This window comes from Lactuca serriola, chromosome 5 (assembly GCF_051521515.1).
Source record: "Lactuca serriola cultivar US96UC23 chromosome 5, Lser_US96UC23_V15, whole genome shotgun sequence".
In the NCBI taxonomy this organism is placed as follows: domain Eukaryota; kingdom Viridiplantae; phylum Streptophyta; class Magnoliopsida; order Asterales; family Asteraceae; genus Lactuca; species Lactuca serriola.
In genome coordinates, this window is record NC_136412.1 from 169765878 (window position 1) to 169837966 (window position 72089).

The window sequence follows — 72089 nt, forward strand, 5'->3', positions numbered from 1 at the left end:
ACTTGATTCTTTTAAGCTAAGAGTCTTCAATTGGGCCCTAATTGGACCCATATTCATTAAATAATAGCATTTTTGGGCCATATGACTTCTCATGGGACTTATTGGGCCTAAAATGTCTCACTTTGTCATCAGGGGCCTTAATGGGCCGTAAATGGTTTCATAAGCCCTATTGAGCCATAAACTATCTTCTTGGGTTTCATTGGGCCGTAAACCCTTTTTCCTTATCATTTTGGGCCGTAAACCCTTATATGGGCCCAATGGGCCGAAAACTCCTTTAATGAACCTTATAATTTCGAAAATACTCAATAATGGCCCAAATTTTTCCTTTCTCTCCTTTCATTCTTGAATTTGAGTGTATATATATATATATATATATATATATATATATATATATGTATAAAAACAATAATATGGGAAAATTGTGAGGAACACACCTCACCATTGCATGGTGAGTATCCATGCTTAATATCCATAAAATATCCATGTTAAACTCATTTATCCATGCATGTCTCATCTCACTTCTCTCTTCTCTCCCTCTTCTTCTTATTCATAGCCAAATCCCCCTTCACTCACCACTCTCCATTCCAAACTTCCAACACTACAATCCTCCTCTCAAAGCCATCTAAGGTTCTCTCATTTTCATCCCTCAAAAAAAAATTCATGAACTAGGGTATGTTTACCAAGTTTTTCTTCAAAGATCATCACTCATTTGGTAAGCTACTCTTTAAGCTTGATGATTAACTTCATTTTATGATAATATTCACTCCTTAACATATCATTTCGTGATCCATTCCCTTAGATCCATCTTAAGTTCAAAAAAAATCCACTCAAGAAGCTTATAAGGCCGAGATCTCATCCATCCTTCATCAAAAACCGAAATCTCCAAAGCAAAAAAGAGTTCATACCCCACCTATTTTCGGTTTTTACTATGTTTTGGGGGAGAATACAAGTTGTTTTGTGTAGATCTATGTGTGTATGCATGATTTTGTGTGTTTTTCATGATATATGTGTGATTATGTGTTATAAACTCCATGCACTTGAAAGTATGTTAAAATATGATGATATTTGTAGAACATAACATTTATAGAAAACTTATTATGTAAAGAAAGGTTTTAAAATAATTCAAAGTTGCTTAAAACTAAGAAAATTACATAAAAGGGCCAAAAATGGCAAAATAATAAAAAATGAGGTTATTATATGTAACTCACGGTTTTAAGGTGTCACAACTAGCAAATTTCGATTAAATTTTAATCCTTGTGCAAGAAAATTTCCTTTATGTAACCTTACAACATTTCCTTTAGTGAAATTCAGACCTCAATACTATTAAGTTCCTACGTTCATACATTGTGATTCGAGCCGAAACAACCTCATGCAAGTCCAAAACTCGACCAAAAAGCCAAATCCAATCATCTTGGGCCTTAGCCCAAGAATTCTCAACCCAAAACCCTTATTTGGACCAATACTCTCTTATTGGGCCTAAAATGTCTCACTGTGTCATCATGGGCCTTAATGGGCCGTGAATGGTTCCTTGAACCTTAATGGGCCGTAAACTCCCTTTCCTTATCATTATTGGGTCATAAACTCTCATAAGGGCCCAATGGGCAGAGAATTTCCACATTTGGGCCTTGTAATTTCAAGATTACTCAAATTCTAGCCCAACACGCGTCTTATTTCCTCTTCTCACCCTAATTCTTAGTTTTTGTAAATAAAATAAAAAAAAAAAGATAATAAAGGATTAGTGTGTGTGTGACACCTCATAATTACATGGAAGACATCCATGCATTGTCTTCCATGAATCTAGGCTAAGTGTGTATTACCTCCCATATAACCAAGCAAGTTTTCTTCCCTCTTCCTTCTTCAATAATCGGCCAAGAACTCACCACCACTCCCCTCATTCTCATTTCAGGCATCAAACACATATTCTTTCCTCTCTAACTCAAGGAGAGAATCCCCCTGCTTCCCTTGAAATTTTCGTGATCTTGGGGTGTGTTTTCAAGAGCTTCACATCAAATTTCATCCTCTAGGTAACTTTTCATCATACACAAGTTATTACCTTCCATTTTTGGCTAATATTATTCCTCATAAACACTTCATTTCGTGTTCAAGCTCTCTAGGACTTCCTAAGTTCAAAACTCTTCCCAAAGGAGCATTCAAGGCCAAAAATCCTCTTCTCTTTCACTTTAAACCGATCCAACACCAAGGTGAGTTCATACCCCCTATTTTTGGTTTTTACTAAGTTTTGGGGGAGGATACAAGTTGTTTTGTGTAGATCTATGTGTATATGCATGGCTATGTGTGTTTTTTATGATTTATTTGGTGACTATGTGTTGTTTATTTCATAAATCTAAAACAATATGTTAAAAATATGAAGTTTATCACTTATACCTTCATAAAAACTATAATAAAAGTATATTTTGTCACATAAACTTGCAGATCTGAGATTTATACACTCAAAATAGCAAAAACAAGTGTTGTGTTCAAAAATCTATAAACTAAACTCAAAAATCAGCTTTTAATATAAAAGTTTTGGTCTAGTTATGGACTGTTTTGACCAACTTGATGGTAATATTTTTCAAAACTGTTTTACATGCAAAAATTTCAAGCTTATACCTTTAAAATGACTACTCTCACACGTTCATTCAATTTTTCTACAATTTTTGCGATTTTTACAAAACTGCCTATCATTTCAGGAAGGATTTCGGACCTGAAGATGAACACTTTCACACTAGTTTGATATCACTAAAAATTATGAAGAAAGTAGACTCATTTTATAAACTCTCAAAGTTTACGGATCCAAATTTCGACTTACAGTGATTTTTCTATAATTTTTCTAAAAATAGAGACATAAATGCCAAAAATCAGAAAATTGTTTTAACTTACTAAAAGTGTTTATACGTTTGTTAGATGCAAGTTTATATGACTTATACATATTTTTAAATCATCTAGACATGTTAACTTATGTGCATTTAATATATATATATATATATATATATATATATATATATATATATACAATTACAAAAGTGGTATTTTTAAGTCAATTTGACAAATAATTGAACTAATCCTAGCAATAAAATAACAAATGGACTAATTTTGACATTCGTATAATATTGGGCATTAGTGACCCATTAATGCGGTTGATAGGCCCTGAATACTATTTATATGTTTATTGGGCCTCATTGACCCATTAACATGCGTGACGGACCTTGGATACTAATTTCGTACTATTTGGGCCTGTAAATACCTTACATGTGAAATGGGCCTTAGTTGTCCTTTTACATATATTGTGGGCCCATGTTATATAACATCATTCCTTTCGGGCCTGAAAATGACTTACGTGTTTAGTGAGCCTCGGTGGTTCGCTTACATGGCTCATTGGGCCCATAGTGAGTTTTATATGTTTCTCTTCACATAAAATTCGATTAAGGATCTAGTGAGATGTGCCGGTTGACACCTAATGAGTGTACGATCGTAGCATGTAGTTATAACCAGAGTCCCTTGGAGGGAGAGCGAGGTTTTGTGTATAGATCTAAATGGGGATGACACCCCACACCGGAGTTGTTCGATACAGTTAGACTACATCAGTCTAGGGTGACGATAACCTTAATCTATTTTTCCTACAGCGTCTACCAATGCCAAGACAGGCGAAATTGTCATTAAGTAGTATGGTTATGACAGCTCACTTAGAGGAATTAACATTATGAAATTTACAGGAGACTATTCTTTCTTCTTTTACAGGTAACATAGGTTTGTCTGGGGGCATTCTAATTACATTCTCTTCAATCACTTTTGGCATTCTATTAAACAATAACACACATGCATTAATACAAGATCGAACACAAACATATCAAACTATTTTAAGATAATACAGGATTTTCTTGTGATTACAAAGTTATACAAATCATTTTCTTAAATATACTTATGAACTCACCAACATTTTTATGTTGACCTTTTTAAATTAACTTGTATTCTCCAGGATCCAGTAGTAGGTAATAAGCTCGAATAGGAGATCCGGTGGTGCAACTTCAAGAAATTTTACTTTTATTACTTTTGTGTAACTGATGAACAAGTTTAATATGTAAACTATGTAAGTGTGTATTTCTAATGTATGATGTTTGGTTGCTATGTTTCATTCATATTCAATTGTTATGATATTGTACGTGAAGTCATCCGCCCCCGGACGTTTCCGTCGTCCCGGTTCGAGGGTGTAACATAAGGGACCAAAAAGGATTATTTTTGATAAATATGAATCCTTATGGAATTTGTGATTTTAAAAAGGGTTAAAAGTGTAAATTTTCACAAATGGGCCCCATTTTTGGGCTTTCACGGTTTTTGGCACAAAATTGTAAATTTTTGGACTTTTATGGGCTTAAGGGTCATTTTCAACAAAGTTGTGCCAAAAATATAAATTTTTAATACGAAGAACTGAAAATGTAAATTTATTAAAACTTACACCAAAAAGATAAATTTATTTAGACAAAACTTCAAAAATGGTCCCTATGGATTTCAAAAATATCAAGTTTGGTCCCTAATTTACAAAAACCTCATGGATCGTCCCTGTGGTTTCAAAACTTTTAACATTTGGTCCTTTCGACTAACTCCGTTACCATTTAGCTGTTAAGTAAGTGGCATTTTGTCATTTCACTACACAGGGACCATTTATGAGGTATTCAATTTCTTTTTTAAAAAAAAATAAATAAATAATATTTAATATGCAAGGGGTCCCACCATCTCTCTCTCTCCACCAAAATAATAAAGGACCATATTAACCCACCTCCACTGCCATCAACATTGCAGCCTTCCCCTTCCTTCTCGTCGTGAATCGCCGGATGCCAAAATAACCGGGCAGCAGAGCTGCCACCCATCATTGGCAAAATTCACTTCACCACCACCACTACAGTGACTGTTGGAACACCCCTACTCTGACCATCTACCATCTGACATCGTCCATCGCTCTTCCCTCTCGTCATCCCCGCTGATCAGAAGCAAGAAGGAAGCAAGAAAGGCAACCGGAGCAACCTATGGCCACCACTACAGCCGCCATCTGCTTCTGCCACCATGATTCTAGCCGCCACCACCACCTTCTACTACTTTAATCAATTTACAATGCAAAATTACCTTTTCTGGAAGGATCTTGGGGGGATTGGTAGAGGACTAAGAAGTACAAGAATGTGAGGAGTGGGATCAGGTGAAGGGAATGATAATGGGTAAGCAGAGCACCTACAATTCATCATGCCTGTATCCAAGTCTCTTACAAATTTCCCTTATTTTAATTCCAACTCCTTAATTTCTTATTCCCATCTCTATACATGTTCATCTATTTGCTGAATTGGATGTCTCTGGACAGAAAATTGAAATTGTATGCTTCCAATGGTGATAACTCTTACTAAATAAATCAGAAAATGATGGAGGAGAACAATGCACTCCAGGTGCTCGATGAAACACCTGAAAGAAATGTTCCTTCACAAAACTGAAAGTGTATAATTTCACACCTGGAGAAGAAGATTGGCTCTCAATTCGAACAGGCCACACTCAATGAGGTGTTTGGGTTACAACAACAGCAACACCACCCTTAGGGGTGGTGGTGTTTCTCGGTAGTGAAGGAAAAGGGGAAGGGCAGTAGAAAAACGTGAATGGAAGGCAGTAAGTGGTGGTATTTGAGGGTGGGTTTGAGTGATCAAACGGGATTGAAGATGGGTGGCTGGGTTGTGGTTTCCGGTGGGGAAGGAGGTGAGGGCAGTGATGGTTTTATGGCGGAAGGTGGTGCTATCGTGTGGAATCGTAAGTGAGAGAGAGAGGACCAAATGTTAAAAGTTTTGAAACTACAAGGACCAAATGTTAAAAGTTTTGAAACTACAAGGACGATCCGTGAGGTTTTTGTAAATTAGGGACCAAACTTGATATTTTCGAAAACCACAGGGACCATTTTTGAAGTTTTTTCATTTATTTATAAATGGGCCGAGAATGCAGATTTTCATAAAAATTAAGCCAAAAATGATATTTTTGACAAAAATGAGTTAAAATGTTATTTTTACTTAAAACTAGCCTTAAATCCAAACATTGGCCCTAAAGGACCTAAAATGTCATTTTTACCAAAATGTGCTATAATTGTAAATTTTCGGTTTTTAGGACCAAAAATGACCTTTTACAAAAAGATGGGGTTTTTTTATGTCATTTTGGTAAACAACAAACATAACAAACCACGGATCAATTACATCATTTATACTTTTATTGGGCCTGGAATATAATTTACATGCTTAGTGGGCCTTAGTTGTCCATTTACATGTTTATTGGGCCTGGAATATACCTTATATGCTCATTGGGCCTGGAATATAATTTACAGCCTTAGTTGTCCACTTACATGTTCGTTGGGCCTGGAATATACCTTATATTCTCATTGGGTCTATAATATAATTTACATGCTTAGTGGGCCTTAGTTGTCCACTTACATGTTTATTGGGCCTGGAATATACCTTATATGCTCATTAGGCCTGGAATATAATTTACATGCTTAGTGGGCCTTAGTTGTCCACTTACATGTTTATTGGGCCTGGAATATACCTTTCATGTTTATTCGCGTAAATTCGATTAAGGATCTAGTGAGACATTTCGTTTGGCACCAAATGAGTGTACAAACGTAGTCTGTAGTTATAACCAGAGTCTCTCGGAGAGAGAGCGAGAGTTTGTGTATAGATCTATATGGGGGTGACACCCCACACCTGAGTTGTTCGCTACAGTTAGACTAGGCCAGACTATGGTGACATTCTTTTGTGAAAACACTGTAACCTACACACACTGGTACTCAACCTCGGGTGTTGAGATTCCAACCTTTTCATAAATGAACAACATCGGGTTGTCTGGGGTCATTCTCTTTATATTCTCATAAACATTAACACACATGCATTAATACAAGATCGAACACAAACATTTCAAAATATTTTTTAGAAAATATCGGATTTTCTGGTGTTTACAAAGTAATACAAAACTTTTTTTTCTAAACATGCTTATGAACTCACCAACATTATATATGTTGACCTTTTAAATTAACTTGTATTCTCATGAAATCATTGAGTGGGTTGGTCAGCAGGAATACCTGGATGTATTGTTATGTTTTGTTTTCATCATACTTTGGATATTTTGGCATGTAATATTGAAATACAATCTTTGATGTAAACCAATGACAGTTGTAATATTACATGTGTGATGATGATGATGTTATGTTTCAATTATATACACTGTGATGATACTACAAGATTGAAGTCACTCAAGCCCCGAACATTTCTATCGTCTGGTTCGGGGTGTGACATTATTATTGACGAAACCACCAATCTGACCTCTCACTTGATATTTCGCAAACAAAATGAAGTAGAAGAGCTATCGCAAGAAAGGAGCGGGGTCATCGGGAGGCGGCCAAAGAATTCCATTGCTATGTTGTGTGTGGCGGACAGGAAGTACTGGTGTATCCAATTATAGAGGCGATGGACGTTCAAAGACAGTCCGAGCACCAATTTAGGGTTCGAAGGGTTGGATGAAGGAGTAGTGGTGGTACTGTGGTCACCTTCTCAAGCAGGTGGACACATAACACTGATCATAATGGACGGGGAAGAAACACACAGCATAAATATGAGGCGTCAACAATCTATTGGAAGGGCCGGTCAACAATTTGATGGTGGTAGAATATCCACTTGCTACTGATTTGCTCGACAATGACGTCCACCAAGCACAAAGAAGTCAAAACAAGCCTCTCTACCAAAGGTCCATAGGGTTGTGTGTGTCTAATCTTATCATCGGGGTGGGGAAAAAGCCTAAGTCTCTGGTAGTGGGTCAGAATAGCAAACAAAGGATGCAAGCGAATTCGATGGTGGTCGGCGGACTATGAGGTGGAGATTGTGACGATGCAGAAGTACCAGTGGGTGATTTGTAGGATTTTAAACTAAATTTCTTAATTTAAAGGAGATATTAAATATTTTCAATATTTACTAAAATTAAAAAGAGAAAAGATTACTATTATAACCTTTAAATAATTTATTAATTATTTAATATATTTTAAATTTTGATTGGTCCACAATCAATCCTACATCCATATAATAGATAGTTAGAATATTTGAACCTCTCTCTCTCTCTCTCTCTCTCTATATATATATATATATATATATATATATATATATATATATATATATATATATATATATATATATATATATATATATAGGTTCAATAGAAAATACATAATTACGGCAACATATGTTGGAATAAATAATCAAGTGACACATGTCAATTTCTTTATTCATAAGTAATGTATTATATAAGTTATTTATTAAGTTTACTCTAAAGTTATGTGTTGTTATGTTTGCATTGGTTCAGCATATGTTGCCTTAATAATGTATTTTCTGTAGAACTCTCTCTCTCTCTCTCTCTCTCTCTCTCTCATATATATATATATATATATATATATATATATATATATATATATATATATATATAAACACACACTTAGTTTCAAATGAGAACAATTATGTAATTAAGAACGCAAGAACAAATCTGGGCTATATATTTCTCTTTTTGCGGCAAAACTCTCTCTCTTATCGGGCGAATGAGGAATGTAATATTCATATGTGAATATAAAAATAAGTATATTCTCGCGTTTACCACTCCTCCACTGCAACCACAACTACCACAAGCACAACTGCCACAACCACCGTTACCTTGTCACTGTCACCACCTTTATCATCAACTGCCATATTCATATATGAATGATCATTTGAGAATATATATATATATATATATATATATATATATATATATATATATATATATATATATATATATATATACACTTATTCATAGACGAATATACTTATATATTCATATATGAATATCCGTCATCGTGACCAACACATCTGCCACCCACCGAAACCAGCACCACCTTCACCACCAACCATCGTATTCATATACAAATAACCATGCGTGAATAGACACAGACTTATTCATATATGAATATATTTATATATTCATATATGATAACTTGTTCATATATGAATATTATTTGTTCCATCGGCCCGATACGCTAGAGCGCTTAAGCGGCAAATTTGAAATATATGGCCCATATTTATTCTCGCATTCTCGATTTCACAATTATTCTCATTTGAGAGGTATGAGGAGCGCTTTAAATAGTTAGACTCCTAGCACGGTCAACATATTATTTATATTATTATCTTAATTATTACATGCCTCCCTCGTTATAATATGACATCTAGTAGATTGTTGAAAAAAAATCAGTGGGCCCATCTCTGGGGTATATTCCAACCCAACATATAATCACGGGCCCATTCCTGGGGTGTATTTGAACCCAACACACAATCATAGGCCCAGCCGTGGGGTGTATTTCAACCCAATACATATTAATGGGCCTAACCTTGGCGTATCTTTCAACTTAATCTATATCAATGGGTGGAGCCATGGGGTATATTTCAACCCAATCAATCATGCAAGAGTCATAAAGACAGCTAGCATTCTACATAACATAATCCAGTGGGCCGACATTAATGCCTTCGACCCACAAGTACTGTGAGAAGATTCACCTAAACTACTCAACAGAAGCCCAACAGCTACCTCAACATCAGAATAGTCAACCCAAACTTTTTAACACCAAACCGAGACCAATCCTTAGTCAAATACTCGACTTTATCCAAGTTTGACCAAAAGTCAAACCGGTCAAAAAATCAATGGTAAGCTTAGTCAAAGTCAGTGTCACATCGTGACCATTCTTCGGTCACATCATGAGAATGCAACAAAAACACAATCACGATTCTAGACACTGTCACGTCGTGACACATCCTATTTCACATCGTGACTTCTGGTCAGAAGGCCAAAATCCTCATTAAGTGTTTAATCTCTTCAGAACAAGGCCCATAACCTCATATCTAGATCCTAAATAGCTTCAAAATGGATAAAGTTTCCAACTTTATCCATTAGGATGGTCCAAATAACCAAGATCTAATCTTTAAGTCTCAAAGGGACCAAGAATGCATCTTTCTCAGCTAAATCCGTTAAGTCCAAGACTCCGACCTTCCTATCTGAATCAACATGATGTTTAGGTGGATAAAGTTTCCAACTTTATCTATAATAATGTCTCAAGCTGTCAAGATCTAAACTTTAATACACCAAATTGTCCTAAATGACCAAAATAACTTGCATGGCTAAAAGGGAAGGCAAATGATCAAAACTTTCCTAGTCCATGAGGTCCAAGAAAACATTCTAAATTGATAAAAAGGTGTTGGAGTCCAGATCTGAAACATACAATGTTCTTGGGACCTTGGAGATTAATAAAGTTGCAAACTTTATTCCAACCTCTAACTCAAAACTCATTAAAATGGACCAAAACACAAAATATACTTAGACCCAAATGTGAAATACAATAAAGCTTTCAACTTTATAACTTACAAAGGTCTAAAAGATAGATGAAAGTTGAGATCTTCAATTGCCAAGCTTCAAGGATCAATCTTGTGTGAAAAAAATTGCTCCAAAACCACCAAAAACTCCAAAAATGGATAAGAGGGGAGAGGGGAGGCTCAAATCTTGAAAATATAGGTTAGGGTTTCTCCCAAGAGGTTCTAGATATGATGGAGGCTAAGAAAATACCCTAAAAATGAATCCTTACCTTTAAATACCTTGAAAACCCTAAAATTTTCGTGGGTTTGGGCTGCACAGTTCTCATGTCGTACGAATATATTCTCACCTCGTGAGGACTCTTACGTCGTGAGAATTACTTCTCATCTCGTGAGAATGGGTTTTCACCCAATTTCACTCCAACTTCAAATAGTCATTACTTCTCACAGAAAGGTATTGATGAGCCCTACAACCCTATCTAATTACTTTTTACTTAAAACACACTGATCTAAAATCCTTAATTTATGAAAAAAGTTTGAAACATCACTTTTTCCATTTTACCTTTTGACTCCAAGATACAAACCAAGGCTTTAATCATTTATCCAACATTGTGATCATCCAATAAGGTCTAAACCTCATTCCCTTGAATCCCAATGTCTTTACTTGATCCATTTGTTGTGAAGTTAACCCCTCCAAACATAACCTAGTAAAATGACTAAATCGATTCCAGATGCCCTCAACCAATGTTTTAAAAACCGGTTTTTTAGTTGAACCGGTATGGTGACCGGTTCCCGGTTTAACCGGTTCGACCGCCGGGTGAACCGATTTCTATATTTTTCATGTTTTTTTCTATTTTCCTACACATACATAGAAATTAGGAATTTGATGTTTACAAGTTCAAACATTAAAAATACACATAAAAATAAATTGTAGATGAATCAAAATATATTAAAATAACACATAACCATAAGTTTTAGTATTTTACATCAATTCATATACGTCAAAAAGAAAATAAAGTATAATACCGAAACGAAATATAGTTTTTGATGAATACAAAAACATCAAAAGAATTTATAACATTTACCATATGTTTTTATTTAGAGAAAACTAAATAGATTTGAAAAAAATTACCAAAGTTTATTATGTAATTGATTCTTTTTCATGTGTTTTTATTCGGTTTAACCGGTTTTTTTGACCGGTTCAACCGTTTTTTCTAAAAACCGGCCGGTTCAATCTGGTTCAGAAATCAATATAAAACCGGTAATAGTTGAACCGCTCACTCTCCCGGTTCCCGGTCCAACCGGTTCGACCGGCCGGTTCAAACCGGTTTTTAAAACATTGCCCTCAACTTTCTGGTTTGCATTCTCCATTTCCACTTTGGAGTTTCCATACTTTCGCTCCATTCTCATATTCACATAGGATTAGGTAGGGAAGCACCCAAGAGACAACACAAACACGCTAAAGTTGTTCCTTCAAATATTAATCGCTTAGTAGCAAATTGGCAGTTTTTTTTTCAAAATTAATCTTAATAGGCTCGACTCAAATGAGTCTAAAAAACCCAAACTGAAGTCAAACCGTTAGTAACGGTTCGATTTGGTTCGGTTTTAATTTTCAATATGGTTCGGCGTTGGCTTTGATTGAAAAAAACCATTACTAACGGTTTGGCTTCGGTTTGATCTTAAAAACGGAAAACCGTAAACACCCGAAAACCAAATCGCATCGAAACCAAGTTCAAGACTAAATCCCGCTTCCACTTTTTATGTAGGACAATTACATATTTTTTCTATTGATGCAGTTAGAGGTGAGAATTATTTGGTTTGGAACCAAAAAAACCCGAAAACCAAATCACATCGAAACCAATTTTAGATCAAACCGTATTCAAACTCGCCTTTTTGCTTTGGTTAGAGACTAAACATAATTTTGAATTTGGTACTTTGTTTGAGTTTCGGTCGGACTAAATCGAACCAAAAACCCAAATTGCATTAATTAATTAAAAATATGTTTTATATGTTATATAATAAATAAAAATATTAAATAATCAACTATAAAATAACAGACATTGTAGCCCTTTTAGCAACTTTCCAAATCGAATTGGAATTCGGTTTTTGGTTTGATTTAAAAGGATTTGAATTTGGTTTAGTTTAACTTTCGATTTAAACAGAAACAGAAAAGCCGAAGAAACCAATGAACCCATAAACCACATTTAACAAAAGCAACCAAAAGGAACCACAGAAGACCATTAAACCTTTTTTAAGCTATTACAAGATCCTCAATTTTAACAATCCTCATGTTCAATCAGTAAATGAGCCATTTCTCAGTCACTACAAATTTCAAGGCGGCAATGGGTGTTTTCCGGCGACTCCTCTACCACTACATTCCTCTAGAAACCCACCCACCCACCCACAAATATTTCCTCAAAACCTACAAAAGTTGTATACTCCAATCCTCCGAAACTTTCACATTAGGTTTACGGATGGTCAGAACCGATGGTCGAACCCCGACCCGAGTCTGAATCGGACCGAGTTCAACTTCAGTCACACGGTTAGCCGGCTCAATACGCGCACTTTTCGGTTTGGATGTCTGCCCAAGCAAAATGATCCTTTCAATGGTGCAATCAGACAAGAACATGGGCCCCACTGATGCTGACGTGGCTAAGTTTACAGATGTAAGTTTCCCATTGGAGAATAGAAAACGGCGATGAATGTATGCACCGTTTTTGAAGTCGTAGCTCTTTCCATCATCTATGTAAAGCTCGCCTTCAGCCTCTCCTGAACTATCAAGAGCAATCACCTAAAATAGCAACCTTCTTGTATCAATTTCTTTATTATAACATATGGGCATCATATACAATTATACATATATAATATACATACCAGAGTGTAAGGATCATTCTCCATTTGCACTGTGCTTCTACGGAATCGGTCTTTCCTTGGAATTATGGTTCCGGACCTTTGAAACACCGGAATCGCACCCGATGCTTCCACCTTTTGAGTCTTTCCTCCTTTATATGCAGTTCCACTTCTAAGATCATACCAAGTTTCATCCCCTGGTAGATAAACACTTGCATCTTTTGCATTCTGCAACAACACACAAAGTATGATGCAATTGTAAACAATGTTAATTTATTGGATTTAGAAATGAAAGAGAAGTACCTCGGTGTAAATTCCTTGAACTAGAAGGGCGTTTCCGACCATGAACGCCTCATCGTTATTGAAAGTGGCTTCATCATTGGGAAATTCCATCCAAAGAGGACGAACAACAGGGACCCCACTCACGTTTGCTTCTCTAAAAAGAGTGTAGAAATACGGGAGCAATGTGTATCTTACGCGTATAGCCTCCCTCATCAATTCGGTATTCCGATCCCTATTATCAGCAAAATATTTGTAATATAAGTTAAAAAAACTTAATAATAAAAACAAGAAACCATAACGTATTACAATGTTAACAATAGGGTTTAGAAATGTTGTTTTCAATCATTTATAGAAATTAGAGCGGATTTGATTATTTGAATCAAATAAAACGGAATGGAATTGAATTCCAGTTTCAGCAAATTCCTAAGGAATCTGGCAAATCAAACACCAAGCACCCCCTAGGTTTGCTTTTTTCCATTCTTAATACTGGTTCAAATGACGAAAATACCCTCTTTCATACATAACATTCTTACCCGAATAACCAAGGTTCTCTTCTTTTTGTATCATGATGTGCATGTCCTCTAAAAAAGGGCAAATAAGCTGCCACTTGATACCAACGAACAAGTAACTCGGTGTCAGGATTACCAAAAAACCCTCCAACATCAGCACCTATAAATACAAGAAAACACCAACCATGAAAAAATCAGAAAATAAAAAAAGTCTAAATGAAAGAAACAGCAGCCTACTTTCACTTATTTGTATATTATATAATATCCTACTTACAATTTAGTAATAAGAAAACAAATCAATGAAAGTAAAAGTAAAAGAATGTGAATGACAAAAAATGTGGAAACCTGAGAATGTTATCCCTGTAATGCCAAGTGTCAAAATCATTGGAACAGAAACACGAAGCTGTTCCCATTCTGCAGTGTTATCCCCTGTCCAAACAGTCCCATATCTCTGGGTCCCAGGAAAAAATGCTCTTGATAAAACAAAAGGTCTATCTTTTCCTCCTTCACGTTTCAAAAGTCCATCAGATGTAGCCATATGGAAATAGTAACCATATGCATTATGCAACTCTCTGTGCTCAATATTCCCATAATGTAAAGCATCTCGAGGCATTGTCACCTGGTCAAAATCAAAAGTCAATGTTACAACAAAAAAGGATTATCCAAATTCCAAACACAAACACCCCTTTGACCCCTAAATCAATCTTGTGTATAACTATTGAAATCGATAAACAAAATGTATCATTTAAAGGGTACTAAAGTGACATACCTCGGGTCCATTAAACACAGAAGGCTCATTCATATCATTCCAAATATACAATGAAGGAGTTGAACCACTATACTCTGTATATGCAAACTTATCAGCCCACCATGATCTTATCTCTGGATTCACCATATCTATATAAGAAGAGGACCCTGGCCAACACCACCCATCATAATCTTTACCCGTTGCATCCTTCACATAATATCCATTCTTAGAAGCCTCTTTATGTATATGATACCCTTCATCTCTCTTTATATGTGGGTCCACAATAGTCACCATTTTCCTACCTCTTGAAGCCAAATCTTTTTGCATTTCTTCAGGGTTTGGAAAAAGGACTTTGTCCCATGTGAAGTATCGTTTTCCATTTGTATGCTCAATGTCAAGCCATAATACATCATATGGGATATCATGTTCATCGAATTTTGAATCCACATTCTTGACATCTTCTTCATCTCTATAATTCCATCTGCATTGATGATATCCTGTTGCAAATAATTGAGGCATTGCTGATGTTCCTGTTACACTTGCGTATTGTTTGGCTACATCTTTCGGTTTTGGTCCAATGAAAAAGAAGGAATCGATGATTCCGGCTTCGGACATCCATAATGTGTCAATTCTTTTTTGGTCGGAGGGTAAGGAAATGGAGGATTCTGCATCCCAACCAGGGGCAAGAACGTCAATTTGCATTTCAGCTGCGTTTAACCAGAAGAACCCTGAAGTCCCGTGTGATTTCCCGTGTGAAAGCATAAAGGGTATTGAACCGTAGAGACCGAATGGTGAATCGGTTATATACTCGAAAACATCTAGATTGAATAATCTGTAAGGTTCAGATTGTTCAACACCAGGTCCATTTGTGGGTTTTAGAGAAAGGGTAGTGGCGTGTTCAGGGATACCATAAACGAAATCAGCACCATAGAATGACATATCGAAGCTGATGGATTGTGGACCATATGGGCGAGAATCGGTGTGACTTCTGAACCTTTCTTCCCAATTGTCCCCTTCTTTTTTAACCCTTAATTGCTCAAAATCAAACAATCCATGAGAGTTGAACGACAATACACGGTTACCACTACCTTGTTCCCTAACAAAAACCTCAAATGGATCGCTTCTAAGAACAGCTTCATATCCATCAAACAAATAAACAACAAACGAATCAGCAGAATCCCCATTAATTACCTCTTTAGTATGCCGCTGTAACCAAAGTTTTTTGCTTTCGAACTCAGGGAGAACAACATCAGGCACTTCAAAACGTTTTTTTGGTGGATTTTGAGATGGGTCTTCGTCAATCTTCAACCGCAAAATTCCATTCTGATAAACAGATAAAGAAAGGATTAGGGGTTTTGATGCGATTTCTGATGAATTTTCATCTAGGTTTTGTTGAAAGTTGTTCGGGGTTATGAGTTTTGCAGTTAGATCTCCGTTATCTACTACTACATCGGTGGCAATGAGTTTACAGTGTTGGGGTTTTCGTGATCTAGCTCTTTTGCAGAAAGGGGTTTGATCACAGTTCCTGAATTCTTCTTTTTTCCACGAAGAAACGGATTTTAGATGTGAAAATAGGAGAAAGAGACAGAGGAGATGATGGAGAACAACAATGGATTTCATGGTGCTTCGATCGATGGTGTGATCATACTAGGGAGTATTGAAGATCGAAATGAAATAGGTCTTGGGGAGCAAGCAGTCAGTCGGAAGACTAGACTAGTAGGAATGGAGCTTAGGGATTATATATTTACAATTAGGCCTCCCAAGTTTCATAACAGTGTCGAAGAGATATAATTTCAAACCCAGAAATCCAGAATCACAATATCTTATGGTCAAGAAATGAAGATAGGCAAAGGGCAAACTAAAAATGTTTTTTTTAATAAAACAAAATCTCTAAAGAATTCTAATATTTTGAAAAAAAAAAATTAATAGAGTCTTGGATTTTATCTTTTGAACAGAAAAATCTCAATTTTTTAATTTTTAATATGGAAAAGCCCAAGAAACCGATTAATTTTTCCATTTTAGCCATTTTTTACATGTTCAGTAGTTATGGGACCAAATTGTTAATTTTTTTAAAATAATATAATTTTTCTACAAATTTCGACAAAACTTGTATATAATATATAAACGTATTTTTTACGTATTTATATCTATTTTTACGGAGTATTTATGTACTAGTGGTGAAACTTATGTATTACACGGGTTTATTTAAAAAAATATAAATATGAAAATCTAAAAATTTAGGAAATTTGAATTTATAAGGAAAAAATATTGAATTTTTGAAATGTAATATTTAATTTGTTATTTTTATCTATTTTTATTTCTCTTTTAAATTTAAACAAATAATTTAAATAAATAAACAAATAAAATAATTGGCCGAACTCAAACGGAGGAGTTGGTAATCTTTTAAAAGAAAACTAATTTCTAAAAAGATTTTTGTAGAGCCAAGTAAGTGATTCCGAGAACACTCATACATGTTGATATGTTATATAATATGAATATTTGCATGTTAGGATAAGGTTAGGGATACTTTCAGGAATTGCATGATAGATTAGTCGGATATGTGATATCTTGTAGCCTAGGAAATATTGGATGTTATGCTAGTTTGGGAATATGTATTGGTACCAGTAATTGCTAAGTGTATGTTTGAAAAAAATTGTATACGGTTAGGATCACATAACCCTGGAATCACTGATTTTGCCTTATTTACTATTCCTCGTTTGGTTATGGTCTTAGGGTAGAGTCTTTCATTCGACAGTCTATTTGATCATGTATTGTGTATAATTTGCATGTATAAGGCAACCGGCAGTGAGAGTGAAAGTTCCTAGCATGAGTTAGTCTATTTGATCATGTATTGTGTATAATTTGCATGTATAAGGCAACCAGCAGTGAGAGTGAAAGTTCCTAGCATGAGTTGTAGTAAGTAAGCGGCGGATGTTCTTTGTTTGTTTTATGGCTTGGAGTGTTACTACACGAATGTTGTTTGTTTTGTGCTTTGTGGGACTCGTAGTGATGTGAGTTAACTATTAAGTGAATATGTCAAGTCACATGTTGCAACGGTTAAATAATCTCAGAGTGATGGATTTGACTCTATTGTGCAACTCTCGTTTGAGTCTAACCGTTGTAGGGTTGATTCTGTTACTCGAAGGATTATCTAAGCTTTGTGGAATGTGATTATATTCATGAAGTAGTTGGGTGATATTAGTGGGAGTTCTTCAACAGCTGATGGCAGGGTGAGGTCGGGAACCTAGGAGAGCATAGGAAGTGTTTTAGTGGGTTTGGATGTGATGTTTAGCGAGTACTTAGAGTACCAGTTTGAGAAGGTGACTTGGAGGATTCGAGATACTTATTGAGGAAAGTATGGATAGGTGTGGAAGGTAGTATTAGTCCCATACTTATATGATTATAGAACATGGTTTGGCATGCAGAATTAAAGATTGCACAATGAACACGGTGATTTCGGTGTTTAAGAGATGTATTGAATATGTATGGTGTTACAAAAAGGAACATAGATCTACATCTACACAAATAACACACACTTACACACTCAACTTTTACACCTCTCAATCACACCTCTATAAGTGGACTAAACCCACCTTTTATAGAGGTGTTTACGTGTCTCTCTCTCACTCTCTAACTCGTGAGTCAAAGGGCTAATGCACCACATGCAAGTGGGTTTTACAAAAGTCAAACCATTACAAAGTCATACATGGAGAACTTTGTACCCCAACATTCTCCCCTTCAAAGGTAGGAATGGATGACTCACTTCAAATCTTCCAAAATCGAGCAACTATGCGATCCGAGCCTCAAGGGTGACACATGTCGAAATGAACTTCAAATCTTTAATTCTTCCATGATTATTCAATTTGGGCTCTAGGATGTGAGACCATACGAACCGAGCATCAACGAATGATCAACAGCTTCTCAAACTCCAAATAATCACCCAAAAGTTGAGCATAAAAACACACCCCGAAAATCTTCAATAAAACCAAACCCATCTCGAAACGAAATCACCTCCAAACTTCCAATTGCATCATTTCGTGTACTTCAAAAATTCAAGGTCACTTCGGTCTTCAAATCCGCGTAATATGAAAAATTCAAGTTCAAATTTTCATATAAATTTCTCCCCCTTTTTATAATCGAAATTTGATTATAAAACCTTCAAGGAAAGAGAACGTGCTCTATTCGGATTTTTTCGTGTTAAAACTCCTCCTTAACATGTGGCATAAACTTTGTGTTTCAATCCGGAAAATCCAAAAAATCTTCAATTTTTAACTTCGTTCACGGACCGCCTTTGACAAAATTTCACAAAATGGGCAGAAATTGTCAATTTAAAAATTCTACAGTGGCCCGATGCGCCCAAAACAACCAAAAATGCAAAACTCTCCCCATTTTCCAAAGTTGGGTAAATGTCAATTTGCATAAACTGCAGTGACCTGAAATGCATTTTCTTCAATTTTTCAGCAAAATCAGTCTTTTTTCGAAATTGGTTACGAACAGTCAATTTTTCGAAACTTCAGGGACTAATTTCGATAATTCTGCCCACATCTTCAAATTTTCGAAAGTATACCCCAAAATGTCGAAAAGCGCCCCAAATGTCGAAATTGGGTATAAATTGCCAAAATGTCGAAACTTCACCCAATTGTCAAAGTTGGGTAAAAACTGTCAAAATGTCAAAACTTCAGTCATTTGGCGAAATTGCCAAACATCCGAAAGTTTAGGGGCTGTTTTCGAAAAAATTTCCTTTTTCTTTACAAACTTGTCGAAGATAGCTCAGTGTGAGTTTAAAGTGTGATGACTTCGGGGACTAATATCGAAAATTTTGAGTTTCTTCTTCCCCAATCTCGTTTTAACGAATTTACACAGGTAACCATACTTCATCCTTCTCCATTAATTCTGGTAACGAAAATTTCACAGCCCATCTTAACGAAATTGTTCTTGAAATATCGAAAATTACACATTTTCGTTAGTCCCGGTATCACCAAATCTTTCGATTCGTTATTTCACCAACCCAATTCTTTACCTTGCTCATTCGACATCCAAATCAATTTCTCAACTGCAGTCTATTTGATATCAATTAACTAAAGCAACCTTCACCATCACTTCGTTTTCCCAGCAACATCAACAAATGGAGAGTCTTTGAATATCAAATATCCAGGCATTCAATTCCAATAATCCATCAGTCGAAGTTTGAAAAACGAGATTGACTCTAATATCCAAACGATTCAAAACAATAACAACAAATCTGATTTTGATTTTCACTTCCAAAACTTAACATCGCAAATCGATTTGACATCACCAAATCTTCGAAATCAAAATCATTCGTCCTTACAACTCCATCTCCCAATTGATTTCGACCCAAAAATCACGGACTTCCAAAAAGTTAACCCAAATCGAAATCAATTTTCGAGACCAGGTGTGAGATTGTTAGTCTCAACGGTTAATTGGGGATTTTATATCTCGGTTTAGTGAAAGTTACTGTGGAATCGGAAATTTCGGATAGAATGCAAGTGTAAATCTTTGGATTTCGGGATATGAGTTATGTATCGGGTTGGCAAATGGACGGTACTCGCATTGGGAATCGTTTTTGTATATATAAAAGATCTTTCCATCAGAAAGTTATGGTTAAGTAATCTGTCTGCCAAAGGTACCGGTTGGATAATTAAAAGGATGTTTTTTCGGTTTAGATTGTAGTAAGAGGTCCTAGTGATTGCGTTTCAGGATGGTCCTACCTGTGTGGAGGTCATGCAAAGTTTTGGGGGTTTCAGAATTATAATAGCGAGGTGTTGGTTTGTCAGTTGGTGAGTTAATTTTTTCGTCAAAGCGGGATTCAAGAGGAATTAGTCGGATCGTCTGGTTGCCAGGAGGGTGGTAAGGAGTGATTTCAAGGAAGAAATCTAATTTAAGTGGGGGAGAGTTGTAACACCCTATTTCGAATCATTTCATAATTTAGGGTTGTGACCTGAAGATCAGTTATCATAGGGCTTCGATCCTTGGGGAAAGAGAGGTTTAGACCCCCTTTAGATGTGGATAATGTATATTAGGTGATCTGAGGGTTTAACTGGTGCTTTGGAGCCCAAGGGTATAATAGTAAAGTGGCGGTGCTAGAATTTTATGAATTTTGGATTTAAGTTTAGGAAGTTTTAAGGCAAATGAGAGTTGATAGTATTGTAGAGCTTCTCATTACCTTTTTGTGGATATACAGATTACCGAAAATGGAGTTGGAACGAAGAAGTTATGACCGTTTGAAGTTATGATGATTATGGGCTAGTCGGGAACGCTGGGTGTACAAGGAATGTACATTGGGTGTTCAGGGCTAGGTGATCACGTAGGCTCCTTCGCGTACCCTGAGCGTTCCCCAATAATGTTATGCATTCGCAACTCAGACCCAAACCCTAGTTTAGGGCCTTAGACCCTATTTAAACACCTTAACTCATTTACAACCCTTCTTATCTTCAGCCTCCATCCCCTCTAACCCTAAATTCGGAAGCCTAGCCCCATTTTGAAGGATTTTGAGCCTTGAAGTGATTTGAGTGGATTTTTAGTGCATTTGGAAGAAGAAGAACTCCTTGGAGAACTGTGGATTGTCTTGGAGCTTGGAGATCTAGGCCTTGTTCATCTTGATATAGCTTTTGGAGGTATAAAGTTGTAATCTTAATGACTTTCTCATGTAGATCTAGTTTGGGTTATGATTTGTCATGTTTTAGTTCCATAGTTGTGGTTATTGTGAGTAGAAGTTACTCCAGGACCTTTGAGCCTCATATTTGGTCTTTGTTGAGGTCATTAAGTCATAAAGCTTGAATCTTGATGATGCATTTGTTAGATCTAGCTAGTTTTAGGTGTTATGAGTTTTTGGTCATTTTAGTGCATAAAGTTTAGAGCTTGAAAGTTTGTGACCTTGTTATGGATAAAGTTGGAAACTTTATCCATCTAAACATCATATTAATTTAGATATAAAGGTTGGAGACTTGGACTTAATGGATTAAGTTCAAAAAGATGAACTTTTGGTCCCTTTGAGACTTAAAGACTAGATCTTGGTCGTTTGGACCATTCTAATGGATAAAGTTGGAAACTTTATCCATTATGAGTTATTAGGAACCATAAATATGTGATCTTCATTGTTGGTTTCCTCCCATGCATGAGTTACAAGGTCTTGATGGGTTAAGTAGTTTATGGTTTTTGGTGTTTGGGCACTTAATGGCCATGCTAGACCATAAAGTTGGAAACTTTATGGTTAAGGACGTTATTTTAAGACTAGATCTGGATTATGTGTAAAAGATCTTAAGGATTAAGCTCTTAACAAGAAAAAGGAACTCAACCGCGTGAGCTGGGTGTTCCCTAAAAACGTTAGGTGTTCGCAACCACGTTGACCAGCTTTGACTTTTTAACTTTTACCTGGATTTGACAAAGGTTGACCTAAGGATATTTTGAGTTGTATTTGACGTTGGTCACTATTTAATGAATAGGTGACAGGTAGAGCTGATATTCAAAGTCAGGACCTATTCAACTATTTGTTCAAACTGAAAGGTAAGTCTCCTCACCGTAACCGTAGGCCGAAGGCACCAATGTCAGCCCACTATGATATGTTATGTGCTTGCTGTCTTTGTGGCTCTTGTTGTATGTATGTATGTCTTTTTGACATATGAGTTGAAATAAACTCAAGGGTGGAATAGACCCAATGGTGAAATAGATCTGGTACAGCCTTGAGCTGATATGTTAGTTGAAATAGACTCGAGGGTGAAATAGACTCAGTACAACCTTGAGCTGACATATGAGTTGAAATAGACTCGGGGTGAAATACAACTGGGGGTGAAATAGACCCGGTACAACCTTGAGTTGATATATATGTATGGTATGTGGTATTTTGGGAAACTCACTAAGCTCTGTGCTTACAGTTTATGTTTATGGTTTCAGGTGCTTCCAGTTTGGAAAGTAAGGGCTTGGCGTGGCTGCACAACATCCCCCCAGAGTTTATTCTGCATTTGATTAATTGAGATTTTACTCTGATGTTTAATTACTATTTTTCACATTAAATGATTTGGAAACGAAATGTCATATGAATTAATACTTTAAAAATGAAATTTTTTCCTTATGGTTTTCGGGACGCTACATTTTTATATAGATGTTTATGTATTTTAAATGTATAAACGTATTTTTTATGTATTTATTTAGTTTGAAATATTTTACATATTTTTATGTATTTTTATCTTTTTTTATGTATTACGTATTTATATGTTTTTTACGTATTTATGTATTCTTTTTTAAGTTATGTATATAGTTTTCTATGTATATTGAATATATAAATGTATTTTTTTAACGTATTAATGTATTTTTTTTTTACCTCAAGTCATCTTCACCATTTCATCTAATTCGTACAGCTTCTTCGAGTATATCTAAATGGTTTTCCTATATACCCACATATTTTAACCTTTTCTCATTTGTTTATCTTGCAACTAAACATCAAATGGGAAAAACTTAAAATATGTAAGTATATAAGAAAACCATCTAGACATATTCGAATAAGTTGTGCAAATTTAATGAAACAGTGAAGATGATTTAAAGTAAAAAAAATACTTCAATACGTAAAAAAAAATACGGTTATATATTTAAAATACATAAACATACGTAATACATATATATATATATATATATATATATATATATATATATACACACACACGTAAAAATACATATAGATACGTAATACATAAAAAGAACAAAAAATATGTAAAATACTTAAAATACATATAAATACGTTAAAAAAAATACATTTATACATTTAAAACACATAAACTGTAGCACCTGATTCCTGGTATGTAAAATTTATCTAAGTGTTTTGCATTTTTTTAGCCTTGGACTCGGCGAGTTGTAGGCCCGACTCGCCGAGTAGAGACGGGATATGGAACACGTTTAAGTTGGCGACTCGGCAAGTCCATATTCTGGACTCGAAGAGTCCCCGCTGTCTGATGAAACCCTAATTTCAAGGGTTTTCACCCTATTTAAATCATCTATTGCGCCCCCAAGCTCGCCCCCTTCACCCTCAAAGCTCCCTATATCGTCCAAACCTTGTTCCTTGTGAGATTGAAGTGCTTTGGTGTGTTTTCTTGATGATTTTGAGAGAAAAAGGAGAGTAGATCAAGAAGAGAAGAATGAGGCCATAAATCTTGGTGTTATTTCAGTGATTCCTTGAGGTATAACTCAGTTTCCCTATGTTTTCATGCTTATAGTCCCTTAAAGCTCCATTAAAGTCCTTCTTGAGCCATTTCCCAAGCTTGGATATGAATTAGGGTATGTGATAAGCTGATTAACCTTTAGATCTAGGCATGATTGAGCTCCAGGAGCTCGGATCTACTGCCTTTATGGAGCCATATTGCATGAAAGCCCTAGATCTACTCTTTTAGTGCATTTTGAGCCCTAAAACCTTCATTGGTGTTTGTTTACACGTAAAGTTGGAAACTTTACGTGTTAATCAAGCCCTAGGAACCCAGATCTATGTATGGCATGAGCTGGATTCAAGCAAAATCGAGCATATAGTATTTGCATGTGAAAGACTTGGTGAGTCGTTCATCGGACTCGGCGAGTCGAGTCACGAGTCCCCGAGTTTTCCCCCTTTTCGTGTTTGTTGAGTGGAGTAGTGAGTCATGGGGTGTGACTCAGTGAGTCGGAAGCCAGACTCACCCATGAAGGAACTCGGCGAGTCAATGCCATGACTCGGCGAGTCCAAGGCAATCTTCTTGCCTCAACAACAGACTCGACGAGTTGTTCATACAACTCAGCAAGTCTCAGCATAGAATGTTCTTCGGATGAAGATGAACTCGACGAGTTGTTCATACAACTCGGCGAGTAGGATGAAGGACTATTGGACATCAGTTTAGAAGGAGAACTCGTCGAGTCGTTGCCTAACTCGATGAGTAGAATCGGGATTAAGGTCAATCGAATGGGACGGGACTCGACGAGTTGGCAAGCCAACTCGGCGAGTCGGGTCAACTGGAAGTTGACTTTGACTTGGACTTTGACCTGGTCAAGGGTAAAAGGATCATTTTACCCTAAGTACGTCCAGCAGTGTTTGACTGAACGTTTTGTGGGAATTATAGTCGGAGGACTTCTGGAACAGCAGCAGCAGTAGTAGACAGTCAGTTCCCGTTCAAATCAGCAGCTATTTCGAGGTGAGTTACCTTCCAGTAGCGGTGGGTCTACGGCCACAATGCCGGCCTACCAGTAGGAGATGTATGTTAGATGATTGTCTTTGTGATATCATCTAGGTTTGCTACTACCTGATACGGTATATGATGGCATGATACGTGATAGTGGTAGAGTTCGGTCGTTAGGACCGAAGGGTAGGTCAGACACCCCATCTATGTCTGACAGTATGTGATGATATGTTTATATGCCAGTATGATCTGTTATATATGTTAGTGGTAGTAGGAGGGGAGCAGTCTCCGAGGTTCGGTCGTTAGGACCGAAGGGTAGTCAGCACCCCGAACGGCTTGACATGGGTAGTCAACACCCAGAATGGCTTGACACGGGCAGGACGGCACCCCATAATGGCCACATGGGTAGGTCAGCACCCCAGAATGGCCGTCCCGGGTAGGTCGGGCACCCCAGAATTGCCTGGCAGTATGTATGCTATGTGATTATGTGGTATGTGGTACAGTGGGGGAACTCACTAAGCTTTGTGCTTACGGTTTTCAGTTGTTGTTTCAGGTACCTCTTCAGTCAAGGGGAAGGAGCTGGCACGGTAGCAGCTCATCACACACACACTCTTTTGATTTCCGCACCAAGAGACATTCTGGGATTTTGTACTTTGACAGTTTTATGCTTTATGTTTTGGTTTATGGCCACGAGACATGTTTTATTAAATATTATGACCGTATGACGTTTTGTTACAAATGTTTTTTTTAAATCGCTTAATTAAAAACGAAATTTTTGGCCTGTATTTTTTGGGATGTTACATAAACGTCTATATAAAAAAAACTTAAAAAAACATAAATAAATACGTAAAAAATACGTTTATACATTTGAAATACATAAAAACATATAAACATCTATACCAAAAAACTTTAAAAATACATAAATACGTAAAAATACATATAAATACGTAATACATCAAAAAATAACACATAAAAATACATTAAAGAATATGTAAAAGGTTTAAAAATACATATAAATAAGTAAAAAATATGTTTATACATTTAAAATACATAAAAAAACATAACCATATACATATAAAAACTCTAAAAAATACATAAATATGTAAATAAAATACGTTTATACATTATACACAAATTTTGACGAAATCTGCAGAAAAGTCTCATTATTTTGGAAAAATTAACAATTTGGTCTCATAACCTGCTGAACATGTCAAAAATGGCTAAAGTGAATAAATTAGTCGGTTTCTTGGGTTTTTCTATTTAAAAGTTAAAAAGTCGGGACTTTTCTGTTTAAAACATAGAGTGATGTGGTGCAATCAAGTCGAGTCATTCCCTTTCGAACTAGAAGTACCTAAAATATAAACTGAAAATTGTAAGCACAAAGCTTAGTGAGTTCCCCTAAAATACCACATACTAAACAAATACACGGCCAAACATATTTGGGTGCTTGCCTACCCCTTCGGTCTATTTCAACCGGATACTGCCAAGCATATCTGCGTGCTTGCCTACCCATTCGGTCTATTTCAACCGGATACTATCAAACATATATGGGTGTTTGCAATCCCTATTGGTCTATTTCAACTAGATACCGGGTCTATTTCACCCTCTACTACTACCACATAATATCATAACAGAAATCACGGAGTTATAGAACAAATACAGGTATAAGTGACAATTGTCACCAAGACAATCATCACACTACAACATAAACTAGTGGGCCGACTTTGATGCCTTCAACCCATGGATATTGTGAAGGAAGACTCATCTCAAACTGTAGGTATCAAATCGCACTGAGTGGATGACTCGCGTACTCCTCTCCCTATCGCACAAGCGTAAAACCCTAATTGGAAATTAGGTCACATTCTAACCCAAAAGTCCAAAACCCTGATTCTTGACTTAAGGTAAAAGGGCTCCTTCACCTTTGCCTAATTGGGCCTCCTTTCCTCCAAGGCCCAAATCCATAAAAACCCAAAAAGGCATCCAAGCCTACTATAAGGCCTCTAAGGCCCAATATGGCCTAAGAACACCTAGCATGGCCTTAGGCCCAAAAATGTATTGTTGCAACAGTTGGGATTGAGGCCTAACCTAAACAAGTCCAAAGCCCATCACCAAACGAGCCCAAAAATCTTATAGGCCCACTGACTGCATACGAGAGATGTACTTGGCTTGTACGCCCAACGTATGCTAGAGTTGACCAGGAGTCGAGATGTTCACCCAGTACGCGCAACATACTCTGGAGTATGCATGGCGTGCTGGTCTGACAACCCAAACCCACTACCATGTCTTAATCCATTAAGATCTAACGTCAAAAACTTAGATCCAATCCTCAAATAACGTCTTACACCATAAAGTCGCAAATTTTATGCTTTTGCAAGCAAGGATGGGACCCAAATCATGAATCAAGTCCATAAGCACACTTGGATGGTTACTAACACTTGCATGGTTGAGGCTTAACCATCAAGATTCGATTTTTATGACTCAAAACACTTCCAAGAGTCCAAAAGGACAACTCATATGGTCTGAAGTTGGTCATACTCCAAGAATCCAAATTATAGGACCAAAAGATACCATTTTCTACCCTAAACCAAAATCTATTCTTGTAATGATCAAGGTTCAAACTTTATACCTTCAATGGGCTAGAAATGGTGCCAAACTTCTGGATCTACAAGTTCCTTCCACGTCCTTTCTTCTTCCCAAGCTTCCTCCTCCTTCAAAGTCACTAAATAACACCACAATCACTCAAGAAAGCTCATAAATGCACTCAAGGTGGCTTAGGGTTTGAGATTTGCACTACAAGAGCAATGAAGGCTGAAAAAGGTAAGGGGAAATAAGGGACTTAAGGTCCTTAAATAAGGTGCAAACCCTAATTTTTAGGGTTTGCCCCTAGCTTGGTTACGCCCAGCGTACGCATGGGTAGACTCAACGTACGCTGAGGATCCCCCGATGGTGCGCATGCAGCGAGTACGCCATGCGTACATAATGTACGCCCAACGTACTCACCATCCTTCCACCACCTTAATTTGAATTGAAAATAGACTAAGTCAGAAACTTCATGCCTGGCGACTCGGGTGCTATAGTTATTGTGAGTAGAAGTTACTCAAGGACCTTTGAGCCTCATATTTGGTCATTTTTAGGTCATTAATTCATAAAGCTTGAATCTTGATGATGTATTTGTTAGATCTAGCTAGTTTTAGGTGTTATGAGCTTTTGGTCACTTTAGTGCATAAAGTTTAGATCTTGAAAGTCTGTGAGCTTGTTATGGATAAAGTTGGAAATTTTATCCATCTAAACATCATATTGATTCAGATCTAAAGCCTGGAGACTTGGACTTAATGGATTAAGTTGAAAAAGTTGAACTTCTGGTCCCTTTGAGACTTAAAAGACTAGATCTTGGTCATTTAGACCATTTTAATGGATAAAGTTGGAAACTTTATCTCTTATGGAGTTATTAGGAAGCATAAAAATGTGATCTTGATTTTTAGTTTCCTCTCATGCATGAGTTACAAGGTCTTAATGGGTTAAGTAGTTAGGGTTTTTGGTGTTTTTAATGGCCATGCTAGACCATAATGTTGACCAACTTTGACTTTTTTTACATTGACCAAGTTTGACTTAAGGATATTTTGAGTATTTTGAGTTGTATTTGAGTTTTGTCACTATTTGATGAATAGCTGACATATAGAGCTGATATTCGGAGTCGGGACCTATTCAGCTATTTGTTCAGACTGAGAAGTGAGTCTCCTCACTATAACCGTAGGTCAAAGACACCAATGTCGGCCCACCAGGATATGTTCGGCTCACCAGGATATGTTATGTGCTAGTTGTTATGTTCAGCTCACCAGGATATGTTATGTGCTTGTTGTCTTTGTGACTCTTGTTGTATGCATGTATACCTGTTTGACATATGAGTTGAAATAGACTCGGGGGTGAAATAGACCCGGTACAACCTTGAGCTGATATATGAGTTGAAATAGACTCGTGAGTGAAATAGACTCGGTACAACCTTGAGCTAACATATGAATTAAAATAGACTCGGGGGTGAAATAGACCCGGTACATCCTTTAGTTGACATATATGTATGGTATGTGGTATTTTGGGGACATCACTAAGCTTTGTGCTTACAGTTTATGTTTATGGTTTCAGGTACTTCCAGTCCGGAAGATAAGGTCACGACATGACCGCACAACATCCCCCAAAGTTTATTCCGCATTTGATTAATTGAGATTTTACTCTGATGTTTAATTACTATTTTTCACTTTGAATGATTTGGAAATGAAATGTTATATGAATTAATACTTTAAAATTTAAATTTTTTCCTTATGATTTTTGGGACGTTACATTTTTATATAGATGTTCATGTATTTTTATGTATTTTAAATGGATAAACATATTTTTTACATATTTATATGTAGTTTTAAGTATTTTACATATTTTTATGTATTTTTTATGTATTACATATTTTTATGTTTTTTTTACGTATTCACATATTATTTTTTAAGTTTTTTATATAGATGTTTTTGTATTTTAAATGTATAAATTTTTTTTACGTATTTATGTATTTTTTTACCTCAAAGTCATCTTCACTGCTTCATCCAATTCGTATAATTTCTTCGAATATGTTTAGATGGTTTTCCTACATATCCATATATTTTAAATTTTTCTCATTCACTTATCTTGAAATTAAACGTCAAATGGGAAAAGCTTAAAATGTGTGGGTATATAGGAAAACCATCTAGACATATTCGAATAAGTTGTGCGAATTTAATGAAATAGTGAAGACGATTTAAAGTAATAAATAAATAAATTAATACGTAAAAAATAATACAGTTATACATTTAAAATACATAAACATCTATATAAAAAATGAAAAAAATACATAAAAATACATAATATATAAAAAACGCAAAAAATATGTAAACTGCTTAGAATACAAATAAATACGTAAAAAAAATACGTTTATATATTTAAATCACACAAAACGTCTATATAAAAAAAACTTTAAAAACATGCATAAATACGTAAAAAGAAATACGTTTATACATTAAAAGTACATAAAAACACATAAACATCTATATAAAAAAACTTAAAAATACATAAATACGTCAAAATACATATAAATACATAATACATAAAAAACACATAAAAATACATAAAAAATATGTAAAATACTAAAAAATACATATAAATACGTAAAAAAATATGTTTATACTTTTGAAATACATAAATATCTATATAGAAACTTAAAAAAATCCATAAATACATAAAAATACATATAAATACGTAATACATAAAAAATAACACATAAAAATACATAAAAAAAATGTTTAATAATACATATAAATAAGTAAAAAATATGTTTATACATTTAAAATATATAAAAATACGTAAACATATACATATAAAAACTTTCAAAAAACTACATAAATGTGTGTGTGTATATATATATATATATATATATATATATATATATATATATATATATATGTGTGTGTGTGTGTGTGTGTTTATACATTATATACAAATTTTGATGAAATCTGCAGAAAAGTCTCATTATTTTGGAAAAATTAATAATTTGGTCTCATGATCTGCTGAACATTTCAAAAAGGGGCTAAAGTGAATAAATTAGTCGGTTTCTTGGGCTTTTCTATTCAAAAAGTTAAAAAATCGGGAATTTTCTATTTAAAACTTTATTAAAAAAATTTCTAAAATATTAAGACTTTTCTAAAGATTTCCCTTTAATAAAAGAACATATATATATATATATATATATATATATATATATATATATATATATATATATATATATATATATATATATATATATATATATATATATATATATATGGGAAAAGTGAATATACCCTTAAGGGTATATAAGCTTAGGTACCCAAACTTACCATAATACGTTGTTTTGTATCATATAATACATTCTAATTATCCAATATTCTTATAATTTAACTTCTAACTTGATTTACTTCTAAGATTTTTGTAAATTACACATTTATCTTTCTCTTACATAATTTTCATTTTCATCTACAATATATATAGCCTAATAGGTGTTCGGCAAAAAGATGTGATGTAAGAGAAAAACAATACGGAAATTTCGAATATCTTGAAAGTAAATCAACTTAGGGTTGAAGTTTAAGAACATTATAATGAATATATCAAACAAAATGACGTATTATAGTGTGTTCGGGTACCTAAGCTTATATACCCTTAAGGGTATATTCACTTTTCCCTATATATATATATATATATATATATATATATATATATATATATATATATATATATATATATATATATATATATATATATATATATGTGTGTGTGTTTTGGGTCTTAGTTTTTTAATAAAAAAAAATTCAGTTTTTATCTATTTCTTGGTATTTTAGTCATATAGTTAGTTGTCTACATCTAAATTGAGTTTATTTAATAAAAGACTTTAAATTTTTGTATTTTTTTTTTCCGTTTTAAACCTTTTTTTTTTCAAAATAAACTCAATTTAATATATTCTTTGTTATTTTATTAACAGAGTTGGTTACCAAAATGTAACCCTACATCACCTTAACTCATGTGTGCCTTAAACATCGATCACCTAAAAGAATAATTGATTTTAAAATCATATGTCACATTTATGCTTCTTTGTCTTCTTCTTCTTGTACAACATATTGGTCCCTAAAATGGTCTGATCTTCAAGAATCAAGAATAAAAACTTAATAAGAAATGTTGAAATGAAATCATGTTATTGTAAGGATGAAACTTCACTATTTACCTTATGTCCCAAGGCTATTTTCACTATATTGAGTCTGTTTTCAAAGGGTGTCCCATGACTATTTTTATAAGGTCTGGTGACGTGTTTATTTTAAAAGTGAACTGGACAATTTTGCAAAATAATTTAACATTTTTTTTACCTTTAAGCTTATTTTGTTTACGTATTTATCAGCGTTTTACAATAAGTACTAAATTTATTTAGCACCGTATATGTGGATGTATGTGTGGAGGATCTCAAACATTAGTTATTTATAAACTCTAACATGAAATCATATCTCTTCGACACTGTTATGAATGGATGATCCCGAACATTAATTCACATGAACCACAAGAGGATCTTTAGTAGTTATTGGAATGTCCAATAATCACTAAAATATATTCTCATAAACATCTCCATTCAAGAATAGGGAACAATCAATCTTCCAAATTTGTCTTCTGGTGCTAATAGTGTCTTTAGTGGTCACTTAAGCCTCATGGTAATCTTGGTTAAATTTAGTATTCAATGTAAAATGTTGATAAGTAATGAAAAACTTCTAAAAAAATCTATAGCCATTTTGTGAAACCTTGATAAATAGTTTAAACAAATAGGCTTAAAGGATATAAAATAACAATTTATTTGGAAAACTATCCCAATATACTTTTAAAATAAACATACCATTAGGCCTTATGCAAATAGCCTTGAAAAATAAATCATTTCTACCAATTAAAAACCAGTTGTAGATATATTATTAAGGCCACAAGGTATCATGCTTTAGAAATACAGTTTGTTGGTGATGACAGAAACCTCACCTAGAAACACCACACCCCGAGTGCGATTTAGGTGAAAGGCTTCCCCGCGCCGGATAGCCTCCTCTTCCTCTGATAGGCCAAGGCTAGAAAATGTTTTTTTTTCTTTTCCAAATTTTAAAAATTATATATATATATATATATATATATATATATATATATATATATATATATATATATATATATATATACACACACACACACACACACACACACAGAGATTATAAAAAATATAATAAAAAATATGGTTTTAATTCTCTACCAAAAAAAAGATATAATATTAGTGTAAAATACATTTTTTTATAAAAAATAAATAAATAAAGGAAAATAAAAGATAATCATTTCCTATGTATTGAAGAGTGACAAGAGAAAATGAAGCGGCACTAAAATCGCTGAAGAAAAATGAAAGGAGGGTATACCATACAGCCTAAGTGACACCAACACCCTATGGCCTTGGAATTTGTAGAAATAATGTATTTAAGAACTTTGTTTTTAGGGTATTTGTAAAAAATGGAACAAAATATTACCATTTTTGCCTCATTGACATAAGTTTCATCACCAAAGAACAACATAACATATATATACAGATGACTTTGTCTTTTTTTAACAAATGTAAAAGCGTTGTTTTCATAAGCATCTACAAGAAGAAATGTTTTCTAAATTGGTTTGTTACTTATGACATTAGCTAGCTTTTGCCCAACAGTGATTCTAGCAAAGCTGCCTCTTCTTCCTGAAAATCAAATATATAAATGCATAAAAGTTGTCAATTATTAAGTTATCCACAAAAATTATTTCAATTAAAAGAAAATAAACATACCACCAAAGCATTGAACTCAGTTTCCTCATCTATAGCACTTATTGTCAAAGGGTCCTCAAGCACCTCCTGTTTTGATAAATATAGTCATATTATGACATAAATTTCAAGAAAGAAAGTAATCCATTAAAGCATTAATCATAATATGTGATATGATTCATGATATGCTACAAATAATAAGGCTAAATAAATGCAAGAAATAGAAATGGGATTTCATACATCATCAGCTATTTGTAATTGACCATTTCCATCCTGTGAATTTAAGGATAAAAGTGTGAGTGAAAAAAAAAAACATAATTTTTTAAGCAGATAAAAGGTTGTAGTTTACCTTCACAGCTACAAACAAAAGTGGATCAGATGGTGTGTAGATCATGTAATGGGAACCATCCTATTTGGAAATGATAAATAATATAAGAATAAAAAATAATTATAAAAGTTAAGAGAAAGTAAAATTAGGAGAAAATACAGAAAAAGATAAAAGTGATCATAAATTATACCATCTGAAAGCATGTTATTTCTACGCCTTCAGTTGGTAAGCCATCCAAATCCTGTCCATCATCTGCAAAACATGTGATGTATAATTCATTTTTAAGCATCTTTAAATAATATTAATGGACAAAATAGAAAAAAAAAAAAAGAAAAAAAAACATTACATATTTTCATCAAGTGAAAATAGTTGTCTGTTAATAGTTAATAACATCAAATAAACATTGGAAACAAACTCAGAATTTAAAATTTTAAAATGATTCAAGGAAAAAAGCCAAAAGCATTACCTGAGCGACATTCAAATATGTCATCCTCAGTGTAGCAAAACCCTCCACGCGCTGTGTAACAAAACCTAATTGGCATAGAGAATAACATTTAAACAACTTTTTTGTACTGACAATTTTTTTCGGTCCTGATCCAATGCATGTCAAATGCAGTACAACCTGTTCTGTTCTGTCTTGTCCTGCGTAACAAACGAGGAATTTACCAGTACAAACAAGTATAGCACATGGAGTTAGGTATACCTACCCACTATATACAAGATGCATGTGTATCTTGGCAAGGGCATATGAGGCTGTAGGAAGGATTGATTCAACTTCATCATCGCTCACCTATATTACTCCAATAATTTCTTCATAAATAAGCAAGAATATTGACAAAACTTCCAAAAGGAAAATGGAGACATTAAGCTAGCTTTTTAAAAAACTATTTGAGATAGCTCGTGGGGCTTTTTCCACAAGTTTTCCAAATATACCCTTATATGCTCAGCAAGCTTTTCAGCTGGTCTGCCAAACACAGGCTAAGTGAAAATAAAAGAATATAGAAGTACTAAAAGCATAGAAATGCATACAGCTGACCACCCTTCAAAGTTTGTGCTTTTTAATATCTGAACAGGCCTGTAGAAGAAACACATACAAATAGGGAAAATTTAATTCAAAATAGACGAAAATTTTGAACTAATTTGGATGTTTAAAAGTGCAAGTTCCACTTACGTATCAATGGGGCATAGTAGCATACATTCATCTCCTTGTGAACTTCTAAAAACTCTTCTGATAACACACTCCAATGGAAAATTATTTGCAGGATCAACCTGTCGACCAGCTCTTACATTTTAATTCAATTGCATATTCGTAATAACAATAACAACCAAAATAGAAATGAAGTAATTTTCACTTTATCAAAACCTAATTTACAATCTTTTCTATCTCTAAGAAATCATAAAGGGTGAAATCTTCATCTTCTCATATGGCTCATCGTAGTCAATTAGTTTTATACAGTTTTCTATAGATATAAACATCGTAAGATGATAATAACATGAGAATTATGGGTAGAGAGGCATACAATTGTAGCAATTCGTCTATCCGAAACAGCAACAACTCTCCCCTGATCATCCACAAGAAATCCGGCAGGTGGTTTCGGCAACGGCAGTGGCTGATACCTCGCTTTAGAAGAAGACGTGGTCTCCTCATAGTCATCGTCTTCTTCCTCATTTACACCAAAACCCTTCTTAAACCCAGATCCAGAACCACCATTTTTAGTATTCTTCTTCACCGGCTTCTTGTTATTTGTTGAAGATGACGAAGACTGACGCTTCTTCACTGGTCCACTCTGTTGCTGCTTAGCAGCAGAGCAACGAAAGAGTTTTTTACGCGAGTTTTTTCTAGGGTTTGAATTGGGGGAAAGGGAGAGTGAAGAGAAAGATGATTGGTTGAATTTAGGGTTCAAAAGAGCAGTATAGGTTGGTAGTGTTGTGCTAGAGGAGATAAAGGATGCCATTGTTCCCGAAAGTTGGGATTTTCACCTCAAACTAGTTGCAGGTATGTTCCTTTGCGGCTGTAGCGATGCACTTGAAAAAAAAATCAAGACACGTTTTTTTAATTATTTAGGGTAAACTTGTTGTTTTTATCATTTCATTTAATATTATATTTATATTTATATTTATATGTTCAAAAAACAAACAAACAAATAAGCAAACCTGCAAAAATGATTTATGTAATTTTTCTTAGATTTAATTTAAATTTTGACTTTTTTTTTTGTCTTCATCGTCCTTTTGAGTTAGTTTTAATACGGATTTGATATCACGGTAAACCAAAATGACTATAATACCTTATTATGAACTATTTGTTTTTTATTTTTCTTTTATTTTTTAAATCTATTATTTATTTATTTATTTATTTATTTAAACAATTAAAAAATAAGAGGACCTCTCTCTCTCTATGTGTGTGTGTGTGTGCACATGTAGTAGACACAAGAACAAAATTAACATCACTCACCTCCGTTGTTGTCTTCTTTACCTTACCTGCAAGGCTGCAATTCTTTTTTGTCTTAATCAGCCAAATTAGCAGATCTCACATTTAAAAGTTCCACTTCTAAGCCCAAATAAATATACATATTCCACTGTCTTAATTTCTTCCCCAATCCAAATCTCGTCAGATGAGATGAACTAACCAAATTTCATACAGGGTTCTCCATAAAACTCATCATCCAATCATAAATCCAACCTGATTGTTATTTCTTCTAATTCTTCCTCTCCCCAATTGACCCAATGAAATCGATACCCACCAATAAAATTTGAAATTTTGATCGATACAATATTGTGTTTAAATTCGATCCATACAAAATTGCTCAAATCTAAAAAGAAAAACACAGGAAATCAAAGATTGCATCTGGGTTTAAAGTCTCCATACGGAAAGGTCTGAATGTCGATATCTCCAATATGATCTTCAATTTTCCTCATCTAACCCATTCCATAAACAAATCGTTCTCAATCACCCCCAAGTTGGGTTAATAGGAGGTTGTATTGTCTAAACTTCGGGTACCTAAAAGTGCTTTATCTACCTTGCCACTCTGGCTCTAACAGTCCTCGGATCCTCGATCCCCCGCCTTGACCCTAAGGTTTATGCCATGTCCCACCTACGTTGTTATAAGCACACCGGCCTCGCCCATGGGTCTCACCCAAGCTATAACTCAAAGCGGCCTCTCCCAAGGTCTCACCTCTCTAGGGCTATGCAGGCCAACTCAATACTGAATCTCAACGAACAACCCTTTCCTGATTTATATCCTACTAAGTAGGAGATACGGGCCCTTGCCCACACTCCTCAGCTAACTACTAACGAATGCTATGGCTTCCCCCGCAACCTAATATCTTGTCTAAACTCGCGTCCTGCCAGGAAATTTCCAACCTGGTTTCCCAAACCAGTCATCCGCTATGATGAATACCCGAACTCAACGTTGGGAAGTTTCCCAAACTCCCAACTTACGCACTTCTCTGTCCGAACAACCACTTGGGCTGCTTTCCTTCTTAACAAGGATGCGAACTTACCCTTAGTTCACACTTACTTCTACTCTTGAATACTTGGAGGGATCTCCCCCACTTTGATCCTGCTAGTCCCTTACAGCTCACAGCTTGGAAAGGATTCTCAATCCTTCTCACCATCCAATGGTCGATCTGCTAACACCCAACACTTACCACTGTTAGTGCTTTCAAACTAACCAATACCAAATCGGAACCACTCTTGAAAACTAACGGAACACCTCTCGAGCCCTACTCACACTTGTTGCGGTGACCGCATCCTGAGAACCTGCCCTAGAGAAACATCTCAAAACTGCTACTCTAACATCCATGGTATGCAGATGGCATATAACTTATCATAAACAGGAAATATAATATTCTAAAATATACTCACTAACATCGATGCAGTACCATAGAAAATAAATCATAAATAAAAGCTGATAGGAAAGGGAAAGATACGCACCTGCCACATCAGGGGATGCTCGGGTCTCCTCTGTAACCAGTTGGAATGCCCTGCTCCTCACCGTGGGTGCCTCCGCCCGGCCCTGACGGCTGTCGGTAATCCTCAAAGTCGCAGGGGTAGGTGCTATCACATGTCATGTAGTAACCAAACTTGGACACTAGGCCTTCTTGTGGCCCCGCTGACTGCAATGAAAACAGACCAGGTCTATTCCATGGGTGGTGGTAGCAGTACAATCCATGTTATAGTGACCGATTTGGCTGCACCTGAAACAACCAAAATCACCACAATTGCCACTCCTACATGCACCTTCGTGCGTCCTGCTACACTTCCCACAGCGGCTACGGTCCTGATGAACTCTCAATCTAGAATTTGATGTCTTGGCCTCTTGCCCGATCCCACGGCTGTCTGCACCTCGACTGGTTTCCTCTTCCTATCTGCCTCTAAGTCAATCTCCCTCTCCCTAGCTCGAGCAATCATATCCTCCAACGTCTTGCAGCTGGACCGACTCACAAACTTCCTGATGTCGCTCCTCAGCATCTCGTGGTACCGAGCCTTCTTCATCTCCTCATCCGCCACATATTGTGGAACAAGAAGGGCTCTCTCTCTGAACTTGGCGGTAATCTCTGCCACTGTCTCCGTAGTCTGCTGGAGGTCCTGGAACTCCCGTGCTAACTGTTGCGCCTTAATAACTGGTGCAAACTCGACCCTGAACCTAGCCGAGAAATCAGTCCATGTCATCGCGTCCAGCGCGACATCATCTCCAATAGCATGCCCAACCTCCTCCCACCAATCATGCGCTCCGTCTTTCAGGAGACAGGAGGCGAGTCGGACCTTGTCCCTCTCGGGACACCAGCTAGTGAGAAAACCGTTGGCGACATCTGCCAACCACCTGCTGCTAGCAATGGGGTCCCTGGCCCCATGGTAATTCGGAGCTCCACAAGCTCTGAACTCTCGGAATTTCAGTGTACGCTCCCCCATCATGGCTACCATCTCAGCGCGGAAGGCTCCCAGCTTCTCATCCAAAATCTCCAATATACCCTCCTTGACCGTACCAAAGATCATAGGGTTTGGTACAAAATACTATGCATAATCTTCGCTGATAAATACTCTCTCATCTGCTCCCCGAGCTGCTCGGCTCCTGAACTCGAGCCTGATCCCTCGCCGGCACTTGAACCACCCACTGGCCTCTCACGCAATGTCACCATTCTACAACATAACATAACTATAATCAGAATACTCCTCACTACTGAGGGATCACACACACACACACACTACAAGTTCCTCGGTTTTATCTTAGCCCTTCTTGAATTGAGTACGGATCCTTTGCTTTTAGTAGTACGGTCCCATACTACCTTCCACATCTATCCTTACTTTCCTCGAGAACTGCCTCGACTCCACCAAGTCCCTTACTACTACTACTATTGCTCCCAACACTACTCTCATCCTAGGCTTGCCCTAGGGTAATCTCCAACCTGAACCCAGTCCTCAGCTACTGAAGATATCTTCATAATGCCAGTTAGTCACTACCTGAGTACTATCGCATGTGACGAGGCTCAGATAATCCTTCGAGTAAAGGACTCATCCCTACAACAGTTAGACTCAACCGAGAGCTGCACAATAGGGCCAAATCCAGCACTTTGAGATTATTCAACCCTGATCACATGTGACTTAACGTATTCACCTAATAGCTAACTCCCATCACTCAGAGTCCCACAAAACACAAAGCAAGTAGCATTCAGACAAAAAGGAAAATCTAACCACATAATCAAGTAATTTTACCCACATATCAGGAATTTGTACTAGCATGCAACTCATAAATCTCATACACATAACATGCACATAAGGTATCCTCCTAGATCCTTAGTCCTAATCTAGCATGCAGTTCTCATAAGCATATCATATCTAAACAACATGTATGGGTAATTTAGGAGAACTTACTTAAGCTCGGCTGATTGCATGAACCACACCCTTTTTCACTTTTTCAAAGTTCTTTTTCTTTTCTCAAAGTTCCTTTATAAAAATAATTTTCCTTTGAAAATTTTATACCACTTCCTTATTTTTAGTCCATACACACCCGAAAGTGCGCCCGAATGCCTCAGGCCAAGGCTCTGATACCAACTTGAAACATCCCAAAAATACGGTTTGAAAATTTCGTCTTAGATCGTTAATAAAAACCATAACTATCAACCATTTCATTCATAAATAAATATTGTTATATTAAATCTGAGTATTATCTCAAAACATATTATTCTTATCAGAGTAAACATCCCATGCTAAAACTTCTTGGTATATGTCATGCAGTTATCCCAAGCTCTTCCCTCCTCTACCGGAAGTACCTGAAACCAAAACTGAAAACTGTAAGCATGAAGCTTAGTGAGTTTCCCCAATCTACCACATACCATACATAATCACATACTACAAACATTGGGCCCATCCCGCTACATCGGGCCCCGCCTGGTATCGGATGAATCCGACATCAGGCCTCGCCTGGCATCGAGCCCCGCTCGGTATACAGATCTGTTTCTACCAGGGCCTGCCTATCTTCGGGCCCCGCCCGCTACACACATACAACAATAACATATAAACATGCTAACACAATCACTATACTATAACTGCTAGTCTCAAGGCCCCGCATATCTTGGGCCCTGCCCCTATTCTGCTACTAATGAGATATCGAACCCCGTCCACACTCAGTTAGTGATGAGGTACGGGCCCCCGCCCATGCTCATCCCCCTACCAGGCACATACAAGTATCACAAAGACAACAAGTATAACTACACATACACTATTATCTCGGGTGCCACCAGGCATCGAACCGTAGCCCGAAAAAATATATATAACCCTTCTTCGGGCCTCGCCCTCTATCGAACTGAAAACCATAACATATTGTTGGATTAGTGTCTAAGTCCATAACTATAATTGGTATGTACGTGACCAGACTCGGTATGGTCCATTTGGGTTGCATGGCATCGAAACATTTGGATATACCGTTTGTGAGAAGAGGACATTGTGACATATTAATATATTATAAGTTCTAATATATTAATATGAGATTATGTTATTTAATTATTATTGATCAAGAATTAATTTGGACTTAATTTAGTGATCAAAAGAAAGTAATTAAATATATGGGGATTGATTGTGTAAATCATTCATTCTTATGTATGTGGGTTTATGATCCATGATTCCTTATGTTGGGTTTAATCCATGTGGTGACCCATGGATACTCCATGGAGCATAAGGAATGGGTAAAGTCATGGGTTACATGGTGTAACCCTAATGTACACACTATATAAGGACCCCTTTAGCACAAGAAATTGGCACAAGTGATACATATGTGAGGGCTAGCCGATTTGAGCTTGGAGTGTCTTCTTCTCATGGTTATTCCAAGTGTTGATGATGTTGTGTGAACCATTTGAGGTGTCACACTTGGGGAAATAGGCTCTCGAGCTTCGTGGAGTCAAGTTACATCAACAAGGTATGTATTTTAACTTGTTTTATTACCCAAGTATCATAGATTGTATGCTAGATAGGGTAATACCTTCGAATATTCCTATTTGCATGTATAATAAAGAAAACATAGATCCAAGGTATTTAGGGTTGCATGTACACCATAGGAGTGTTAGAATGCTCAAAACCCAACACATATAAACTGCATCGGGCTAACCCTGACATCGGATCTAAATCCAGTATACACTAACATACATAAACGAGTTGGCATTGGTGCTTTAGACCCGTTCCTACTGGAGAAGACTCACCTCACAAGCTGACTATAAAATCCTGTGAATAACCCCTCGCTACTAGCTGACAGATCCTCGAACTGCTGATCACTCGACTCCCCGAACTATCAATTACCAAAATGACTCTTAGACCAAAATACCCTCCAAAAGTCAAACCAAAACAAATCTGGTCAAAGTCAAAGTCAAACGGTCAAAGTCATCGCTCAAAGTTGACCAAACTCGCCGAGTTGCTCCTTCAACTCACCGAGTCCAATAAGTCAAAATCCTGAGATCGCGATCCAACTCATCTAGTCAACCCCTGACTCACCGAGTTCACTGGCTACTGAAGGTCGCGATTTATCGAGTCAACTCGTTGAGTCAGCCCTTAGACTCGCCGAGTCCCAACATAACCAAAAACGGGACAATACACTTAGACTCGTCAAGTCCCTCCCTGGACTCGCCGAGTCCCCCAGTCTGATTGGCCATCTTAATAGGTTAAGCTCTTACACTTCAGATCCAAACTCAAAACTCCGTATACAAAACGATCTCATAAGGGTAAAGTTTCCAACTTTACCCACTCATAGTCCTTCTTAATGGGTTTAGACAAAACCCTAGCTCATTAAGACATAGTTCTTTGGCCCAAAACCCTTATTACTCCAATCCAAAGCAAGAGGACTGAGATCAAGGTCTTAAATACCAAAAAAATACGTAAAGTCTCGAACCTTTCTTCCTTGCATGGCCTTTGGGGCTCCAAAACGCCATAATAATCTCTTTAAGCTTGCATGGGGCTTTCTAATGGCATAAAGCTTGCACCTTTATGCCTCAACCACTCTTAGGGACTCCAGATCTAAAAAGATCTAAGCTTGGGACGTCCTTGCCACATAGATGAAGCTCCATGGTCCAAAATCCTCATAAAATGGACATAAATAGATCTAAGAAACCAAAAGCCAAGATGAAGACTTGGTTACCAAGAAATACAGCAAATGGAGTGTATCTTCTGGATCTACTTCTTCCTTCTTGAACCTCCAACCTCCTCCTTCTTTTTCTTCCTCTTCAAGAGCACACAAATCACTCAAGGATGGATCAAACACTCACAAGATGCTCTAGGGTTTCGTGGGTGAGGGTTTGGGGTCTGGGGGCTGAAGATGAGGTTGGGGGAATGAGAATGTAATACTTAAATAGGGCACCAAGTCCCAAATTTAGGGTTTCCCAAACCCAGACCAACTCGCCGAGTTGGTCCCCCATCTCGCCGAGTCGATCATTTAATCTCGCGACTCAAAAACCGCTCCGACTTGTCGAGTTCCTCCCCGAACACGACGAGTTGACTTCTTGACTTAGGGTTTTCCTTTCCTTTCTAGGTCTTCTGGGTGTTACAATGTTTATATTATTCTTAAGGATATGATGTTGGATCTTCCATGCTCAATTCATGTATTGCAAATGGAAAAAGAATTTTCAAGGAGGCTTTTCAAATTCTCAAAAAGATTCCAAAAAGATTGTGTTGAATTTGATAGCTCATTTATTGAAGAAACGATGATTAAATAAAGATGATGATGAAAAATTAGTCCAAAGTCGAAATACTATTGTTCATAAATCTATCCAAATATAATCCCAATCATCGAATCATCACTGTTCATCTATTCAACAACTTAAGCCCAAAATTTAATTTGAACACTGTTCATCATTTGAGCCTAAATCGAACTTGATTTATTCACCTACTCTTTTCTCACACATTGGTCAAGTAGATCGAGTTCCACAATCGAAAATTATATGGAACTGTGTTTCGAATGATTGAGTTTGCAGTCAAAACTTAAAGGTTATAGAGCTGAATTTCAGGTTTGATAGTTGAACCAAGATCAAAATAATCGAAACTATAGAATGAGAATGAAGTATTACGAGTGGGTGGAGGGTTTTCGAATTGAAGGAATTGAAAGTCGATTTTGGATGTCGATTTTTGTAACACCTTGAACAAGACTGCGGAAACGTCCGGGGGCTCGTGTGACTAAAAATTGAATAATCATCACAATGAATATACATGAAATATAACACGTTCATCACCAACATTACATAATACAACCAATATTGTTCACATCAAGTACATTGTTAAAATACATAAGTTCCAATTGTTAAAAGTACGACAAGTGCTGTTACATAAAACAATCCATACACACTTGTGAATCTTCCAGATTAACGATTACCAGAGAATATAAGTTATTTTGAAAACGGTCAACATATATAATGTTGGTGAGTTCATAAGTATGTTTAAATAAAAGCCTTTGTGTCTTTCGTAAAAAAAACCCAGAAAATCCAATATTTTCTGTAAATTGTCTGAAAATGATGTGAAAATCAAGTATAAATGCATGTGTGAATTTCATAGTTATAACTTATATGATGTAGTTTAGATTCATTGTATTTTGAATAATGATAAGCATATATGAATAATTTTCCCAGAAAATCCGATATTTTCTGTTTTACAACAACGTCTTGATTCTTGTACTGTTAAATCAGTGCTTTGTATTGACACCCTGAAAGAGTTTATCTTTAAAAAAAGTTAAACTTTTGGGTATTGAATCCCTATATGAGCCGTTATAACCATGCATGATAATGACTTGGTCACCCGTCTTGGTATTTTTCCAAATGCCGGTCTTGATAAGGATGTTGTCGCCCTAGACTGGCCTAGTCTAGCTGTAGCGAACAGCTAAGGCGTGGGGGGTCACCCCGTATAGATCTATACACAAACTCCCGATTTCCATCCAGGAAACTCTGATTATAACTACAGGCTACGATTGTACACTTAGGGGTGCCAACCGGCATGTCTCACTAGATTCTCAACCCCTTTTTCGTACTATGTTTAATGTTTACGCATATGTTGTATGATTTTGAATTAAAAAGGTACATATTTATATAAGTTATGATCACAAGCACATGAATTCCATTCTAAGCCCATTAGCAGGTAAATGGACCACGAAGGCCTAATGACATGTAAGAAGGTAATTTGGGCCCAATAGACATGTATATGGGCCACAAAAGCCCAATAAACATATAGTCCATAACTTAGCCTCAAATTAACATGTAAGTGGCTCGCAAGGCCCACTAAACATGTCATGAAACACATTGGATTCAATATACACTTAGTTGGGCCCTTAGGGCCCAACGGCCAAGTATCATGAATATTAAGCACAATAATTGATTATCAACGTAATTCGTTCGTTCGTTTTGTTTCGTTGTTTGTTTTAGCTCAAGGTTTACTAGATCGACGTTAAGAGCTTTCTTTTTGTAAAAATGACACTTTTGTCCAATAATCCTCAAATTTTTATTTAAGGCCCAAAGTTTTGTAAAAATGACCCTTTAGTCCATAAGTTATAAAACTTTGCAATTTTGTCCCAAATGTATAAAAATTTACGGTTTTAGCCCAAAAAGTTATATTTTCACATTTAGAACCCTGTTTTGTAGAAAAGTGCATTTTTAGCCCTTTGTAAAAGTTTACATTTTCGGCCCAATTTTGGAAAATTTTACATTTTTGGTCCAATTTGCAAATAAATGTTATTTTCACCACCAAAGTTGGTTTATTTACATTTATGACTCCAACTTTGGCCAAATAACATTTTTGAACCCCAAAACTTCATTTTTTTCGCAATTTGGGCCCAAAACCTTGAGGCCCAAAAGTTTTGGCCCATTAAGCTTAAAATTTCATTTTTGGCCCTTTTTAAAGTATGTTTAGCATAAAAATACCTTTTTATACATGTAGGACCTATTTGGCCCCTGAAGAAATATAAATGTCACCTTGTACCCTTATCTTTTGTTTTCTTGACAATTTTGACATTTGACCAAGTTTTTGTTGAAATCTTTTGTATCTTAAACATGTAATCATTTTGGGCTTGGTAATGTGATGTATATAATGTCATAGTTCATAGATCCTTGCTAGATAATACTTAAATTTCGAGATTTGCTAAGATCTAACCCATTATTACCAAATAAACCAAGTATTCACACAAAACATGCATCTAACACATAAATCTACACATTTTACTTGCATTCTCCCCCAAAAATCATATGAAAACCGAAAACAAGGGGGTATGAACTCACCTTTGCTTTGATGTTTCGGTTTTGAAGAAGAAGAGGAAATATTTTTGGTCTTAACACACCTTTGATGTAGATCTCAAGTTTATGGAGCTTCTAAGGTGTGATCATGGAATAAAAACCATGTAAGAAGGAGTTTTTCATATCAAGATGGAAGAAGATACTTGTGGGTGACAATAACTTACCAAAGATTTGAATGGTTTGAAGAAGAATCCTTAGAACCTTAGCAAATTATTGAGATCTTGAAGGAAGGATGAGGATGATCTTTGAGAGGTTTGGATGGAATTTTCAAGTGTGTGTGTGTGTGTGTTTAGGCTCTCGGCCGAGAATAGAAGAGGAGAGGGGAGAGAGAGGGGTGAGGTGACTAGCTTGGTTACATGATGGTTCTTGCATGGATGTATGATGTATAAAATGGAGGTGACGCCTCCCAAAGTCAACCCTCCCTTAATTCTCCTTTTTTTATACTTGGGCCAAGATTTTGGGCCAAGAAGAAAAGATGAAGTAGTTTAAGCCCATTAACCTTAGCTAGGATATTTCGATCCTAAACATAAAAAAATTCGAATCATTGGGCCCTTGGAAGCATTCACGACCCATTTAGAATAAAAGAATAAGCTTAAGGCTCACTAAGGTTAATTGGATTAGTTATGGCCCAATTAGGCCCATTAGGGTTGGAATGAATAATATTAGACCCAAATGGCCCAAAATGTTTTAGATTTTTGAATTCGGTCCAAATAGGATCTAATTAGGGTTTCTAAGTCCAATAAGGTTGATTTAGGCGGTTATTGGTCCATTAGGCCCAATAAGGAACTCCTAGTCCAAGGTGGACTTGAACCATGGATCTTAGGGCTTCAGACTCTCTAATAAATATGAATGGTGAATCTAAATGAGAATTGAATGAGATTTACCTAAAGTGCATGTTTTACAATAGATGAATGGTTACATAGGAATAGAATTTCCTAGCTAAAATGCTAGTTGTGACATCATCCCCCGTTAGAGGGAATTTTGTCCCGAAATTATTTTGAAAAATAGGATTGTGAAGGAAATAATAGGTGAGGGTACTTCTACTTCATCTGGTATTCACGTTCCCACATGTATTCCGGCACACGCTTTGCGCTCCATCGAGCCTTCACGATCAGGATGCGGCTTTGCTTTGTACGCTTCACCTTCCTTTCTATAACCTCGACGGGTTCTTCGACGAACAGGAGATTCTCGTTTACCTCAATCTCTTCCAAAGGGACGACAAGGGTTTCATCTGATAGACACTTTTTCATATTTGAGAAATGGAACACTGGGTGCACGCTGCTGAGCTCGGTAGGTAGCTGCAGCTTGTACGCCATTGGGCCAATCCGGGCAAGAATCTCGAATAGTCCAATGTAACACGGGTTTAATTTTCCTTTTTTCCCAAATCGAATAATTCCCTTCCATGGAGAGACCTTTAGTAGCACACAATCCCTGAATTGAAATTCTAGTGGTTTTCGTCACTTGTCAGCATAGCTCTTTCGTCGGTCTTGCGATGCCTGAAGTCGAGCTTTGATTTTGACTATCTTCTTAGTTGTTTCACGAATGATTCAGGGTCCTGTAAGAGCACTGGCTGATGATTTCCCTTTTTCTAGTTGAGTGTCACCCACCTCGGCCCAACATAGGGGCGATCTACATTTACGACCATAGAGAGCCTCGAATGGAGCAACCTTGATGCTCATATGGTAAATGTTGTTATAAGAGAATTCCATCAGAGGAAAATGGGCATCCCATGATTTGACGAACTCAATCACGCAAGCTCAGAGCATATCCTCAAGGGTCTGGATGGTACGTTCACTCTGACCATCCGTCTGTAGGTGGTAGGCGGTGCTCATATCTAGCTGTGTTCCCATTGCCCTCTGAAGAGATTGCCAAAATCTTGAAGTAAATCTGCTATCTCGACCTGAGATAATAGATACTGGCACTCCATAGAGTCTCACAACCTCCTTGATGTAAATTTGGGTCAGCTTTTCCATCTTGTAGGATTCTTTTATTGGCAGGAAATGAGCAGATTTTGTTAGTCTATCTACAATTACCCGTATCACATCCAATCCGCTAGTTGTCTTGGGTAATTTTGTCATGAAGTCCATGGTAATCCTCTCCCATTTCCACTCGGGTATCACTGGTTGCTGCATCAGTCCCGAGGGCTTTTTGTATTCCACTTTCACCTTCACGCAAGTAAGACACTTGCCCACGAAAGTGGCTATCTCTGCCTTCATATTAGGCCACCAATAGTGCTGCTTGATATCCAAATACATTTTATCTGACCCCGGATGAATAGAATATTGCGTCTTGTGGGCTTCATGCATGACTATCTCTCTAAATCCCTTAATTTTAGGGACCCATATTATATTCGTGAAGTAGTAGGTTTCGTCGTCATTGACTTGGAGCTCCTTCTCCATTCCTCGTAGTGATTCACTAGCGACATTCTCTGGCTTCAACGCATCCAATTGGGATCCCTTGATCTGTGAGGCTAGATGAGATTGGATGGTGATTAATAGGGTCTTCAAACGACGACTTGAATACTCCTTTCGGCTTAGGCCATCGGCTACCACGTTAGCCTTGTCTGGATGATATTAGATCTTACACTCATAATCATTTAATAGTTTGACCCATCTTTGTTGCCTCATGTTTAGTTCCTTTTGATTTAGAATGTGCTGGAGGCTCTTGTGGTCTGTAAAGATGGTGCACTTGGTACCATATAGGTAGTGCCTCCAAATTTTCAGGACGAAGACCACCGCTCCCAGTTCTAGGTCATGCGTGGTATAATTTACTTCATGTGTTTCAGTTGTCTGGATGCATAAGCAATTACCTTCCCGCGTTGCATAAGAACACAACCTAATCCCTGATTCGAAGCATCACAGTAAACTATGAAGTCTTCGGTTCCATCTGGTAAGGACATCACTAGAGCACTACAGAGGGCTTGCTTCAAGGTTTGAAAAGCGGTCTCTTTCTTCTCCGTCCAGTTGAATAATACACCTCTTTGTGTCAATGTGGTGAGGGGTTTGGCTATCTTAGAAAAATTCTGGATGAATCTTCGGTAATAGCCTGCTAGCCCCAAAAATTGACGAATCTCCATTAGCAATGTTGGAATCGCCCAACCTTCAATGGCCTTGACTTTGGAGGGATCTACATGGATTCCTTCCTAGCTAACTACATGTCCCAAGAAATTCACACTGCGGAGCCAAAACTCACACTTGGAGAGTTTTGCATATAACTTTTCAGCTCGAAGGGTCTCTAAGATCTATCAGAGGTGTTGGCTTTGATCTTCTTCACTTCGGGAGTATACGAGAATATCATCGATGAAAATGATTACGAATTTATCAAGAAATGGGCGGCATAATCGATTCTTGAGGTCCATTAATGCAGCGAGGGTGTTTGTCAGACCGAAGGGCATCATGACGAATTCGTAATGACTGTAACGAGTTCGGAAAGCAGTCTTGGGAATGTCTTCATCTCGGACTTTGAGTTGATGATAATCAGATCTCAGATCTATCTTAGAAAAGTAACTAGCTCCTTGAAGCTGGTCGAACAGATCATCGATTCGTGGAAGTGGATACCGGTTTTTGACGGTGAACTTATTTAATTTCCTATAATCGATGCACATCCTGAAGGATCCGTCTTTCTTCTTAACGAAAAGAACCGGAGCTCCCCATGGAGAGAAGCTTGGTCTAATAAATCCTTTATCCAGGAGTTCGCTCAGTTGGCTTGATAATTCTTGCATTTCCGCAGGAGCCAACCAATAGGGTGATTTGGCAATTGGAGTGGCTCCAGGCAATAGGTCGATTCGGAATTCGATTTTTCGTTCCGAGGGTATTCCAGGAAGTTCCTCTGGAAACAAATCTGGAAAGTCACATGCCACTGGGATGTTTTGAATGCTCACTTCTTCTTTGGTTTTATTCACCACATGAGCCAGGAATGCGAAATTCTTCTTTTGTAAACACTTTTGTGCCTTGATACTCGAGATAAGGCGAAGTCGTGTGTCAGGTTTGTCTCCGTAGATTATTAGGGTTTTGTGGATAGGAAGATGAAGGCGAACGACCTTCTCGTTGGACTCCTCTAGCCATCCGTTATTTCCCTGATCGGGAAAATAAGGATCTCCAGGGTGGTGGAAACCAACCATATTGACTAAACGAGAGTGCATATATATAAGTCACATTTTAACTACTCTCCTAGCATTTTTAATTATTTGTGTGTTGGGTTCCCTAGTGTTATTGGAGAGTGGGGTAGGCTTTTGGATTCATTTCTCCCTACGACTACTCCCGAACACAAGTTGGTAATATTCTGAATAAATATAGTTGATCAGGCTATATTTATCCCTAATATGATTACATAACTGCCCAAGTTTAATCATAGTGTTCAATTTCCTCCAGAAGCTTTTAGTAAATATTGTTAGGTTATTATCCTACTACGCGCACATAAGTGTGAATTTTTTGTTTTGTTCAGTGTTATTTAGCCCCATTGTGTTTATAGCTGCATATCATGTATGGTTAGATATGCTAGTTCACTATAAACATTGCTCTGATACCAACCTGTCACACCCCCGAACCAGACGGCATAAACGCCTGGGGGTTCGTGTGACTAACAATTGAATAATCATCACAATGGATATACGTGAAACATAACACATTCATCACCAACATTACATAATACAACCGGTATTGTTCACATCAAGTACATTGTTAAAATACATAAGTTTCAGTTGTTAAAAGTACGACAAGTGCTCATAAAACAATCCATACACACTTGCGAATCTTCCAGATTAACGATTACCTAAGAATACAAGTTATTTTGAAAACGGTCAACATATATAATGTTGGTGAGTTCATAAGTATGTTTGAATAAAAGCCATTGTCTCTTTTGTAAAAAAAAACAAAAACCCAGAAAATCTGATATTTTCTATAAATTGTCTGAAAATGATGTGAAAATCAAGTATAAATGCATGTGTGAATTTCATAGTTATAACTTATATGAATGTAGTTTAGATTCATTGTATTTTGAATAATGATAAGTATATATGAATAATTTCCCCAGAAAATCCGATAACTTCTGTTTTACAGCAACGTCTTGAATCTTGTATCGTTAAATAAGTGCTTTGTATTGACACCCTAAAAGAGTTTATCTTTAAAAAGTTAAACTTTTGGGTATTGAATCCCTATATGAGCCGTTATAACCATGCATGATAATGACTAGGTCACACGTCTTGGTATTTTTCCAAATGTCGGTCTTGATAAGGATGTTGTCGCCCTAGACTGGCCTAGTCTAGCTGTAGCGAACAACTAAGGTGTGGGGGGTTACCCCATATAGATCTATACACAAACTCCCGCTTTCCATCCAGGAAACACTGATTATAACTATAGGCTACGATTGTACACTCAATGGTGCCAACTGACATGTCTCACTAGATTCTCAACCCCTTTTTCGTACTATGTTTAATGTTTACTCATATGTTGTATGTTTTTGAATTCAAAAGGTACATATTTATATAAGTATACGACGTTAAATGATTACGCAATGGTATAGTTATGATCACAAGCACATGAATTCCATTCCAATCCCGATTAGCATGTAAATGGACCACGAAGGCCTAATAACATGTAAGAAGGTAATTTGGGCCCAATAGACATGTATATGGGCCACATATCCCAATAAACATATAGTCCATAACCTAGGCTCAAATTAACATGTAAGTGGGTCGCAAGGCCCACTAAACACGTCATAGAACACATTGGGTTCAATATACACTTAGTTGGGCCCTTAGGGCCCAACGGCCAAGTATCATGAATATTAAGCACAATAATTGATTATCAACGTAATTCGTTCGTTCGTTTTGTTTCGTTGTTTGTTTTAGCTCAAGGTTTACTAGATCGACGTTAAGAGCTTTCTTTTTGTAAAAATGACACTTTTGTCCAATAATCCTCAAATTTTTATTTAAGGCCCAAAGTTTTGTAAAAATGACCCTTTAGTCCATAAGTTATAAAACTTTGCAATTTTGTCCCAAATGTATAAAAATTTACGGTTTTAGCCCAAAAAGTTATATTTTCACATTTAGAACCCTGTTTTGCAGAAAAGTGCATTTTTAGCCCTTTGTAAAAGTTTACATTTTCGGCCCAATTTTGGAAAATTTTACATTTTTGGTCCAATTTGCAAATAAATGTTATTTTCACCACCAAAGTTGGTTTATTTACATTTATGACTCCAACTTTGGCCAAATAACATTTTTGAACCCCAAAACTTCATTTTTTTCGCAATTTGGGCCCAAAACCTTGAGGCCCAAAAGTTTTGGCCCATTAAGCTTAAAATTTCATTTTTGGCCCTTTTTAAAGTATGTTTAGCATAAAAATACCTTTTTATACATGTAGGACCTATTTGGCCCCTGAAGAAATATAAATGTCACCTTTTACCCTTATCTTTTGTTTTCTTGACAATTTTGACATTTGACCAAGTTTTTGTTGAAATCTTTTGTATCTTAAACATGTAATCATTTTGGGCTTGGTAATGTGATGTATATAATGTCATAGTTCATAGATCCTTGCTAGATAATACTTAAATTTCGAGATTTGCTAAGATCTAACCCATTATTACCAAATAAACCAAGTATTCACACAAAACATGCATCTAACACATAGATCTACACATTTTACTTGCATTCTCCCCCAAAAATCATATGAAAACCGAAAACAAGGGGGTATGAACTCACCTTTGCTTTGATGTTTCGGTTTTGAAGAAGAAGAGGAAAGATTTTTGGTCTTAACACACCTTTGATGTAGATCTCAAGTTTATGGAGCTTCTAAGGTGTGATCATGGAATAAAAACCATGTGAGAAGGAGTTTTTCATATCAAGATGGAAGAAGATACGTGTGGTTGACAATAACTTACCAAAGATTTGAATGGTTTGAAGAAGAATCCTTATTGAGATCTTGAAGGAAGGATGAGGATGATCTTTGAGAGGTTTGGATGGAATTTTCAAGTGTGTGTGTGTGTGTTTAGGCTCTCGGCCGAGAATAGAAGAAGAGAAGGGAGAGAGCGGGGTGAGGTGACTAGCTTGGTTGCATGGTGGTTCTTGCATGGATGTATGATGTATAAAATGGAGGTGGCACCTCCCAAAGTCAACCCTCCCTTAATTCTCTTTTTTTTATACTTGGGCCGAGATTTTGGGCCAAGAAGAAAAGATGAAGTAGTTTAAGCCCATTGACCTTAGCTAGGATTTTTGGATCCTAAACATAAAAAAAATTCAGCTCATTGGGCCCTTGGAAGCATTCACGACCCAATTAGAATAAAAGAATAGGCTTAAGGCTCACTAAGGTTAATTGGATTAGTTATGGCCCAATTAGGCCCATTAGGGTTGGAATGAATTATTCTAGACCCAAATGGCCCTAAATGTTTTAGATTTTTAAATTAGGTCCAAATAGGACCCCATTAGGGTTTCTAAGTCCAATAAGGTTGAGTTGGGCGGTTATTGGTCCATTAGGCCCAATAAGGAACTCCTAGTCCAAGGTGGACTTGAACCATGGATCTTAGGGCTTCAGACTCTCTAATAAATATTAATGGTGAATCTAAATGAGCATTGAATGAGATTTAATTCAAGTGCATGTTTTACAATAGATGAATGGTTACATAGGAATAAAATTTCCTAGCTAAAATGCTAGTTGTGACTAATTTTCGATGATGAGTGATCGTAGTCGCGACTGAAAATGTTTTGTGTTTCCTTTTATATCCGGAACAATAGAAAGTTGAAGAGTATTCTTGAGTCGATTCAATTGAAGAGTCAAACTAAAATTCAAAATCGAGTTTTTTGATTGTGATTCAGTGACTTGAAGTCGAAATTGGTGGTTGAATGCTTGAATCCAAATAAGATGATGAGTGTTTTATTCGAAATCAAGTTTGTTATTGAATCATTTTTTAAATCGAAAGTGATATGGGTTTGATATCGCGTCTTCGTGATTGCACTAGGACTCTTGATGGAGTCGAATATGATTTGGATGTGGAATCGAAAGTGTCGGCTGTTAATGATTTGGTTAAAGTAAAAAATCAAGACCATGGAATCGAAAGTTTTTGTTTTATATGTCTATTTGAGCTTACTAGTCGAAAATGATCTGAATTTCTATTTTGACTTGCGAGTCGACAATAGTTTCGAGTCAAAAGTTAAATTTCGATCTTTTTAACGTCCCAAAATTTAAGACTAAAACTTTTTATTTTTAAATTAATAAACCATTATCCAAGATGACATCATCAAAACCATAGTGAATCAAAGTGTATCAATAACATCAAAATATATCATAGTTATATAAAATGTGGAGCGATGTGGTGTGTGCACTGCAATCATCCCGGGCTCTTCCCCTTCGAACCAGAAGTAACTGAAACATAAACTGCAAACCGTAAGCACAAAGCTTAGTGAGTTCCCCAAAATTTAACATACCATATAAACATACATCCAAGCATATCAAGGTACTTGAAATACCCTTCGGTCTATTTCAACCAAATATTGTCAAGCATATATGGGGTGCTTGCAATCTCTTTCGGTCTATTTCAATCGGATACTGTTAAGCATATTTGGGTGCTTGCAATCCCCTTCAGTCTATTTCAACTGGATACTGTTAAGCATATTTGGGTTCTTGCAATCCTCTTCGGACTATTTCAACCGAATACTTATAAGCATATCTGGGTGCTTACAATCCTCTTCGGTCTATTTCAACCGAATATTGGGTCTATTTCACCCCTACCCCTACCACGACCATATAATATCATAACAAAGAATCACATAGTCATCAAGCAAACACAAGCATAACCGCCAGTTGTCATGAAGTCAACCATCATACAACAACATAAACTAGTGGGTCGGCATTAGTACATTCAACCTACGGATACCATGAAGGAAACTCACATCGCCGACAAAGTCCACAGTTAACATCTCACAAAGCCAACGAACGAGTGACATATAGCTCCTAACAAACCATACACGGCAGACCCTTAGTCCACCTTCTAAAACTAGAAATTTAACCAAAAGTCAACTTCACCAAAAGTCAACACTCAAAGTCAAAGTCAATAGTCAACATTTCCATCAGTTGATACTCACATCGTGACCAATCCTTTGTCACGTCTGTTGGATTAGGTGTCTAACCCCATAACTATAATTGGTATGTACTTGACCCGATAGTAGCATGGTCCTTGGGTTGCATTCACTGGAACATTTTGATAGGATGGATATTTGAGAAAGAGGTTATTTTTGATTTATTAATATATTATAAGTATAATATATTAATTGAAAAATCATATTATTTAATTAATATTGATCAAGAATTAATTTGCAATTAATTTAGTGATCAAAAGAGACTAATTAAATCAACGGGGACTGATTATGTAAATTAGTGATACATATGGTTTGGGCCATTGATCCATGATGGGCTTAGTTTATGTGAGAGTCCATGAAGAGTTAGTCCATTTGAGTTATTGGATCATAAGCCTAAGTGTATGGATTAGGGTTTACAAGTGACCCTTGGAATTCTACACTATATATTTAACCCCTAAGCTCCAAAAGTCGGCACAAGTTACACACAAGTGATTCAAGGTGAAAACCCTAGCTGTTTTGGTGCCTACCAGCCTCACTCTCATTATCTTCCAATTTTTTATGGTGTTTTGTGAACCAATTGAGGCATCACACTTGTGGTGCTAAGCTCTTGAAAGGCCAAGTTCTGCAAGCTTCAACTAAGAGGTATTCTTCTAATTATTTTTTTTAAATAATGTTTCAAATATCAATGTTGTATGCTAGTTATAGGTTTCATGCTGCTAAGTGTCCACCTAACGGCTAGCATAGATGATATGGCTTTGTCGGATGCTGCCAAGTACATTTGCTAGTGCTCTCCCGGCAGGAGGCTCACAATGATAAGGAGCTAGTGCAAAGCTTCTTTCAGATGTTGTAGGGCCTTAGAGGCATCTAGTGTCCACTTGAATTGATTATTGTTGATGCAGCCTTTCAAATATTGGAAGAGTGGGATGGCTTTCTCGGCCAACTTGGTGATGAACCTGTCAAGTGTCGTTAATCTTACATAGATTTCTTGTACTCCTTTAAGGTTGTGAGGGGTTTTGGCATTGAGAAATTCTTGTATCTAGGTTTGGGTTGGCAATATTCATTCATTGGTTATTTGATGACATAAGAATTGGCCTTCCTCCACCCTAAAAGTACACTTTCCCGGGTTGAGCTTCATCTGAGTTCTCGTTAAAGTTTGAAAGGTTTCTTCAATGTCGAGCAGCAAAGTTGCCTCATTATGGATTTTAATGATCATCTCATAGACATAAACATCAACGTTCCTGACAATTTTGTTTGCAAACACTTTGTCCATCAGGCACTGGTACGTTACCCAGACGTTCTTGAGGCCGAATGGCATCTTCTGATAATAAATGGTGTCGCGATTGGTATGAAAGGTCGTCTATTCTTCGTATTCTCTTGTCATTTAAACTTGATGATAACCCTTGTAGGCATCAATGAAACATTTAAATTGAAAATCTTCTAAGGACCCCACTTTTTGATCTATCTTCGGTAGAGGGTAGTGATCCTTCAGGCAGGCGTTGTTTAGATCAGAATAGTCAATACACATTTGCCACGATCCATCGTGCCTTTTTACCTTCACCCGATTTGTTATCCAGGTAAGGAAAATCGCTTCCCGTAGGATGCCTGCATTCACTAGCTTTGCCACCTTCACATTGATTTCCTTGTTTCTATCATTCTCTTGCCTCGTCTTTTTTTTTTGTTTAATGGGAGTGCTCCACAGGATAATATTCATGCTATGCTCGATGACCTCGCGATCGACGCCTGTTATATCTATAGGTTGCCATACGAAGACCTTGGAGTATGGCTTCAAGAGGGAGACGAAACCAAGACTCCTTGTAAATACATAAAGTGTCAAAACCAAAATTATTGGATAAGGTGTCTAAGTCCATAACTATTTCAGGTGTGTACTTGACCCGACCCGGCATGGTCCATTTGGGTTGCATGGCACCATGCAATTGGATAGACTAAATGAGAGAAATAACACTTGGAGATTATTAATATATTATAAGTTCTAATATATTAATAATATTATTTGATTAGTTGATCAAAGAATTAATTTGGAATTAATTAAGTGATCAAAGGATAACTAATTAACTATATGGGTTGATTATGTAAATCATCCATATCTTGTATAGTGGGCTAAGAGGCTCCATGGATTATCAAGTTGGGTTCTACCCATAGGATGCTCCATGGATGCTCCATGGGAGTTACAAACCCATGGGTCATGGAAATGAAGAGTCATGACACATTAGGGTTTACATGGTGTAACCCTAGATGTGTCAACGCTATATAAGAAGCATATTCTCCACCAAAATCGGCTACACTAAAAAACTAGAGGGCTTGGCCGATTTTAAGAAGTGTGTATTATCTCAAGAATCTTTCCAAGAGCATTTGGTGTTGTGTGAAGCATTTGAGGCATCACACTTGGGGTGCTAGGCTCACAAGGTTTCAAGGAACACAAGCAACAACAAGGTAAGTTATTCTATCTATTATTCAAGTTAAAATTGTTCCCCATGTATGCTAGATAGGAATATAACCTTGGAAATCCAACTTTGCATGATAATTAGACAAACATAGATCCAAGGTTATTAGGGTTGCATGTACACTTAGGAAGTGTTAGAATGCTCAAAACCCATCAAGTGGTATCAGAGCCTAGGCTTGTTTGTTTGTTATTTGTGCTTAAAAGTTGAAGAAAGTCGAAAATCTTGCTGTCTGACTGATGGACTCGGCGAGTCCATGGGGAGGACTCGTCGAGTTCACTTGTATCTTCAACCTACTCGGCGAGTAAGTTTATGCACTCGGCGAGTAGGGTCGACAGAGTGCAGAATTTCGACTTCAGTTGCTGGAAATGGATTAGAAACATTACCCTAAATTGTTTTGGTACTTGAAAACTTGTTTTAGAAGGTGTAATGTCTTTTCTAACTCATTTACAACAACTAGTCATCAAAATTACAAAGATTGAATGTGATTTTGATTCTTGAAGTGTTCATATTCATATTCTTGTTCTTATGATGTTTAGATGATCATAGGAATTATTTGTAACCTATGTGGTAGTTTAATTCTTGATCATAATGTGTTTTAATGGAGTCCATAACTTGTCCTCAAGTTATGGAAAAACCAAAAGTCTCTTGGATTAAAAACCATTAAAAGAACACAAGAGTTAGAAAAATGAAAAGTCCTCATTTTATTACTCTATTAAACTCATAAGTTACAAGAAATGAAAAGTTTTGAAAGTTTACAAAACTTGCCCTCAAGTTTTGGAACAAGTAAAGTTAAGTTAAAACTTTAGTTCCAACCCCTAGAATTTTAAAAGTTAAAATTCAACCCTTATACTTATATTATTATGATCTAATAATTATATATATATGTATAAGAACAAAGTCGTCTTACCGCTAGTACGCCTCATTCACGAAGCCGGTCTATAAGGTGGGTATAAGGTTGTTGCCTATAAAATGGTGACTTAATGGGTGTCCACTCTCACCCACCGCTTGCTTGATCGGTGGAGGGTCGTTAGCCGAACGGGTAAGACAAGGACTTATAAATTCTCATTAAAAGTATGATGAATATTATAAAGTAACTAAATGTTTTATTAAATTCCCAATCTTAGTTACTTTAGGAAAAATGTGAATAAGGTGCTATTCCATGAAATTACACTTTACACTTTGATTAAGTCGTTGGTGGAGCGTGTGTGGTTAACCGACACACTAACTTGGACTTAACAAGGTAGGTAAAGGGTGACTTAGGGTTTATTATAGTATCGATGGAGCGTGTGTGGTTTACCGGCACATCGATTGAGTGATAAACTTTAAGGGTACCAAGTGATTTGCATGGTTACTTCACACCTCGTTTTGTGATCCTCGGTATCCCAGTCACAAAACTTGGAGGGCACACTCGAGATTGAAACATGCCTTTGAAAAGTTCATTGAATCTCAAAGAATCTAGGAATTTCTAAGAACCATTAAAAAAAAACCTAATACTAAAATATTGCGGTTTTCGTGGTGGAAATTGGTGAATCGTCATTCACCTACCTTTCAAATATGATATAGCTTAGATTACGGCATACCTCTTCTAAGTTATATTATATTGTGATTGGATCCTAGCCTTAATATTACATTTGGGTGTTTTATTAAGGACTCTCTTATATCTAAACTAATCTTGTTCTCTTTTCTTCAGATGTCTTTCAACAATGCTTCTGGCTCTAATCCTAATGGCTCCTTTACCCTTATGAACTTGTGTGGGAAAGTCACCTTTGATGGATCCAACTTCAATGAGTGGATCAGAAACATCAGAATGATTACCCGCTACGAGGACAAAGAATATGTCCTTGACAAGGAGCTTAAGGAGATTGATGAGACCACTGCAACTCCTCAGGAGATCGCTGACTTTCGGGCACATGAAAGGGATGCTACGAAAGTGGCTTGCATCATGATGGCCACGATGACAGCAGAACTCCAAAAGTCTTATGAGGATTTCTACCCTTATGAAATGCACCAAGATTTGATGGAAAGATACCATCAAAGTGCACGACAAGAGAGGTATGAAATCATCTACTCCATGATAACAACCATGATGAAGGACGGGGAATCCGTCACGAGCCACATGCAGAAAATGCAAAGGTATGTGGATCGTTTGCTGAAGCTTAATGTGAAATTCCCGGAGGATCTTGCAATAGATATCATTTTGCATTCCTTACCATCGTGCTATGATCAATTCCGTATGACATATCACATGAATAAGGAAGAGGTCACACTCAACAAACTTTAGGGACTTCTCAAGACTGCAGAATCAGGTCTTAAGGGGAAGTCGGTTGCTATCACTCCTACTCAAAACTCAACTCCGGTTTTGGCAATCGGGAAAAGTCGAGGGAGAAAGAGGAGGAGATCTTCGAAGGGTACCAAGGCTCGGACCCTTGATGGCTCTTCTTCAAGTGGAACCAAGAAAGGTTTCATTACTCCTTCTTCTGACCCAAAAGAGGCTGAATGCTTCTATTGCCATGAAAAGGCTCATTGGAAGCGGAACTGCCCAAAGTACCAGCAGGATGTGAAGGATGGGAAAGTTAAACCCAACCATGCAGGTATTTACACTATCATTTCTAATAACTCACCCCATTCTAATTCTTGGGTCCTTGATACCGGTTGTGGTATTCATATTTGTTGTGACTTGCAGGGACTAAGAAGAAGTGAGAATGTGGAGCAAGGAAGAATAAACTTGATCATGGGGAATAGGAAAGCTATACCTGTTACCAAGATTGGAGTTTATACTTTATCGCTAAGTAGTGGATTTAGTTTAGATTTGAATAAATGTTGTTACTCGCCAGGAATGGCAAGAAATATTATTTCCTTTCATGCTTTGTACAAACAAGGGTTTACCTTTTCATTTAATAATGAAGTTGGTTCTATTGATGCTTTCTTTAATAATGTTCTTTATTTTAAAGCATTACCTTGTGATGGTGTGTATGAAGCTGTGTCTGTTGTAGATAACTTAGGAAATAATGTTTTGTGTATTGATTCTACTACTAATAATAACTTGGATAAAGCATCATTATGGCATTGTCGTCTTGGACATATAAGCAAGAAACGCATAGGCCAACTCCAAAAGGATGGAGTCTTGGAGTCGTTTGACCTAAAGTCAGATGATAGTTGCGAATCATGCTTACTTGGAAAAATGACAAAGTCACCCTTCACAGGTTCGTGTGAGAGGGGTGAAGGTTTGTTGGACCTTATACACACGGATGTGTGTGGACCATTCAAACATGCCACAAGGGATGCTAATCGTTATTATTTGACTTTTACTGATGATTATAGTAGATATGGATATGTCTACTTGATCAAGCATAAGTCAGAGACTTTCGAGAGGTTTAAGGAATTTAAACAAGAAGTCGAGAATCAATTGGGCAGGAACATTAAGATGCTTCGATCCGATCGAGGAGGTGAGTATCTTAGTTCAGAGTTCCTTGACTATCTAAGGGAATGTGGGATAGTCTCACAATTGACACCTCCCAGGACACCACAGTTGAATGGTGTAGCTGAGAGACGTAATCGAACCTTGTTAGATATGGTTCGTTCCATGATGAGTCAAGCTACGCTACCAATCTCATTCTGGGGGTATGCCTTAGAGACTGCCGCCCATATTCTTAATCTAGTCCCTACAAAGAAAGTTGCCAAAACTCCTCACGAGATGTGGACTGGTAAAGTACCTAAACTAGACCACGTCAAGATTTGGGGTTGCGAGGCTTTCGTGAGACGCGAGACTCATGATAAGCTCGAACCTCGAAGCGAGAGGTGTATTTTCATCGGTTACCCACAACAATCCTTTGGTTACCTCTTTTACAGACCTAGTGACAATGTGGTCTTTGTGGCAAGAAGAGGAATCTTTCGAGAAAGAGAGTTTATAAGCCAAGGAGACAGTGGGAGGCAAGTTGATCTTGAAGAAATTCAAGAATCAAGTGGTGAAGGAACTTCAAACTCTAGCCCTCAACTTGAGGAGGAAACTCCTGTTGAGCTAATTGACAAACCTGTACCTCTGAGGCGTTCCACAAGAGTTAGGAGTGCACCTGAGCATTACTATGGATTCCATATTACTGTAGAAGGTGAGACACTTATTAGTGATGGGACACGAGTAAGTCAAGATGACCCTAACAGCTACGAGGAAGCCATGGCAGGCCCCGAGTCTGCTAAATGGAAAGAGGCTATGGATAGCGAGATACAATCCATGTATGAAAATCAAGTTTGGTACTTGGTTGAGAATGTACCAGGTCGTAAGACAGTAGGGTGCAAATGGGTCTTCAAGAAGAAGACCGACATGGATGGTAAAGTACACACTTATAAGGCTAGACTGGTTGCAAAGGGCTTCTCTCAAATTCCTGGAGTGGATTATGATGAGACCTTTTCTCCGGTAGCCAAGATTAAGTCTATTCGGGTTCTGTTAGCCATAGCTGCATTTCATGACTATGAAATATGGCAAATGGATGTCAAAACCGCTTTTCTTAATGGAAATTTGACTGAAGATGTTTACATGAGTCAGCCAGAGGGTTTTGTCAGCAACGAGTACCCTAATAGAGTGTGTAAGCTTGAGAAATCCATTTATGGATTGAAGCAAGCACCTCGCAGATGGAATCTTTGCTTTGATGAAAAGGTCAAGGAATTTGGCTTTTCTAGGAGTGAAGATGAATCTTGTGTGTATGTCAAGGCTAGTGGGAGTATATTTAGCTTTTTGGTATTGTATGTGGATGACATACTACTCATAGGAAACGACATTCCAACCCTGCAGGAAGTAAAATCTTGGCTTGGGAAGTGTTTCGCTATGAAGGACCTTGGTGAAGCTACCTATATTTTAGGGATAAGAATCTTGAGAGATCGGAGTAAAAGACTAATTGGACTTAGTCAGAGTACCTACTTGGATAAGGTGCTGAAGAGATTCAGCATGCAGGATTCCAAGAAAGGAGAGTTACCCATCCAGAGTAACACCAGATTGAGTAAGGTACAAAGCCCTAGCACTGAGGCTGAGATAGCAGAAATGAGTCGAACACCTTACGCTTCGGCTGTAGGATCGATCATGTATGCTATGACGTGTACTCGACCCGATGTAGCCTTTGCCCTGAGCATGGTTAGCAGGTATCAGGCGAACCCTGGCAAGGCACACTGGACTGCGGTAAAGAATATCCTCAAGTACCTACGGAGGACTAAGGACTGGGTTCTTACCCTCGGTGGGAGTGATGACTTGAGAGTTGTAGGGTATAGTGATGCTAGCTTCCAGACTGATAGGGATAATTTCCGCTCTCAGTCGGGCTGGGTCTTTACCCTAAACGGAGGAGCAATTTCTTGGAAGAGTTCCAAGCAAGAGACAGTGGCAGATTCTACTTGTGAATCAGAGTATATTGCAGCTAGCAAGGCAGCAAAGGAGGCGATATGGCTGAAGAACTTCATTGGAGACCTTGGAGTTGTACCAGCTATTAAAGAGCCAATGGAAATTTTCTGTGATAGTGAAAGTGCTGTTGCCTTAGCCAAGGAACCAAGGGATCACGGGAGATCCAGACACATCGACAGAAAATACCATTTCATCAGACATCAGATCGAAGAAGGACACCTCGTGGCAAAGAGGGTATCATCAGATGAGAATCCGACAGATCCCCTCACAAAGGGACTGACTCGGGTTAAGCATCTTCAGCATGCTCGGAGCATAGGGCTGAAGGATGATATTAGATTTAGTAGTTAGATAATCTCGAAATTTGTAAAGTGTAATTGACATTTGATGATGAATAAAAATGTTTTATTTATGAGTAAAGTGTTGCTATCTCTTATCGATCGTTTACTATATTTCTTTTGCATGTTTTGACTTCCAGAATAATTTTGTTTGGTATAACATATTATTCAAACCTCCACAGTCGGTCATATGTTGGAAGTAGATATGAATCAAGACTGTCATGTTTGGTTGTAGAGGTCTTGGACAAGGCTACAACAATCATGAGTGCTCATAAGTTCTGAGCATTGGACTCAACCCACGCTCACTGGAATCACTTCATGGAATTCTATCTCGAGTGATCGTGAGACGGTAATATCATATAAGTCTTCAAACCTAGAGATATGATTTGTTACTTACAAGTTGGTTATGCATTGACTGTACGAAACCGCATTGGTAACTCGATGTTATAAAACGTACTTTTGTGTGTAATTCAATGAGTGGTAGAACAAACATATGAGTCGAAGTTTATCTGTTCCTTCTTGGATTAGAAGCTGATATCTGGGCCCCTCGATGATTTTTGTTTTGACCCATGTACCGGGCCCGGTCAGAACTAAGTTGATGTGTTCAATTAAGTTCTATGTCAAACAAATCGGAAATCGGGAAACAAATGCTGGACAATAAGCAAGACAATGTTCCATGTATTTGTCCGGCTGATATCTAGAACGGAGGATTATATGATCACTTATCTTAAATGGCGTACCATCATCTTCTCAGTTCCGAGAGACCTTGAAAGAGCTACGATTGCCGGTCGGTTCCTGAAGTACTAGAGATATAGTTATTAGAATTATCCAAGTGAGAGACTGTTGGATAAGGTGTCTAAGTCCATAACTATTTCAGGTGTGTACTTGACCCGACCCAACATGGCCCATTTGGGTTGCATGGCACCATGCAATTGGATAGACTAAATGAGAGAAATAACACTTGGAGATTATTAATATATTATAAGTTCTAATATATTAATAATATTATTTGATTAGTTGATCAAAGAATTAATTTGGAATTAATTAAGTGATCAAAGGATAACTAATTAAATATATGGGTTGATTATTAAATCATTCATATCTTGTATAGTGGGCTAAGAGGCTCCATGGATTATCAAGTTGGGTTCTACCCATAGGATGCTCCATGGATGCTCCATGGGAGTTACAAACCCATGGGTCATGGAAATGAAGAGTCATGACACATTAGGGTTTACATGGTGTAACCCTAGATGTGTCAACACTATATAAGAAGCATATTCTCCACCAAAATCGGCTACACTAAAAAACTAGAGGGCTTGGCCGATTTTAAGAAGTGTGTATTATCTTAAGAATCTTTCCAAGAGCATTTGGTGTTGTGTGAAGCATTTGACGCATCACACTTGGGGTGCTAGGCTCACAAGGTTTCAAGGAACACAAGCAACAACAAGGTAAGTTATTCTATCTATTATTCAAGTTAAAATTGTTCCCCATGTATGCTAGATAGGAATATAACCTTGGAAATCCAACTTTGCATGATAATTAGACAAACATAGATCCAAGGTTATTAGGGTTGCATGTACACTTAGGAAGTGTTAGAATGCTTAAAACCCATCAAAAATACTATCAAATTTATACAAACACAAATAGCTTTCTACTCCTCACTATACACATTCGACCCCAACAATACCCCCCTTAGTGAGAGTAGTAAAAAATTAAGCAATCAATTTCATTGTATGTAGAAGCTCCCTTCTAAATTCCATGTAACACAAAAGTGTCTTTCTTATCTCTGTGTATCTTCAACATCATTCTTCTTACAGTTGTTTATTCGAATCAAGATGTTGTGAAATGGGAATTTGTATATCTTTCGAGATCAGTGATTTGAAACAAAAACTTTTTTAAATCCCCCCTCTTGTTCTTTCCCTGGAAAACAACACCATAAGGTTGACGGGTGATCTCTTCGTCTTCAAATATGTGGATGTTTAGCTATGCCTTTGCCAGAGTTTGAGGTACTTTTGCAGACTTCTTGATTACTAAGGCGAGATCATTATCTATAATGGCCAGATATTCGTAGTAGCACTCTAGAAAAAACTTGATATGTCCAAATCCGAGAATGAAGTCATTTCAGTTTGTCTCAAGGATCTTCAACACATCCACATTGATCAAAATCTTAGTGATCGAAATAAGATCATTCAGGTTCATCAGTGGAAAGTCCGCAACCATGAGCTCGAACTCTATATTGTTTGTATGAACAAATGAATAACAAAAGTTCTTAAGTAGACCCTCGAACAAAACATCCCTTTTAATTTACATCACCTTCACTATTTTCACCAAAGACCATATATCATATTCATTCTTTCCCAAAATTGCATGAAAACGCATCTTAAAATTTTTGTATTCGTTTTTGTCTTTGAAGTTATCAACAAATCTGAACTGTGGAGAAGTGAACAACATGTGATTGATTGGAAAATCGAGTTGATTGAAGTCCGAATTTTCAGTCTCAAAGATTTTCTTTGGTCTTTTGAGAAATTCGTCATTCTTCCCCCAAACTACAATTTCTATGGTTTCATAACACCAATGCTTGTTAGGATCACCTTTATTCAAGCCTGGTGGGTCGTTCTCCCTTTGACGAAGAATGTTCTTAACCTGCCTTTGTTTTTCTATCTCAGCTTCTTGTAACTTCTTCTTCTTATCTTTCGACTGTTCAATGTGAATCACTTTGCCTTTATTTTTCGGATCAATTGTTGAAGTCGATTTAATAGGAGCATTACTCGAACCTCCTTCTTCCTCCTTAATTGAAATGCCTTTTTTGGAGCTTTTGATACATTTTCTATTGTAGAGGTTGTTGTAGTCAAAGATGCCACTAAAGGCTTTATGGGAATTGAAGTTGGAATCTGAGTCGAAATAACTTTCCTAACTGTTTCTGTATCTCCACTAGAATCTTTTGAGCATCCAGCTCCTCTAATTCATCTATCCCCCCTTGTGAGACTTACGCATCACAAGGAGCGTTGGTTGGTAAACGAAGAACCAAATTACGGATTGCAGCGAGCTCAGTCTTTATGTTCAAACGACTGTATAAATCTAAATAGCTTTTTGTACAACACAAAAATTATTATATGAAAAAAAATAATATTAATAATAGCTATAATTATATAATAATAATAATAATACGAGTAAATTATACGAATGGTCCCTTTGGTTTGGAGTAATCTGGACGTTTGGTCCCTTATTTTTTTACTCGGAAGGCCTCTAAAATGTAATTTTGTTGCACGTTTGGTCCCTGCCATACATGAAATGATTGTATTAACCTTACTAATTTGTTTCTCTAATTTATTTATTGTTTAAAAAGTAAATAAAAAGAATCTACCCCTTTCACACTATGTTTTAATCAATTTATTTTCCTCATCCTTAAAAATTAAACTTAGATGCAAGATCTATTAACACAACCAATTTATTTCTTCAACATGGTTGTCACTTAAACCCACCGGCGACCACCACAATTGATTCATACACGGGTCCCTATCTCCGGTGGTCATAAAAGATCTAGTATGCTCAAGAATCATATTAAAGTAATATTGCTAATTACCATATGATACTAATGGGTCACACTAACAACTTGATATAATTGATTATTTATTAGAATTTGATTTTAATAAATATTCAATAAATTCCTATAATTAAATTGGAAATTGTGTATTTCTAGGAAATAATAATTTTCATTAGCAAGTAACATTACATAATTCCTATGATATGAATTAATAAGTCATGCATAACATTTTTGACTACATAAATTCTTTTGTCTTTTACCAAAATGTTAAAGTTTATATTTTATAAACCTAATTTATAAAATATAAAGATTTTGTCTTCTTTTTTAGCCTTATGGCCGAAAATGCTATAGTGTATGAGAGGCATGGTACTTTCAATTGTTTAATCAAAAGTATGGAAAGACTTACAAGCAAGGGGGACACATCTAGCTAGTATAAACATGGGTTCTTTGTAACACCCAGAATCAGGAAGACCAAGAAAGGAAAGAAAAGCCCTAAGTCAAGGGAGTCAACTCGTCGAGTCCAAGGAGGAACTCGACGAGTCGGAGCGTGACCCGTGTCGCAGATTAAGTGACCGACTCGTCAAGTTGAGGAGACTGACTCAGCGAGTCTGGTCTGGGTTGGGAAAACCCTAATTTTGGGACTTGGCACCCAATTTAAGCATCTCATTCTCATTTCTAGGGCTTCATTTACAGCCCCCACTGTCTAGAGCGAAACCCTAATGTCCTCCATGAAAGTGTGAGCTATTATTGTGTGTTCTTGAGTGATTTGAAGGCTAGAAGAAGAAGGAGGAGTTGTAAGAGCTAAGGAGTGGTTGTAGATCCAGAAGTAGTCCCTCTTCCTCATCAATTTATGGTAATCAAGCTCTTACCTTGATCTATGGATTCTTAGATCTCTTAATGTCCCTTTTATGAGACTTTTGGGACCATTTCCAAGGCCAACCCGAGTATTGAGCCTTTGAGGACGAATAGAGACTAGACTAGAGCATCTTTGAGCCTTAAGAGCTTTGAGGAAGAAGCTTTTCTCAGCTATGGTTTCCTTTCATGGCTTAGACCTCCATTGTAGCTTAGATTTGGTGTTTTAGCCTCATAACCCCTTGCATGCACGTAAAGTTAGCAACTTTTCGTCTAATGCTAGCATAAGGAGTACAGATCTATGAGTTGGAAGTGTTGGAATAGACTGAAAGAGACAGAATAGAGTTGTCACAAGGAGGACTCGGCGAGTCGGGTCGCAAAACCCAAACCCTTACATATGAGTTGGATCAATGGGTGGGGTTAGAGAAGGACTCAGCCAGTCTGTATCCGTGATGGACATGAAGATTATGGTACTCGACGAGTTTATGGATGAACTCGGCGAGTCCAAGGCAATCTCCTTAGCTGATGAACATGGACTCGGCGAGTTGTAGAACAACTCGGCGAGTCGGTTGAAGATAGTCCCGAGGTGTTGATGAAGGAGAACTCGTCGAGATCTCGCTAGACTCGACGAGTGGAGTCGAGGTTGTTTGGGATTTGTGGAACATGGACCAGGCGAGTTGGTGGAACAACTCGGCGAGCCGAGTCAACTGGAAGGTTAACTTTGACAAGGACTTTGACTTTGACCAGAGTTGACTTTGACTTCTAGAGTTCAGTTTGGGACTAAGTGTTATATTGATATTAGTAGCTCGGGGAGCTAGTGGAGCAACGGTTCAGAGTGTTATATTGATATTGGGCACCCGCCCGACATCGAACCTTGGTCCTGAATATAATACTAGCAAACAGTGCCTAGGGCTAACCCCCGAGTCTTCCTACTCATAACTACATGGGCCGGCATTATAGTCGTAGACCCATTCACACAAAAGGAAACTTACTTGCAATGATGAACTTGCTGATAACCCTCTGGCCGAGCTCAAGTAAGATCCCCAAAATACCCATACAAGTTTATGTTATGATTATTAGATAGTAGAACAACATGCTAGTTTAGGACCAAGGATCTAGGGAGGATGCCTTATGTGCTTGTTATATGTGCTTTTGAGCTGCATCATAGTACTGGTTAGACAGTAGTAGGGTATCCTGTTTTGGTTATGCCTGAGTATATGAGATTATGCTGCATGCTAGTACAAATTCTTGATATGAGATTGTGATTGCTTGAGTATGTTATGGTTAGATTTTCCCTTGTCTGAATGCTGCTTGCTTTGTGCATTGTGGGATTCTAAGTGATGGGAGTTAGCCATTAGGTGAATACGTCACGTCACATGTGATCAGGGTTGAATAATATTAGAGTGCTAGATTTGGCCCTATTGCGCATCTCTTCTCCGAGTCCAACCGTTGAAGGGACGAGTCTTTTACTTGAAGGATTATTTGAGCCTCGTCAGATGTGATGGTATTCAGGTGATGGCTAATTGGCATCACAAGGAAGACTTCAGTAGCTGAGGACTGGTTTGGGTGGAGTCAGAGGTTTCCCTAGGGTAAGCCTAGGATGAGATAGTGCTGGGAGCTATAGTAGTAGAAAATAGGACCTAGTAGAGTCGAAGCAGTTCTTGAGGAAAGTACGGATAGATGTGGAAGATAGTATGGGCCCGTACTACTGAAAGTAGAGGATCCATACTCGATTCGGGAAAGGCCGAGATGAGACCAGGAAACTGGTAGTGTGTGTGTTTGATCTCGCAGTAGTGATGAGTATTCTGATAGTTATTGTATTATGTTTTCAGTATGGTGACATTGCGAGAGAGACCAGTGGGCGGATCATGCACCAGAGAGGGATCAAGCTCGGGTTCAGGAGCCGAGCTACTTGAGGAGTGGATGAGGGAGTTGATATCAGCAGAGGTTACGCGCAGTATCCTAGATCAGAATCCTGTGGTCTTTGGCACGGTCAAGGAGGGTATACTGGAGATCTTGGATGAGAGGCTGGGAGCCTTTCATACCGAGATAATGTCTTTGATGGGAGCGCGTAGACATTCAGTTTTGGTTTCAGGTACTTCCGGTAGCGGAGGGAAGAGCTTGGGGTGATCGCATGGCATGCACCATTGATTAGTCAGCCTGGGATGTTTTCTCTCATAATGAAAATACGTTTTGGAATTAATACTCGTAATTATGTTATGGTTTACGATATGTTTATATGAATATGGTTTTAGTAATGATTTAAAGAAAAAAAAATTGGTATGGATTTTTGGGACGTTACAAGTTGGTATCAGAGCCTTGGTTGGAGGGATTCAGACATACTCTCGGGTGTGTCTGAACTCAAACTAAGGGATTGGTATAAGATTTTTCAAGATACAGTTTTGTAAAAAGAGTTTCGAGAAACAAAACAGTTTTAGAAAAGCAAAAAGAATTCAGAAAAAAAGAATTTTAATAAGAGAAAAGGGTGTGGTGCATGCAATCAGCCGAGCTCAAGTAAGTTCCCCAAAATACCCATACAAGTTTATGTTATGATTATTAGATAGTAGAACAACATGCTAGTTTAGGACTAAGGATCTAGGGAGGATGCCTTATGTGCTTGTTATATGTGCTTTTGAGCTGCATCATAGTACTGGTTAGACAGTAGTAGGGTAGCCTGTTTTGGTTATGCGTGAGTATATGAGATTATGCTGCATGCTAGTACAGATTCTTGATATGAGATTGTGATTGCTTGAGTATGTTATGGTTAGATTTTCAAATCACCCATTTTATTACCATTGTTGCAAAAAGGTTTTCAATACATTATTAAACAGAGTAATTTCCCAGGTTCATATCATAAAACACCAACGTGTGGAACGGTACGATCACGCCTTTGCCTTGCCACAGACTCTTGGAAACCTGAAACATAAAACCACAACTGTAAGCCCGAAAGCTTAGTGAGATACCCCCAGAATACCAACCACATATACGCCTTTCCAGGCCCTGACCTTCCGGTCCATGTGTCTCAGGGGACTTCCGTCCCTGCTGGGTAAACCTTCCGGTCCTACCCACGCCGACCTTCCGGTCCATCACACAACATAATCACCTTCCGGCCCATAACATATCGCCTTCCGGCCCATAACATATTGCCTTCCGGCCCATAAGCATAAAATGCATATATATCATAACAAACAATCATATAACAGTGCATAAACAACAATCGATCACAGATCACATATCATGGCATTACTCTAACAAGACACCGGTCTAGCCGGTTACTATTATAACATTACTCTATGAATCAGTCAACGTACTAAATGCATACATACGCCCTTCCAGGCCATGACCTTCCGGTCCACATAGTAATGCCTTCCGGCCTGTAACATATAATGACAACTACCCGGATTTCTATCCGGTAAAAAGGGTCGGCCTTGGTGCCATAAACCCTAACGATATAGTGAGGATAACTCACCTCGAAACTGCCGACTGAACAGATAGCTCAAGCTGCTCCGATCACTGATGCGATCTCCACTCCTGGATAGCCGCTAATGCATTGAACTCAACGATAAACAACAATTACCAAAATACCCCTGGAACCACTGGTCAATCCTTGGTCAAAGACAAGGTCAAAGTCAACCCCTGACTGACCCTACTCGTCGAGTCAACCCTGTGACTCGCCGAGTCCCCATACTCAGAACTTCACTTAACCCGCGACCTAACTCGCCGAGTCACCCCAAGACTCGCCGAGTTCAACGACTCTGAGTCCACTCGCCCTTGACTCACCGGTTCTTTAAGATTCCCTTTCTACACATCGAGTATCCCCTTTTTACTCGACGAGTTCCTCCTGGAAGAATCGCGGGGCCACCCCGACTCAACTCGCCGAGTCTGAAGAACAACTCGACGAGTCCCAGTCAATCTCCAAGCTACTCGCCGAGTCTGTTCATCAGACTCGTCGAGTCCATGCCATGCAGTCGATCAAACTGCTTCCTGAGATAAGTATTGTCCCGAAATACACAAGCATGGGACCTTCTGGACCTCTAAGGTCCTAATACAGGGTTATAGTCGTTTGGGGACTAGGGTAACACTTAATCTAATCACAAAGGGGTTCCATAAACCCTAATTCCATGACACATCAACATAGCAGAGCATAATTCGAATTCTTACCTGAATAATGTACCCTCTGTGTCCCCAAATCCTCAGAACGTGACTCCCTTGCTGTTCCTTTAGCCAAGCCCTTCTCTTCCTTGCACCACAACCCTTCCAAGATCAACAATGGCCCTTAAACTTTGCTCCAGATGCACCCAATCGATTTAGGGTTCTTCTCAGAAGGCCAAAATGAACAATGACGGCCAATAAGTGCCTCTTATACGTTCCAACCTGAACGGTTAGGGTTTTCACCAAACAGCGCAGACTCGCCGAGTCCATATCTGGACTCGTCGAGTCCAGTCGCGAACCCGCGACCCGGTCTGCGATCCTACTCGGCGAGTCTAGGATCCAACTCGCCGAGTCCCTTCTTAAAACACCCCCAAATCATAGTTATATCAATATTTGAAATTCCGGGCTGTTACAACTCTCCCCCACTAGAACTAGACTTCGCCCTCGAAGTCTCACTCTGAAAATAGTCCCGGATGCTGCTCCCACGTATCACGTTCCAGATCACAGTTCATTTCCGATCCCCTCCGGTGCTGCCACTGAACTAACACCAGAGGTATCTCCTTATTCCTCAGAACCTCGATCTTCCGTTCTCTGATGACCACCGGCTTCTCGGCATAATTCAGACTTGCATCCACCCGAATGTCTTCTAATGGAACCACTGCCGACTCATCGGCTATATACTCCCTCAATTGCGGCACATGAAAATATCGTGGATCTGTCTCAAATCCGTGGGCAACTCCAACTGGTAGACCCTCAGGCCTACCCCCGCAATCACATGAAAAGGCCCAATATACCGGGGCCCCAACTTGCCCCTCTTCTTGAATCGAATCACTCCTCTCCAAGGAGAGGCCTTCAGGAGTACGAAGTCACCGACCTGAAACTCAAGCTCGGACCGGCGTCTGTCTGCATAACTTCCCTGTCGGCTCTGGGCGGTCAATAA

The 72089-nt window shown here is 37.4% G+C and overlaps 2 protein-coding genes across 2 annotated transcripts; both read right to left on the reverse strand.

Annotated features, from left to right (window-relative positions):
* Nucleotides 1–12574: 12574 nt before the first annotated feature.
* Nucleotides 12575–16551, reverse strand: RSW3 (Glycosyl hydrolases family 31 protein). Its single transcript, XM_079001249.1, has 6 exons — nucleotides 14799–16551; nucleotides 14375–14648; nucleotides 14054–14189; nucleotides 13542–13752; nucleotides 13263–13466; nucleotides 12575–13179 (listed from the first exon to the last, which is right to left on the reverse strand). The coding sequence occupies exons 1-6, from the start codon at nucleotides 16395–16397 to the stop codon at nucleotides 12811–12813; spliced, it is 2793 nt and encodes a 930-aa protein (XP_078857375.1). The 5' UTR covers nucleotides 16398–16551; the 3' UTR covers nucleotides 12575–12810.
* Nucleotides 16552–33032: 16481 nt separating this feature from the next.
* Nucleotides 33033–35660, reverse strand: LOC145053246 (BTB/POZ domain protein TNFAIP protein). Its single transcript, XM_079001250.1, has 10 exons — nucleotides 35124–35660; nucleotides 34775–34872; nucleotides 34633–34678; nucleotides 34311–34393; nucleotides 34070–34134; nucleotides 33794–33855; nucleotides 33625–33684; nucleotides 33516–33548; nucleotides 33300–33365; nucleotides 33033–33212 (listed from the first exon to the last, which is right to left on the reverse strand). The coding sequence occupies exons 1-10, from the start codon at nucleotides 35556–35558 to the stop codon at nucleotides 33168–33170; spliced, it is 993 nt and encodes a 330-aa protein (XP_078857376.1). The 5' UTR covers nucleotides 35559–35660; the 3' UTR covers nucleotides 33033–33167.
* Between the last annotated feature and the right edge of the window lie 36429 nt (nucleotides 35661–72089).

Coding starts and splice junctions, on each gene's coding strand:
- LOC145053246 (XM_079001250.1), bottom strand. CDS start 35,558: ATGGCATCCTTTATCTCCTCTAGCACAACACTACCAACCTATACTGCT. Junction 34,679..34,774: donor CTACTATGCCCCATTGATAC/GTAAGTGGAACT, acceptor TTTCTTCTACAG/GCCTGTTCAGATATTAAAAA. Junction 33,213..33,299: donor CTGAGTTCAATGCTTTGGTG/GTATGTTTATTT, acceptor TTTGATTTTCAG/GAAGAAGAGGCAGCTTTGCT.
- RSW3 (XM_079001249.1), bottom strand. CDS start 16,397: ATGAAATCCATTGTTGTTCTCCATCATCTCCTCTGTCTCTTTCTCCTA. Junction 14,649..14,798: donor CTGTGTTTAATGGACCCGAG/GTATGTCACTTT, acceptor GATTTTGACCAG/GTGACAATGCCTCGAGATGC. Junction 14,190..14,374: donor TACAGGGATAACATTCTCAG/GTTTCCACATTT, acceptor TTGTATTTATAG/GTGCTGATGTTGGAGGGTTT.